The 72,089-nt window shown below is 36.6% G+C and overlaps 2 protein-coding genes and 1 pseudogene across 6 annotated transcripts; all 3 read left to right on the top strand.

Moving 5' to 3' along the window:
• Window positions 1-27,542: 27,542 nt before the first annotated feature.
• Window positions 27,543-49,744, top strand: POK1 (phragmoplast orienting kinesin 1). 4 transcript variants are annotated; one of them, XM_010278231.3, is made up of 35 exons: window positions 27,543-28,407; window positions 28,477-28,632; window positions 28,737-28,820; window positions 28,900-29,019; window positions 29,112-29,225; window positions 29,306-29,398; window positions 29,477-29,637; window positions 29,723-29,797; window positions 30,601-30,688; window positions 30,798-30,856; window positions 30,941-31,004; window positions 31,098-31,163; window positions 31,248-31,415; window positions 31,503-31,607; window positions 31,838-32,073; window positions 32,193-32,262; window positions 32,358-32,420; window positions 32,511-32,590; window positions 36,435-36,501; window positions 36,618-36,674; window positions 37,340-39,106; window positions 39,273-40,691; window positions 40,787-40,894; window positions 41,147-41,307; window positions 41,393-41,480; window positions 41,658-41,732; window positions 42,191-42,430; window positions 44,913-45,011; window positions 45,107-45,181; window positions 45,255-45,313; window positions 45,678-45,789; window positions 45,900-46,004; window positions 46,087-46,258; window positions 47,405-47,527; window positions 49,533-49,744. In XM_010278231.3, exons 1-33 carry the CDS (start codon window positions 27,826-27,828, stop codon window positions 46,228-46,230), a joined length of 6,960 nt encoding a protein of 2,319 aa, XP_010276533.1. In that variant the 5' UTR covers window positions 27,543-27,825; the 3' UTR covers window positions 46,231-46,258; window positions 47,405-47,527; window positions 49,533-49,744. The 4 variants fall into 4 exon arrangements, with proteins under 4 accessions (XP_010276533.1, XP_010276535.1, XP_010276534.1 ...); XM_010278233.3 differs by having other exon boundaries at window positions 27,547-28,407; window positions 45,261-45,313; XM_010278232.3 differs by having other exon boundaries at window positions 27,547-28,407; window positions 47,392-47,527.
• A 1,419-nt stretch (window positions 49,745-51,163) lies between these two features.
• LOC104611278 (pentatricopeptide repeat-containing protein At4g32430, mitochondrial pseudogene) lies at window positions 51,164-53,299 on the top strand (annotated as a pseudogene).
• A 1,260-nt stretch (window positions 53,300-54,559) lies between these two features.
• On the top strand, window positions 54,560-68,906 carry LOC104611252 (ATP-citrate synthase alpha chain protein 3). 2 transcript variants are annotated; one of them, XM_010278234.3, is made up of 13 exons: window positions 54,560-54,801; window positions 54,969-55,107; window positions 55,494-55,670; window positions 55,749-55,910; window positions 56,035-56,115; window positions 56,604-56,655; window positions 56,858-56,972; window positions 57,092-57,173; window positions 67,239-67,334; window positions 67,530-67,631; window positions 67,740-67,856; window positions 68,264-68,380; window positions 68,680-68,906. In XM_010278234.3, exons 2-13 carry the CDS (start codon window positions 55,009-55,011, stop codon window positions 68,749-68,751), a joined length of 1,272 nt encoding a protein of 423 aa, XP_010276536.1. In that variant the 5' UTR covers window positions 54,560-54,801; window positions 54,969-55,008; the 3' UTR covers window positions 68,752-68,906. The 2 variants fall into 2 exon arrangements, with proteins under 2 accessions (XP_010276536.1, XP_088759311.1); XM_088903185.1 differs by lacking the exon at window positions 54,560-54,801 and having other exon boundaries at window positions 54,850-55,107.
• Window positions 68,907-72,089: the final 3,183 nt, after the last annotated feature.

Genomic DNA, 72,089 nt, shown 5'->3' with positions numbered 1-72,089 from the left:
TCTTAACCTTTTCCAAAACCCAAAAGTCTCTTCTAGAACTAAAAGTCTTTTTTAAATCAAAGCTTGATCCTAACCATACAACTAGCTGCTCAAGTCCCGATTTTAATAATAGAAAGAAGGAAAAGAATAAATGTACCAAATAACATCAAATCCCAGTACCTAACCCACAATAAAAGCCTATTCCAGAATTGTCCAATATAGCAAATCTATCAAATCAACAAAAACACAATAAAAGAAAAGCGCATCAAATGAAGTCAAATGAAATTGTCAAATCATCAAGCTATATTGTAAGGAATGTCAAATAAAGTCTCTTTGTGGAACTCATGGTTTTGTAATAATCTCAAACCATGTATAGACATTTGCATAAATCAACCATCCATTTTCATCAAAATCGACAAAGTTAATAAAGTTTGCTCAAACCCCAGAAGATTTATCAAAGTTTCTTGGAACGATATATTTGTTTCCCAACTTCAATTTCAACCTTAGTTCTCACTTTCTAAATGTTTTGTCCAATTTTCAACAAATGTCCACTAATTTAAGACATTCCTCTTGCATAACCTAGTCTAGTTGCCCATAAATCCCTACACATCCTTGCTAGGTTCCCTTGACCCACTCCAAAAATCTATCCTATCTAATCGCCTACAAAACTAGCCTTCTTAGGACCCTTCCAATAAAAGTTGCACCCACCGTAGAATCAACACCTCCAGAATCACATCAAATCTAGAGCTTCATGCCAAGTCTATTACCTCAACCCCATCCATAGCACCCTACACCCTTGCAAAGTCAAGTTTAACCTCGACCCATTCTAGCTTAGGATCCAAAATCTAGTTAGCCAAGTCAGAGTAACCTCAATAGCTCTAGGTGCATACTAGGGGAAGGCCTGTTCTATTGTAGTTTTATATTGTTTTTGCTCGCATTTCATCATTTGCATGAGCATATCGCATGTCATTACTAGAACTAGTCCTTAGTCCACACTAGTCTATTTCCACCACCTACAACCTAGATTGATACCCTTATAAAACCAATAACATAGTCCCTTGACACAACCAACTTTAATATGTCTAGGCTAGCCTAGCTCCAATAGAATAAAAGAAAATAGCACAACACTAATCAAACATATTTAATGTAATGATAGTTTCAAACTACTCTTAACCCAAAAGAACCATTCCAATATCGTAATGGAGCAAGTCTATCATCAACCTCCCACCAAGCAAGAGTTGTCAATTGTGCTCTACCAAGAAGAATTAGCCAAGATGAAGGAAGACATGAAAGGCATACGAGTATCCCAACTAAAAGAGATAATTGAGTTCAATGCTTTGTGCCCTCACCTCAACCTTGACCTTCCTAAGAAGGTTAAAATACCAAAATTCCACAAGTATGATGGATCTATTTGTCCTAGAACTCACATCATCATTTATTGCGTAGACATGTTTCAGCTTGAATTTGATGAAAGATTGTTAGCTTAACTATTTTCCAGGAGCCTAAAAGGAGTCGCTTTGGATTGGTATACCCAACTCAACCTAGACACTCGGAAGACATGGAACAAATTCATGGAACAATTTATTAGGAGTTTTGGTTTCCATCCATTGCCAACATGGGGTGATCTAAAGCAGTCTTATTGGAGTTGTCTTCTCTCTTGAATCTGTAATCATAATTGAGTGAATTGGGGTTCGCCCTCCTCCTCTATTTATAGCCTTAAAAAGAGGTCCTCCTAATCCTATTAGGAGTTTCATAATCCAAATCTTGTATTTGGATCTGGACTCTCTTTAAGAGATAAGGGTAGTCCCTTATCTTATCTGCAGATAAAGATCAGCCCTCCTAATCTTATTATGACTTTCCTAATCCAAATCTCTATTTGGATCTAGACTCTGTGTGGATAGGGATAACTCCCTATCCTATCTGCTGATCTAAATCCGAGAACCGCCCCTCTTTAATTAATCAAATTAAACCAGTTCGAATTGGGGTTTAGGCCCATTAAGTCCATGTGCTCATTCGGCCTCCAAACTACTGCCCAGTTGGGTATCCTTGTATGGCGTGGGACCCAAACATTGATCTACACATCAGCCACATAGGTTCAGCCTAGCCTCTGTTACAAGGCCTGGCCAAATTCACTGTAAGAGAAAGTGAACCCCTGAGCCCATCACCATGGGCTCTTAGTGGGCCCAACACTTACACTAAGTGGTCCCTAGGTCAAGCCACCTTATAAAAACCCAAGGACTGTGGGCATATGCAAGATTAGCCCATCAGGCATTACCCTCAATGGTCTTACACTTAACCTCTCAACCCATAATGATCAAACATTGCCCGACAAGAGAGGACATCTCCCTCGGTTGCAAGGAACAGTGTTGGACTCTCTACTCACATGGATCCCGGGAATTAAAACCTTTTGCAAACATTTTGAAACCATAATATATATATGTATATCTCTATATAAATATATTTTGCAAAACAAATTTCAATGATTGAAATCAACTGCCGGCAGTTTAGGTTTACATCAGAGAAAGTGCATCCCCGATCATTCACTTTGTCCGACAAAGGGGCTGATCATGTCACTATGATCATCCACTCAGATGAGAATTCTCGGACTGTCCCAACATACCCAGGTTTTGACCCCCTCTAAGGATCTCACTGATTGGCATATCAAATACAGCCCAATCCGATACCTAGTGCAATATCATAATCGAGTCTAGGGGTCAGGTGTAACATTCTAGTTTTTCCCATCAATCTCCAAGGTCTAGGGAAATACTGGAATTTTGGTCCGGTTCAGGGTTTCAAGAAAACCCACGCTGCATGTACCTCAGGTCTCACCCTGGTAGCTGAGACAAGCTACCCCAACCAACTTGCGGGCACATCAGTGTCAGCCTTGGCAGGATAAATCTCCCCAAATCTATCCAACGGCTATGAAGATTCTAAACTAACATGAGTCTCATATGTGTCTAGTTTAAGGGTATTACACAGAAACACACCACAATAACATGATTCAAATATGTACTTTTATTCATTTACAATAAATGTCATAATGTACATCATTCTGATTGGAGCTAAGGGCATCACTGTCATTGACAAGGTTATAGATCCTTGTTTCTCTGATATGGCTATGAAGATGAAAGAAAAGTTTGGCAAATATTGGGGAAATGTTGACAAGGTTAAACTATTATTGGTATTTGTTGTGATTCTAGACCTAAGGTATAAATTAAAGTATGTGAAATTTTGTTATTCAAAGATTTATGAAGCTGAAAAGGTCCATGAAATGATTGAAAAGGTTATGGATGGCTTGAATCGTCTCTTCAAATATTATCGAACTACTTATTTAGGCCCCCAAATATCAACTACTAAGGTTGGACCTTCTACTGAGTTTGATATGGACGATGAAAATACAAATACTCAAAAAGAATATCAGAGCTTCTTGGATAAAAAAGAAATCAATCAATCAAGGTCAGAATTGGATAGATATTTGGAAGAGAGTATCGAAAAGGACACACAACATTTTGATATTTTGAAATAGTGAAGTTTTAAGTGTTGCTAAATTTTGCATCATTTCTTTTATGGCACAAGATATTCTTGCAATTCTAGTGTCCACGGTTCCTTCAAAATCAGCCTTTAGCACCGGAGGTCAAATGTTTAACAGATTTCACAGTTCATTAACACCTAAATTTGTTCAAGCATTAGTGTATGCACATAATTGGTTACAAGTAGTGCCCCCACCATTAGTGCCTAATGGAAAATTAGAATAAATGGAGGATGTAGAAAAAGGTGAAATGTTTTATCTATTTATGTTAATGAATTATGATAATATTGAAATAGTTTAATATGAAACTCTAATGATTATATTTTCTATTTTTCAGACATTAGTTTATGAGGGTAATACTACACTCAACTTTTTGCCTAACATGTGATATGTCTCTTTCAAGGTAAGATCATTAAATAAACGTAGTCTAATGTTATTGTTTAATATATTAATATTTATTTTTCAGGTTGCAGGAGTGAATGAAGGAGTAGGAGGACAAGAGGACTAGAGGAATATTAGTTTAGATGAATTTATGATATGAAACATTTTTAAGCTTATTTTTATGATTGGATGAGACATTTTAGAACCATCTATTATATATTTGGACAAGTAGAAATAGCATGTTATGGAGCTTTGGAACAATTTTATAATTGTAGCGCTTAAGTAGTTTCTTTAAAATTAATATAATTTTGTTTTTCTTTGTTTGTTTTTTTTTTTTTTTGCATGAGAAGTTGATTCTAGTGTGATTATTGTAATTTTTTACTCTTGTTGTCTATAAGAACTAATTGTAAATTCAGCCAAAGGATAAGTTGTAGATGACATGATGAGGCTATGAGATGAAGAATTAATTTCTAATTGAACTAAAAGTTAAGTTGATTTCTTTTCCACTTATTTGCATGTATTAAATTATATCATTTGTTTTATTATTCAGAAGTGTTTCCACTAATTTTGTCATTGTTGTTTCTCTTTGTTTTATAGGTATATACTTACATTGCTATTGGGGTTATAGGTGAGGTGTTCATTTGTTTCATTATTCACAAGTATTTGTCTTTTCCTTTTGTCTTGTAATTTTTATGTTTGACCCTATCATATATTCAAATTATTTGCTTGATCCTATGAGTTGTTATTAGTGATTTTATTTCCATAATTTTATGTTTCATTATTGTTGATTTCATGATTTTATATTTTTGACGAAAATTCTATCATAAGTCAACTCATTATAAACAAACACTTATTTTTCTACTAGATTTTAAGGGATGGGAAGAAGGTTGGGTTGGGTTATAGTTGAAGGAATTTAGTTAGGGTTAGGGTTGGGTTGAAGGTCAGGTTGGGTTAGGGTTAGGGTTGGGGGTTTACAACATAGGGTTGGGCTAGGGTTGGCCTCAACCCGACCTAACTCGGCTCGACTTGCAGCCCTAACTAGTAGTTAGACAAAATTGAATAGGAAATACCTGGTCTCCTTAAGTTGGTCAAGGTTACTCTTTGATTTATTTTGATTGGTCAACTTCGATTTAGTATGGTTAAACTTGACATGTTTCTAATTCAAATGAGGCCAAATGCCCAATGTTAAATCCTATAGATCTTTTCCATCCCCATGGTGGCATAATCTTGAAATGGTAATGTCTGTAGCTATAATTTCAGCTTCAGCCCTATTCATTAGATCAACATGTTCTGTTAATGCATCATTCCTCAAAAGGCCCACCTCGACCCTATCTTCCTACTTTGGTTGTTGTCGGCAGTACTCAAGTTTCTCACTAGTGAGATTGTTATTGGGGTCGACTAGGTGAAGAGAGAGCTGAAGGAGCATATAGCCAAGGGACATAGACTCCAGGACTAGGTTTAGTGGTTGGTTCAAAATGGAAAGACTTCCCTTCATTCAGGGCTGATTCTTCATCTTCAAACTTTTTAATGTAGGGGTGGCAAATGGGTAGGTTGGGTTGGTTTGGGTTATGATTGAATACCAACCCACCCATATTGACCCACCAATCCACCATGACCCATCATGGATCCTTGTTAAAGGGTCATAACCCACCCTAACCCTGACCCACTTAACCCAACCATATTGATCCTTAACCACCCTCACCCATATTGACCCACCTACCCTCACCTATAAATACAAAAATTGGTCGGGACTAGGGGTGCTCGTGGTTCGGTTAACTGAACCATGGAGTGATTTTCTAGATCAAACCGACCTGTTCGGTTTTTAAATCTAACTAAACCGATGCAACCGATTAACCGGTCCACCGATTAACCGTAGTTCAGTTTTTTTATTTTTTATGCACTAAAAATTAAAAAAAAAAGGGAAAAACCTTCCCTCTTGTAGAAGAAACTGAGTGAGAGTCGATGGACGATGGTTTGAGATAGAGTGAACAGAACTGAAACTAAGAGATGAGAGATTGAGAGAGATGAGTGACTGGGACTGAGAGAGAAGAGACTGAGTGAGTCTGAGTGAGTGTCAAGTGAGAGAGAGACAGAGATTGAGAAGAGATGCCAGACGGTCTGAGAGAGAGTGAAGACTTTGAGTCTGAGAGTCTGAGAGTCAGAGAAATGACTGATGAGAGAATGAGAGCCGATGAACAGAACTAACTACTAAGAGAGATTAGAGTGAGACACCGTCGGTTGAAGGCCGTTGCCCGTTGGTAGGTCTAGCCGTTGTAGAAGAAGAAGAGTCTGAGAGAGAGAAAGACTAGAGAGTGAGACAATTGATCACCTAATTGGATGTCAATGACTCGATCATCAGAGGTCGTCGGTGATTCGGTTAGAGGGCGGAGCATCGGAGGTCGTCGGTCCATTGGGGAAGAAGAGAACTGAGAATGAGAATCTAAGAGAATGATAAAGAAAACTCAAAGAGGGAAAGAAAGGGGAAACTGGAAAGAAGCGGCGGAGGTTGGAAGGTGATTATTAGGGATTTGATTTTCGAAGAGACTGTTAGACTAAGAGACTAACAGTGAAGCAGTGTTCGGTTTTCAATTGAAATAAAATATAATGTATTTTAATTTTCAATTGAAATGTTCAATTTTCAAAGAGAAAGGCTAAAAGTCTCAGACTGCCGAACTTTTTATTTGATTTTCAAATATATAATATATAATATTATATAAATATATATTACTATATATATATATATATATATCAGTCGGTTCGGTTAACCGCCGGTTTTTTTAAATAGTTAACCAAAACCAAACCAAAATTGTTGGTTTTTTTAAAACACCGAACTGACCGGTTCAGTTTTCGTCAGTTTTTTAGGTCGGTTCGATTTTTCATTTTTTCTCTCTCAAGGTTGTCATTGAAGGGATTAGAGATCCATCATATGGATGGCCGAACCTTGTAGGTAGGTTAGGCGAAATTTCAAAAATTTCCTCTCCCCTCATCTGGGAATCGCATTCCCTGTTTTAGAAAATCTACATTTTCAATGATCAATCTTGAACCGTAAATCGAACCAGATCTGAAACCAGAAGCAGGAGAGGGATATACCTGATACAGAGAAACAGTATCTCCCAATGGAGGTGTTCATGCCCAAGGAAGGAACCAAAAACTGCTCCCACTGGAGATGGCATAGTGTAGGATGGAGCAGAATCAGCAATGTTCGTCCAACGAACCGAATCCTTCACAAGAATTCCCTAGAGGCTATGAGCACAACTTTAGATCAGTGATGAGAGTAGAATTTATCACATTTTTATCCCCAAATGTTCTATGTTGCATACTTAATTAATATTTAATTAGACTCATATTTCTTGTATTTCGGTTCAGGGCATGAAAGAAGGCATCAGGAGCAAAGAAAGGCAAATCGGATGATTTTTCATAGTTTCGGCACCATTCAGTAATCTGAGACTAACTCGCGTATCCAAACTCCGATTAGGCTGATTCAAGACCCACTGGATAGATAAGAGAAAAAGACACAACTTCCATATTTTGGGCTTTCGCAGATTCAGCCTGCATCAAAGTCAAATCTGGGCCCGAAGTTGGGGAAAATTCGTAGGAAGGCCCAATCCGTAGCTTAAGCCCAACTTGCAGAAAAGCCTGGCAGCAGCCCAATTCGCAGAGGAGGTCTAATACGAATCCAAGAACAAGAAACTGAGAAGAGTCTTATCAGATCTAAATTTATGATGTAATCCCATAAAGACAAAGAGATTGAGTTCATTAGATAAAGAGATAAGAGTAGGATTAGACTAGGATTTTCTATTTTTTAGAGATTAACTTCAAGAAAGAGTAGGAGACCACCCCCTCCCCTTAAGCTATATAAAGGGGTAGGGGGCGGACTAGAGAGGCATCAAGAAGCAGAAGAGCAATCCAGCTATCAAGCAAGAAGTCTGCAAGAATGAGGTGGTGGCAAGGAGAAGAGGAGATCTCAACTCCAAGGGTGAAACCATGAGTTCTTTCTTTCCTCTTGTTTGTTTTATTTCTGTAAGTATGAACTAATTTATCTGTAGTTAGGGTTGTGGAAAGCCTAATCATATCAATGAATATATTTTTATTCTGATTTATTCAAGATCATGATTTCCATATAGTCTATGAATTATCTTGCTTAATGTTATTAGGAGTGACCATCTCTTAATTGATCAAGCGTATGTGAATGAATCGAGAAAGGAATTCACATAGCTGACCACATAATTCATGGTGTGAATTGAATGATATATAGGGGTATATACACATTAATCATTTGAATATAATAGTTTTTCCTTGGACTTAATGCGCTTCTATTTTGAGAACTCTAATCGAGAGATCGAGGGGTTACCTGATAGAAGTAGTTTTAGTATATCTCGAGAGAGAATATTAAATAAAATTGGAAAGTCTTCAGCTTATGGGAATGACAAATTATCTTGGATAATCTCATCCATTAATATTCATTGGAATGGTTAGGTGGACCGAAAGCCCTAGCGAATTCAACCAATCGTTACATACTTCGGCATTGTTACTTCTGCTCTTATTTTCCTTTTTCTGCGTTTTCGTTAGTTCTTATTCTCAAATCTGAAATTCGATTGTCCAAATAATTAGGGAATGTTGTAGTTCTAATACTTATTTTGTTAAATCCTCGTGGGAATGATATTTTTATACTACTTGATAACTAGTGCACTTGTTAGGGTTATATTTATAGCTATCAATCAGCCTTTCTCCAAAGGCTGATATCAAGATCCAATCTTGATCGTTCCTGCTTGAAAGAGGAGATCGAACTGGTAGTTATGGCGGCAGTAGGAAGGAGGCGGCAAGGAGAAAATAGCTCAGTCTCACTGGGTGCTATGTTCTCTCTCTGAATTTGAATGTGATGATCTACTAAAAGTTTCCGCCCCCTTCTCCTTTTATAACCTTAAATGTGATGATCTTTAGTATTTCGAATATACTTAAGTATATTTTTCACAGCGGTCTAGTGCTCCTACCCTGGGTTGGCCTGGAATCTACTTACCACACTCACTGCCTGAGCAATGTCAGGACGAGTGCACAGCATGGCATACATGATGCTCCCTACGGTTGAGGCATAGGAAACGTCCTTCATGCCCTCAATCTCCTCAGAAGTCTTGGGAGATATCTTCTTGGAGAGAGTGACTCCATGCCTAAAAGGAACATTTCCCTTCTTGGATTTCTCCATGTTGTATCTCTTGACAATTTTGTCAATGTAAGCAGATTGGGATAATCCTATTATCCGCTACGATCTATCTCTATAGAGTCAAAAACCTAGTATATAGGAGGCTTCTCTAAGATCTTTCATGGAGAATTGTTGTGAAAGCCATACTTTCACGGTAGTCAACATTCCTACATCATTCCCAATGAGTAGAATAGCGTCTACATACAGAACCAGGAACGTAACCTTATCCCCACTAGACTTCCTGTAAACACAGGGCTCATCCGGATTCTGGTCAAAGTCAAACTTTTGACGGTAGAGTCAAACCGAATGTTCCAACTCCTAGAAACTTGCTTAAGTCCATATATGGATCTATTTAACTTACATACCATGTGTTCCTAACTCGCAGCTATGAAACCTTGCGGTTGCTGCATATAGATATCTTCAATAAGATCTCCATTCAGGAATGCAGTTTTGACATCCATTTGTCAAATCTCGTAGTCATGGTATGCTGCTACATCTAGCAAGATCCGAATGGATTTAAGCATGGCCACGGGCGAAAAAGTTTCCTCATAATCAAGGCCCTCTTTCTGAGTATACCATTTTGCCACCAGATGAGCTTTGTAGGTCTCAACCTTACCATCGGGGCCTTTCTTCCTCTTATAGATCCATTTGCAACCAATTGCTTTTACCCCGGGGGGCGGATCTACTAGAGTCCAGACTCCATTGGTCTCCATTGAGTTCATCTCAGTTCTCATGGCATCTACCCACTTCAGGGAGTCTATGTCCAACATAGATTCTGCATAAGTCACGGGATCCTCCCCACTAGTCAAGGCTTCCACCAGGTAACTATCCTAGTCATAGCCAAAATGGACTGGTAACCTGGATACTCAGGTAGATCTTCTAGGTTGGTCAATACCTGGAACCTGTGGGACACCTCCCACTGATCCTGAGCTCTCCTCATCAATAACTATTTCCTGACGATGTGAGTCCGGGATATAATCATTTTCGAAGAACTGTGCATTTTGACTGTAGAACACCTTCTGCTCACTAGGGCCATAGAATAGGTTACCCACAGAACCTTTTGGATAGCCTATGAATAGGCAACGGCTGGTCTTGGATTCCAATTTGTCCACACTCGTTCTTTTAACGTGTGCAGGGTAACCCCAAATATTCAAGGGTTTGACACTTGGTTTCTTTCCGGTCCAAAGTTTGTATGGAGTATTTGGAACCGATTTGGTTGGAACCCGATTCAGCACGTATATCGTAGTCTTTAATGCGTAACCCCAAAAGGATGTGGGTAACTCTGAGTGTACGAGAAGTGACCGGACCATATCCAATAAGGTCCTATTCCTCCTCTCTGAAACACCGTTAAGTTGTGGTGTAGTAGGAGGAGCCAGCTGTGATACTATCCCGTTGTCCTTCAAATAGTCCCTGAATTCGTCAGAGAGATACTAGCCACCTCGATCTGATCGAAGGGCTTTAATTTTTCTCCCTAATTGTTTCTCGACCTCTTGTCTGAACTCTTTGAACTTTTCAAAGGATTCGGACTTATGTCTCATTAGGTACACGTAACCATACCAAGAATAGTCATCGGTAAATGTAATGAAATACACGTGCTGGTTACGAGTCCTAACACTCAGGGGACCACACACATCACTATGTATAAAGTCAAGCGTGCATGTACATCTTTCAGGCTTAACGTTAAATGGTCGTTTTGTCATCTTACCCTAAAGGCAAGGCTCACAAGTGGGAAGATCTTCTACAGTTAGAAAATCCAAAGGACCATCCTTTACCAGCCATGTGATATGGTCAACACCGATATGGCCAAGTCGGTAATGCCACAGGCATGTGGGATTAATTGTATCACAGATTCTTTTCTTGGGGATATCAGCCGACGTAGTTTCGGCTATGTTAGTTTCTAGAGAATGATGTAGAAAATAGAGACAGTTCTCCAGTTCCCCGTATGCGATGAATCTGTTGTTTCTTTTAATAGTAATCGTATTACTAAAGAAGACAGAATAACCATCAGCACACAATTTTGAGACAAAAATCAAATTTCTTCTTAAATTCTATACAAAAAGACAATCTTTAAGTATAATTATTCATTCTCTAAAAATTAACTCTACAGTTCCTATGGCCGCAGCTGCAACACTTGCAGAAGTCCCCAAGTAAAATGTTACTTCTCCTTCACTCAGCCTTCTGCTTACCTTGAACCCCTACAGTGAGTTACACGCATGAGTTGAAGCCCCGAAGTCAATACACCAGGACGCAGAAGCTACCAACAAATTGGTTTCTATGACACAAGATTCGAGATTACCTTTCTTTGATTCTAGTTACTGAGGACAATTCCTCTTTCTGTGGCCGGTCTGCTTGCAAAAATGACAGGCATCTGATGCCTTGTCTTTCCTCTGTTTCTTGGGTTTGGTGGCCTTATTTTGGGGCTTTCTCTTTGCCCTCCTTTTCTTGCCCGATTTGCCTGCTTCAATAAGCATGGCAATGGGCTCATCCTTCTTAATCAACCCTTCGGCCCTTTGCAACATATTGTTGAGTTCCTGCAAGCTGACATTCAGCTTGTTCATGTTGTAGTTCATGATGAATGGATTGAAGGACAGAGGCAAAGAGTTGAGAATAGCATCTATCTGGGTTACCAGATCCAGCCCGGATCCAAGAGCCTCCAGTTCGTTAATATAACCCATCATCCAAAGACAATGGTCGTGAACTTGTTGGCCCTTGGACATCTGCGCGGTCATGAACTGCTTCAAGACCTGTCGAGTAGAACGGTTCTGCTCTTCATACATTGTCCTGAGACTGTCCAATATGTCCTTGGCAAGTTCGATCTTATCGAACTGCCTCTGTATTGGATTATCCAATGAGGCAATGATATAGCAACGGGTAAGGGAGTTTTTCTCCACCCATTCTTGGTATTCTCTTCTCCGGGCCTTAGAAGCCCTATCTCCCGGATGATCCGTGGCAGGATTCTTGGCCACCTTATCCAACTTTTCAGAGGTCAAGACCAGCATAAGGTTACGGTACCAGTCGGCATAGTTTGGGCCCTTAAGCTTGTTGTCGTCAAGAAGCTTTGCAAATTGTTCGTTTGCCATTTTTTGATAAAAGAGCAAACATCAGTCCACAACCTAATTTGATTCATGTTCATTACATAGATATGGCTTTTAATGTATGTTCCATTCCCATTTGTTCATCTCTGAGATTTCCCTCCTATCTCAGTGACGGAGACAGCGACTTGTCTCTGGAAATGTGGGAAACCACATAGGGTGCATGGAGCCAACTGTTTTAGCTGCAAAACCCCACCACCTTTCTGTGAAAGATCATATCCACTCATCATATGAGCTTTCCCTTTGGCCTCTATTAGACAAGGTTCATAGCCATTTTAGGTTAAACCTTTCTGTCCAGTGAGTGCTCACCCATCATATTCGAGAACGCCAAGGTACCGTGAGAGAGTTCCCTTTTTCTAGTGAAGCCCCTCCCACATTGGTCTATGACGCCCCTATCATCTTATGAAACACTCAGACAAATCCAGCAGCAAATGGATAACCCATTTTCTGGTGTATTACCTCATTACTGAATGACCCATCTTCATGATAATGATGGAAGGCCTTTAGAGAGTTCATCATATGAATCTCCCTATCACATGCACTCATATTTCTGGAGGGAACAAGAATTATGCCCTAGCTTAATTTAGGTCAAACCAGAGTGGCTCAACTGACTTTCATAAAGCCAGGTTTCAGTGGGCCCTAATCGGCTAGGGTTCCGCACGTATCCTCCTCAAGAGGTGTGAGGCCCACCACTGAGGGAGATCATCCAATGATCTTTAGGGACACCATGGCAATGATGTTCATTCAGCCATGGTGTGCGCAAGAGCCATTGTCATATCTGCATGGGCCAAGCACTTATGTCCCATGAACGTTGCACATCACACATCCATACATCAAATGTAGGGATAAATTGATCCAATCAATTAAATATCTGTAAAGCCCATTTTAATCCATAACATTAACAATTAACATTATCTAGGTATATGGGCCAAATTAGGGTTAAGCAGTTCGGCCCATATAACTTTCCTGCAAAAGTGGCTTTTAGCAGTTTTAACAATTTAAAATTGGGCCTTACAGGTTGGGCCAAATTAAACTCCTAATTAATTATCAATCCTTAGGCCCATTAGTGGGAAATTAGGGCTGACAATCAGCCTCCATCGAACCCTAGATTCGGTCCAACCAATTTGGACCAATTTGGTTCGAATGGGTCTAGGGTTTGATCTTTAATTAAAGATTTAATCCAAGAAAATGATCTGAAAATAAATATTGATCAAAGAAAAGCAAGAATCAATCAAAGAGGGTTGTTCGCACATTCCATCCTGCAAAACAGAGGTTAGATCACAGTATGCAGTTTCACAAACTGCAAATCGCAGATAACGATTTTCCCATCTGCGAAATCTCCTTCTTGCATCGCCTTCTTCGATCCAAAAATTAATAAAATAGAAATCCTAAAAATTGTATTAATATTACATCAGGTCGAATCCTATACATTCAGTCTAAAAAATAAAAAAAAAATTATTTTACAGACCAAATGTAATAAATAAATCAAGAATCTGCAAAATCGCAGTTTTCTGCGCCAATCAAGATTTTGATCTCCAGTTGTACGAACAGCCCATAAATCAAGAAAATTATAAAGAACAATTCTAAATAAAATTCAGATTTATAAAATTTAATTTCAGAACATTTGCCCTCTATCTGGGAAACAATTTTCCAGAAAAAACCCTAATCTGCGCAAATCGGGTAGAATGCCTTCTGCCCATTTGCGCAGGTTCAGATCTGGTTTAATTCGGTTCAAGACTTGAACCCGGCTCTCATACCACTGAAGGGATTAGAGATCCATCATATGGATGGCCAAACCCTGTAGGTAGGTTAGGCGAAATTTCAAAAATTTCCTCTCCCCTCATCTAGGAATCACACTCCCTGTTTTAAAAAATCTGCATTTTCAATGATCAATCTTGAACCATAAACCGAACCAGATCTGAAACCAGAAGCAAGAGAGAGATATACCTGATACGGAGAAACAGTATCTCCCAAAGGAGGTGTTCACGCCCAAGGAAGGAACCAAAAACTGCTCCCACTGAAGATGGCGTAGTGTAGGATGGAGCAGAATCAGCAATGTTCGTCCAATGAGCACAACTTCATATCAGCCTTTCTCCAAAGGCTGATATCAAGATCCAATCTTGATCATTCCTGCTTGAAAGAGGAGATCGAAATGGCAGTTATGGCGGCGGCAAGGAGAAAATAGCTCAGTCTCACTAGGCGCTATGTTCTCTCTCTGAATTTGAATGTGATGATCTACTAAAAGTTGTCGCCCCCTTCTCCTTTTATAACCTTAAAGGGATCAGCTCCTAATCTCATTAGGAGTTGTTGATCCAAATCATATTTGGATCTGAATTCCCCTTAAGTGATAAGGATAGACCCTTATCTCATCTGCAGATTAGATCAACCATCTCCTAATCTTATCAAGAGGTTTCTATATCTAAATCTGTATTCAGATTTGGACTCTCTAAGTGGATAGGGTAAGACCCTATCCTATATGCTAATCTAATTTCAGATTCACCCCCTTCTTTAACTAATCAAATCAGCCCAAGCATTGATTTATACATCAGCCACAAGGGTTCGGCCCATCCTTTGTTACAAGGCCTAGCCGAATTCACTAGAAAGCCCAGTGAACCCCCTGAGCCCATCACATGGACTTTATGGGCCCAACACTTACACTAAGTGGTCCCTAGGACAAACCACCTTGTAACACCCAGGGACTGTGGGCAAATGCAAGATTAACCTATCAAGTATTACCCCCAATGGTCTTACACTTAACCTCTCTTTGGACTCTCAAAGAGAATGCATCCCCGATCATTACCTTTGTCCGACAAAGGGGTTGATCATGTCACTATGATCACCCACTCAGATGAATTCTCGGACTGTCCCAACATACCTAGGTTTTGACCCCCTCTAAGGATCTCACTGATTGGCATATCAAAGACAACCCAATCCGACACCTAGTGCAGTATCACAATAGAGTCTAGGGGTCGGGTGTAATTTTTCAGTTTTGCCCAATAATCTCCAAGGTCCAGGGCAATAGTAGAAATCTGGTCTGGTTCAGGGTTTCAAGTAAACCTACACTGCATGTGCTTCGGGTCTCACCTTGGTAGCTGAGACAGGCCACCCCAACACTTGGCAGCACACCAGTGTTAGCCTTAGCAGGATAAATCTCCTCAGACTTATCCAACAGCTGTGAACATTCTAAACTAACACGAGTCTCATTAAGTGTCAAGTTTAAGGGTATTACACAGAAACACACCACAAGAACATGAATCAAATATGTACTTTATTCATTTACAATAAATGTCATAAGTACATCAAACTGATTGGAGCTAAGGGCATACAACTGTCTAATAGTCACATGGCAGAAACGGGTCGGGTTGACCCATATACCAAAAATAACAAATTTTTTAGAGGAACGTCTCTCAAGACTGCCACGTGGTAGAAATGGGTCGGGGCAACTCGTATACCTAAAAATAACAATTTTTGAGAGAATAATCTCTCTCAAGGATGCCACATGAAAAGAACTGGACCGGGCTGACACATATACCCAAAAAAACATTTTGAGAAAATCATCTCTCTTAAGACTGCCACATGATAAAAATGGGTTATGTTGACCCATTTACCAAAAAAAAACATTTTTGAGAGAATCATCTCTCTCAAAACTACCACGTGACAAAAACGGATCAGTTCAACCCATATACCCGAAAAAAATTATAGATAAATGCAAAAAATACAAAAAAATTGCAAAAAATAAAAAATACAAAAAATACCAGAAATTACGAAAAATGCAGAGAATTACTATAGAATTACAGAAAATGTAGAACTTTTGCAAACAAAATTAGAAAAAATGCATAAAATACTAGAAAATTGTAGGAAATGCAACACCAAAAAATTTAGAAATTATGTAGAAAAGCACCAAAAATTTGTAAAAAATTTAGAAAATACCAGAAATTTTCAAAAAATGTAGAAAAATACCAGAAAATTGCAAAGAAATGTAGAAAATACCAAAAATTACAAAAATGCAAAAAATACATAACTTTTATAAAAGTTCTTTCATAAAAGTACTTCTATAAAGTTCCTCCATAAAAGTGCTTTCATAAAAGTACTTTTGTAAAAGTGCTTTTGTAAAAGTACTTTTATAGAAGTGCTTTTATTCTTTCATAAAAATACTTTTATAAAAGTTCTTTTATTCTTTCATAAAAATACTTTTATAAAAGTGCTTTTATGATTTCATAAAAGTGTTTCGTAAAAGTACTTTCATAAAGTGCTTTTGTAAAAGTTCTTTCATAAAAGTACATCTATAAAAGTGCTTTCATGTAAAAGTACTTTTATAAAGGTGCTTTTATGTAAAAGTGCTTTTGTAAAAGTGTTTTCATGTAAAATTGCATTTGAACATGAAAGTTAATAAAATCTATTTTATTTCATTTTTAATTACAAAATGAAATGTGGCATAGTGGTTTGGAATTGTAATGTGATGTGTACGCACTAAGAGATCTGAGTTCGAATCATTTCAATTGTTGTATGTTTGAGATTTGGCGAGTACAAATCCAACACATCCTGACCCGTGTGACCCAACCCACCCTGACCCTAATGGGTACCCTTGACCCAACCCACCCTAACCCTTTTCCACTGACCCTAATGAGTTACTCGACCCTTTTCCACATACCCTAGTTGGGTATGGATGGGTTCCAAGGTGGGTGAGTCAAATGGGTTGGGGTCAAGATTGCCAGTCCTATTTTTAGGTATCTCTAGTGTTTATGACACATAACAAGGCAAGACGTTCATACTAGAAGCTGAACCAAAATTTCAACCCATTTTTCATGACCCTACTAGCCCTAGTAGGTAGGGTTTTTGTGATATCAACTTCTACTTGGATCCGTAAGAAGGGCCCCCATTGATTCTTATTCTCCCTGTCTTCTTTGAGAGGAGTTCCAACAGCTTGGGCTAACCTCTTGCTGGTTCGAAAGTTCACGCAATTGATAGGGAGGTCAATGATATGAATCCAAAAGTTGCACTTATTGAATTGTAACTTACTTACTGGGATATTTGGACTCCACTCCTTCAAGATGAAAGAGTAACCTTTGATAGACCATGGCCTCTCTTCCCACCTGGGGTGTCAATTGGATTGGATTTGGTCCAATCCGATGCAGTCCAATGTGAGTCCATTACAAATGGATCAGGTCCAATCCAGTCCAATGAATATTTTGGACCATTTTGGATCAGTCCAATCAATGTTTGGACCATCCAATCTGTTCAAATTCGTTTTCATTTAGATTGTTTTCAACCCAAACCATGTCCATTAATGCCTATATTCTTTATCTTATATCAATGGACTAGATATTGATTTAATCTAACCCAATCCAATATGAATAACGGGCGGACCAGGTCCAATCCAATCTAATAAGTATTTTGGATCAGATTGGTCCAATCTTGTTGGACCTTCCAATCCGTCCAAATTGATTTAGGACTGGACGGGTCCATTGACACCCTTACTTCCCACGCCATTTTTCAATCCAAGCCATGTTCAAATTTGATGAGTAACACTTCGTTTGTAAGATTATGCATAGTGAAGCCTTTAACAGTGTTCTGAGAGGCATTGGATAGCCTCCTTAACTCTAGCAAGGTTTAGTGTTTTATCTGTAATAAGCTTCCCCACGGGAAGGCATAACTTGCTTTTGTTTTCATCCTGAGGGTCATCGCCAATCAAGATATCTTGTGATAAAATGGTGAGGTTTTTCTCCATCATGTTCTCTAGGCCTAACATTAACATGCCCATTCTGGAAGAGCTCGGAATAGAAAGGGGAGCAGAAATAGAGCTGATGGAAAGAAGGAAAGGAGAAGAGGGAATAACAGGGCGACATAATGAGATGGTGGGGGTGAGGAGAGGAGAGAGTAAGGTTAAATAGAGGCGGGAGAACCTCTAAGAAACATCATTACACCGACTGTTAGCAAGACAGAAGAAGTTGGGGGAGTCTAGTCGCCCAATGATGACAGAATTGTACCTTCAAAAGTTTTTAATGTTGGATGAAACGGCTTTAACATCTACCATGAAAAAGTAAAAGACTTCACTTTTCTAAGATGATATTGTGGCGTAGGGCCAAAAAAAAAATCAAGAAGGCCTTTGATTTATTGTTATGGCCCCACATAAATGTGAGTTCATTTAATTCAAGGTGGGGCCACATCTATTAATCAAAGACTTTGATCAGTATCATAGCAAATTTGTTTGAAAGTAATACCTACGACCAAGTAGGACCAAAACAATTAAAGATCATTTAATTTTATCGATTAGTTTGACCTTGTTAATCCTCAGAAATAGGGGTGTCAATTGAGTTGGATTTTGTCCAGTCCGATTTTGTTCAATATGAATTCATTATAAATTATAAATGGATCAGGTCTTGTTCAATCCCATAAATACTCTGGATATTTTTGAACCAATCCAATTTAATGTTTGGACCATTCAATCTACTCAAATTGGTTTTAATTTACATTGGTTTCAATCCAAACCTTGTCCATTGACACCTGCATTATCTTCTATTAATGGACCAGGCATTGCTTCAATCTGAATCAATCCATTTTAAATCCATTACAAATGTACTAGATCTATTCGAATTCAATAAATACTTTAGACTATTAAGTCTTGAATGTTTCAATTTAATGTCTTATTGGTCCAACCAATCTGTCCAAATTAATTTTAATTTGGATATGATCCAATCCCAAATCAGTCCATTGATGCCCCTACTCCGAAACTATCCTTTGGATGTCATTGGTGATCTGCGGCTGGTTATCTTTCCAAAGATGTGTTATAATTTGATCGTAATTCCTTCACTATTTACTGCTATTCAAATGCCATCCATTATAACAAGTCTTGAGTGAGGGGCCGAGGTGAAGTTGTTGGGTTTATTTCTATGTTTTAGTAGATAAAATAATTAAATAGTAAAACATTTAGAATACATTAACCTATTCAACTTTCAACTTCAGCTTGAGCCATTAAGGAGCCTCCCAACCTCCTTAAAATCTTTTTTCACTCAGAGGTAAAGCAATAAGCTTTTTCAATCAGCCACTTCAACTGTTATCGAACGACTCCTAAGTTTTACAATTTATTGTTCTTTTATAGGGTTGTAAGTTCCTTAAAGCCTATTTTGAAAGGCTTCTACGGCAATTGAGCTGCAGTGACTGAGATGTTTATGAGAAGCTAATTATGATAGCTTCATTGGAAAGTCGCTGTTTCAGCTCATGTAAGCTTTCTATATATGGGCTTTCCATGCTTTTATCAGACACAATTTGATGACTTTTGGGATTTCTTGGTTCATGCAAAACCCCTCCCAACTAGGGCACTTAATGATGGAATTAAGTGAAATCAGGTTTATCCTTAACTACTTAATCTGAAGACAATTCAGTGTAGAATGATAGGAGCGTCTTTAATTATCTTCCTATCCAAACTCTAAAGCTCCATCCTATCCTATTCCGAACATGTCGCTTTCCCATATGAAAAAGGAAAACATCACATAGTGGATAAGAAAAGAAGAGAAACCGTTGTCAGCTTTTTCTAAAGTCGCAATGCCCCTTTCATCTCTGGATTCGGTGCTTTCGCTAACTTTCTCATCATCATATTTTTGCCTTTATTTTCAGACAATGTGCGCTGAGCATCAGCCGCTCAGCGCTCACTCATCCTGGCGGCCTGGCCCATTACTCCATTAGCATTTTTCCTAGCTATTTGAATTCAAATCTTACTTTTCGACTTATTCGGATCACGGTATCAGATGAGATTAATTTGGACATGGGTCGATTTAAATTTGATTCATTTATAATTGAATTCTAATCGGATTTTATGGATGAGATTATATTTAAGTCAAATTGAATCAAATCGATTAGACTTAATTGGTAAGAGTCCATATCTGATCTAATTATAAATATATTGAATTTGGATCACCCTTGACTGAATTTGAATTTAAATTTGCATCGTTTTTCAGCACCACGAGTCTTGGCCATCAAATCTACAAATGCATGCATACCCATGTTGCCCATATGACCTTTTGCTTTTTTTTTTTTAAAGCACAAAGCGACCACTTAAAATTCACATAGTCACGCCAGTGTTCTTGAGCTTGTTTGTTCAAGATTTTTTATCATTAATTAGGCCAAGCAATGGCCCCATATCATAATATCATTAATCATTGATATATCAACATTAGTCGAACAGCATAATAAATTTTAGGTTGCATTTGTTTACAACTCTTGTTTAGTTACATCAATTTAAATGATGTAAATGTAGGAATACAAATGGATAAGATTGGATTTGAATCAGGGTATATCTAAATTCGGTTCAATATTATTAAGAGCAAATTCAATCTGATTCAAAGATCTGATCGAATTTTGTAAACATGAATTCAAATTCAAATTCGATGAAGAAGTCAGGTATTCGGATCTGATCTGATCTGATTTATTTTTTTAAATAATAAATTATTAAAAAAATAAAATATAACAATTTAGATAAAGAAAAACAAAAAATACAAGTATCTATTCAATTATTTTCATCATATGTATATGCTTTTTATAAATAAATAAATAATATAAATAATATATAAATAAACAAATAGCATATTATATATATATATATATATGTGTGTGTGTGTGTGTGTGTGTGTATGTGTGTGTGTTATATTTATATAAATAAATAACATATATATTGGATCGGATAGGGGGTGATCCAGATTTGATCCAATTTCTGATTAGATCCTCTTATCTGATCCAATTCAAAATGGGGATATCTGAATCCAACAAAATAGGATTGGACTTTGGATCAGATTGGGCCGCACCCCTATCTAAATGGAGGTGGTAAGTCTTGCCTAAGACAGCGTAACAGTTTGCTGCCTGAAACTAAAAAAAAAAGGAATTATGAAGCTTGTATATTGTTAAATTGATTGGTGGTATGTTAATTGCTTTTAGCCCATCTCAAGTTCTCAACCATCCATCACCAGGCTTACCGATCAGGCGATCACTACAAAAAGTAGAGGAAGGGAACACAAACCTAGTTAAGACTCTAAACTAGAGAACAGGGAGTCCTAGATGTAGGTATTAGAGATAGCTTTCAAAGCAGAAACAAACTCTCTACCAAATGTGGTTCAAATCTGAGATCAATGAAAATCCGTTTTCTTAGATCTAGTTATGGAAGAAGATTTAGATTGAGAGGAACGTTGTACCACAATGGTCGTCGTATAGCAATGGCGGCAGATCTGGCGGAAGGCAAACGCAATGGCCATTGTGTAGCCTCCAGCGAGAAGCAAAGAGAGTTGGGAGCAAGAGAGGAAAGTTTTACAGAAAAGAGGAACATTTTACATTTAAAAAATCGATGTTAATATTACCTCAATTATCAATGTAAAAAGTTTATTAAATAGAATTTTATATCGATTTACAATAGGGCAAATTTCTTAAATTATCCTTACGGTTTAGCTAATTGACTAACTCTATTCTTACTGTTTAACATATTGTCTTAAAGTATCCCTACTATTTCTAACAATTGAAATCGTCCTTAATCATTAAGATAGAACAATAAAATGTTAAATTTACCCTCCACTATTTTTCAAATTTTCAAAATAAAACCCATTTGATCTTTGATTTCAGTGCATAGAAACCATTAAAACTTGCCTCAAATTTTCACTCATTTTTTCCCTTACAGACTCTTTCAATCTCCAATCACCCCCTATTCTTTCTCCACAATCATTGTTGAAACTAAACCAAAGTCGCCACCAATCCCCACTGTTACAGAAAAAAGCAGCAACTATTGAAGAGAACGAAGATGATGGCGTCGATAGGGTGCTCGACAAAAGTCCCAATTCCTTTTAGGTCTTGAGGACCACAGAGTGGAATAGGGCCTCGGGTCCAAAGGTTAGATGGATAATCTCCTTCTCTTCGTGATCTTGAATGAGAAGTCCCATGGCATTCTTCAAAAGACAATCCTTATAGCTTCATAGGCAGATATTGGTGCCCAATCCCTAAACCTTTTTCCAATAATTGTTCTAATTTTGTCGTAGTAGTAGTTACTAGTTAGTTCTCTCTAACGCCACCGTTTCAAAAAAATCCCGCATTTACGTCGCCATCCCCTCCTTGTTCATTCTCTGCTTTAATGCCAATGAAATTACAATCTAATTGTTCCAAATCACCACTTGCACATCCATTTGATCAGCATAACAAAATGCTCATTCTAAACATCAACTAGCAAGGACATAACCAATTACGGACCGATTATGAAACGAAACAAACATAAATGACTATTGTGGTGAGATGAATGGAAGATGTAGTAGTAATGGGGCTTACAACCTTACCTAGTTGGGGTTTCAGCCTTAGATGATGCAACAAATTAAAGGATTTCGATCACTCTTCGTCTCTTCATCTTGGATCACTTGAGAGTAATGAGCTTCCAAGTGTGAGTTGATGATGACTTTGAATAATGGTGGTTATCGTCGGTTGTATTTGGCCAGCCGCCATCAAAGAAGTTAGAGAACAAGGAGGGGTCTGTGTTTGGTTGGGGAGAGGGAGACGGAGACAGAGATAGAATCAAAGTCGGAGTCGGAGACAAAGACAAAGTCAGAGTTGGAGATAAAGATGGATATGGAGTCGGAGTAAGAGTCGGAGATGGAGACTGAAACCAAGTCAGAGACTGAGGCTGAGATAAAGTGGAATCATAAAAAGGAATTTTAAAAAATGTATCACATGTGAACAAAGTATAACGGAAAGTTAATGGCAAAGAAGGTTTTAAACAATTATAAGAAAACTTAAGGGTACTTTAAGACAATAAGTAAACAATAAGGGTAGAGTTAGTCAATGTCATAAACCATAGTGGTACTTTAAAAAATTTGCCCTTTACAATATATAAAAACAATGCTTCCAAAATCCAAACACGAGCAAAACTGGATGAAAATGCAAATTTATACCCTGCAAATTTAATGATGTTAATCGTAAGTACACTTTATGAAAGTTAATCTAACCTTCCGAAGAGCATAGTTCTCCCTGTCGGTGTTGATAATAGGAATACACTGCCGGAAAAGCTGAAATCAAGGGGAAAACATCGCCGGAGAGCATTATACGAAGATTTTCACCATTTTATTGGGAAATTTGCCACTATTAGAAATGTTTTTAATCCCACCATCGTCAGAGAAGATAACACTTGTTGTCGACATCGGAGAAGACAAACAAGTTTTTTTTTTTGCTATTTTATTTCTATCCATTTTCTCATATAACATAGAACTGGGAAGACATCAATGTAGAGGGAACATGGGATTGGGAGTGGCCAACTCAGGAAGCAGTTTGACTTGGATTTCCAATGCAATCAAATTCAGATCATGTTACATGTTCATCCAAGTAACATGCATGTTTTGTTATTGTTACCTCTACATTTATATATATATATATATATATATATATAATAAATTTGGATGGTCCATGTCAGCATCTCTCTTTTTAGAGAGAAACTATTTATCTATTTTCTCAATTTTTTTTTTGTATTTTTATGTATTTTCTTTTATTTTAAAAATATAAAAAAGTAATCATTGCATTAAAATAAGAAGCCTTGGAAAACCCAAAAATCTCTCTATGTGTGCATTTAAAGAGGACATTTAAGAGAGAGAGAGAGAGAGTGAGGGAGTAGTAATAATAATTATTGTATTTTAAAAATTATAGTATTACTAATAATTATAACATTTTTAATAATTAACAACATTTTTATTAACTAATGATATTAACCATATTTTAAAAAATAATGTATTTATTAATTAAAAGTATTTTTAAATATTATCAGTATTTATTCAAAAACAATATTAAATAATGTATTTATTAATTAATATAATGTAAGTTATAACTTATTAAAAAACAATATTAACAATTATAGTATTTATTAATTAATAGTATATTGATTAGATTAATAAAGATGCACAGTATTAGAGAAAGAGACCTTTGGGTTTTCCAAGGCCTCTTATTTCAATGTATATTATTATTACATTTAAAAAAGGCATTTAAGAGAGAGAGAGAGTAATAATAATTACTGTATTTTAAAATTTACGGTATTAATAATAATTACAAGATTTTTTAATAATTAATAATATTTTTATAAATTAACAGTATTAACCATATTTATTAAAAATAATGTATTTATTCATTAACAATATTTTTAATTAATTATTAGTATATATTTACAACAATATTAAATAATGTATTTATTAATTAATATAATGTATTTATTAAATAATTAAATTATTTTATTAATTAATAGTATTAACTATACTTTAGTTAATATAGTATTTTTAATAATTATAGTATTATTAAATAATCAAAATTATTTATTAAAATAATGAATTTATTATTTAACAAGATTTTTATTAATATAGTACTTTTAATAATTACAATATTATTAATTAAAAATGATGTATTTTTAATAATTAATCATATTTTACAATATTTTCAATAATTGCAGTATTATTAATTAACAATGTTTATTAAAATATTGTATTTTATAGTATTAATATTTTTTATTAATTCATTAATTAATATTTTTAAAACTGTTAATTATATTTAAAATTGTAAATAAATATAATTAAAATTTAAATAGTAGTTGAAAGTAATTATATTTAAATTATTTATTTAAATATAATTTAAGTTATAAATAGCAAAAATTTATATTTAATGAACAGAAATTATCGAAGAAAATAACCAAAAAAGGATTAACATGATTTCCAATAAATATGATAAATTACCAAGAATAAAAAATATAACCATTAAAATTACTTTTTGAGAGAAGCTATTTATCTATTTTCTCAAAATTTTGCATTTTTTCTATTTTGTTTTGTTTTAAAAAATATAAAAAAGTAATCATTGCTTATCTTAATTAGATCAATAAAGCTACACACTATTACTGAGAGAGACCTTTGGGTTTTCCAAGGCCTCTTATTTTAATGTATGTTATTAATACATTTCAAAAAGACATGTAAGAGAGAGAGATAGAGAGAGAGAGAGAGAGGAATAATAATTACTGTTTTTTAAATTTATAGTATTAATAATAATTAATAGTATTAACCATATTTATTAATTAACAATATTTTTAATAATTATTGTATTTATTCAAAAAAATTAATATAATGAAATTATAATTTATTAAAAAACAGTATTGACAATTACAATATTTATTAATTAACAATAATTAAATAATTATATTATTTTATTCATTAACAATATTAACTTTACTTTTAATTAATACAATATTTTTAATAATTATAGTATTATTATTAATTAAAAGTATTTATTGAAATACTAAATTTATTAATTAATAGTGTTTTTAATTAATATATTACTTTTAATAATTATAGTATTCTAATTAATTAACATTATTTATTAAAAATAATGTATTTTTTACTAACAATATTTTTAATAATTATAGTATTAATAATTAACCGTATTTTATAGTATTTTCAATAATTGTAGTATTATTAATTAAAATATTGTATTTATTAAAATATATTAATATTTTTTATTAATTCATTAATTAATAGTTTTTTAAATTGTTAATTAGTGTAAGTTATAATTTAAATCATATTTTAAATATTATTTAAATTATACTTGAAACTATAAGTAATATAATTAAATTTTAAACTTTAGTTAAAAGTAATTATGTTTAGATTATTTATTTAAATATATATTTAGCTATAAATAGCAGAAAATTACATTTAATGAACATAAATTAGCCAAGAAGATAACCAAAAATAAAGTACCAATAATTTTGTCATAATTACCAAAAATTACCCAACAAATTACCAAAAATGATTAATATAGTTTCTAATAAAATATGATAAATTACTAAAAATTAAAAATATAACCATTAAAATTACTTTTTGAAAATATGTACTAATTATCAATAATCTTCAAGAAGTAAATGGAATTAGTCCATACTCTATTTAAAATACATATGTTTTTTCATATAAATTATGAATTATATAATTTAGACATTATAATCCTTGCCTATGATGATATTAATTCATAATGTTACAAATGGAAAATAGAAAAAAGGTGTTTACTATTATGTATTTCCATTATTTCGCTTTCACTCAACAAAGCCCGTGTATCACACGGGTCCCCGCTAGTCCTCAATATGAAAAAAACAACTTATTGTGACTTCACGCTACGCTGTTCTTGTTGCTTCTCCCCTGGGTGAATCCCCTTGTGGCCTTGTGCCTCTCTCTCCTCTCTCTCTTAGCCTAGAGTTCAGTGACCCACATCCCTAGCGACGAAACCCCCCGACCCTTGATAACACCTGGAGACCTGGAGTGCTCGTGTCTCACTTGAATTGGGATATGCTCCTCATGTAGGGCACCTCACAATGAGTTCACAGTCACATCCCACAGTGCATTGGGAACATCTCCCGTAAATAGTAACACATAAGTACAAAAGGTATTCCTAATGCACAGTGGGATGTGCCTGTGGGGTTGGTGTGAGGCGCCATGTGTGAGTAGAACAAAACACAACGATTTTGTTCTACTCAAATCTAATATTGTTCTTTTTAAATTGAACATTGATTTTTTATACAACTTTAACATATCCCACCCTTTAAATGAAACCATTCTTTTCTCGTTCTCTCACTCTCACTCTCACTCACTCAGACCTTTTCTTTGTTCAGAGACAAAAACACAACATCTGCTTTCTACTCTTGTTATTTTCCGAATCCAAATACTAACCTTACCCAATTACGAATGTATCAAATTATCAATTATATTCTAAAGCTAGTTTTAGAATCTGATAAAATGTCGGGGGTAAAAAACTTAAGCTTACCACCTTCTTCGTCGTTCTTTCAACCTACGCGTGCTCAGAATGAATAACAGTCGTCAATCTACTCTCCTCCTCTCCTTTGTCGTTCCTTCAACCCAGTTTCAAGAGAAAGGGACGGAATGGGGTAAGCTTATCAATAAACAATTGGAATTGATTGAAGCTTACCAACTTCTTACAACCTGCGTGTGCTCTGAATGAAGAACGGTTGGTTAGTTAATGCCACCTCTCCTGTGCCATTCCTTCAACTCAGATGGAAGAGAAAGGGGAAAAGGATAAAATGGTCCGAATATTGTCATAAAGGTTAATTTTTACATTATGAAATTATTTAAACTGCACTTGATCTCATGTGAATGTAATAACTCTGACTGACGGTGAGTTAACGCGAGATGCCGGATACTGGATTATTGCATTTTAAAATTAGGGAATTTTCCCTAATAACAACCAATTTTTACAATCAAAATGCTCGTGATGCCCACATTGCCCTCGTCTTAAGTTCACGAGGTCAGTTTAGTAATTATAAGGCGAATGGATTACCCTTTTCGTTTAATTTGAAAATGGGCGGGGCATTTGAAGCTGCTGAAGCTGACCTATTGTCCGACTCGTCCATCTCTCGGTCTCTCACTCTCTCGAATTCCCTCTGCAATGTCGGAGAAGTATTTCCTCTCCGATCCTTCCAAAACCCTAGCTAGTATCTTGAATTCTTGATACCCTCAAACTCCCCCTAATTGCCTTCACGCAACATCTGATATACTTTCTCTTCCTTTCTCATCTCAACAATCGCTCTGTGAAAGATATTAGAATGTCAGGTCTCTGTTGCTGAACAAATCGAGCTTTGCATTCCCGAATCTGCGTTCAATATGTCCCGAGACATGTCTGCATTCGGAATCCCGGCCATAAACAGTTCAAGAACCACTCAGTCCGAAGGAAACGAGAACGAATTCGAAATTCCTGTCAATTCGATCCCCCTCCGCCCTCCAAGAACCCCTCTGAATACCATACCGGACCCCTCGCAAAACCCTAAAGAAACCCAAGAACATGACCTGGGTTCTAGGGCTAAGCTTGACACTGGTCGGTTGATTCGATTACCAGATAGAAAGACCGAGGCTTTTGATCACTTGCCGCCGTTGAACAAGGGGAATGGAAATATCAATCCTGGTTCGAATTGTGCAACCCCTAGAGGTGCTGCCCGTGGGAAATCTCACTCGGAGCCGAATTCAGCTCAGAGTACTCTAGCCAGGAGTGTTTCGAAGGTTTCTAATGGTGGAGCGGCATTAGGAGGTTCTACAAGCAATCGAACTCTTCAGTATAACGGACTAAAAGGATGTATTTCTTCTAGGGTTTCTCGTGGCATCTCAATTGTACCATCCATGCCGTTGATGGAGGTTCCACATTTTGAGCTTGTGGAAGATCCTTCTTTCTGGATGGATCATAATGTGCAGGTTCGCTAACTTCTGCTTCTTACATTTCTCTCTCTCTTTCTCTCTCTCTAAGATGATTCCTCTATACAGGTTTTGATACGGATTCGACCTCTCAGTACTAGTGAGAGGACTTTGCAAGGGTATGGTAGATGCTTGAGGCAGGAGAGTGCGCAGACCTTAACATGGCTTGGGCATCCTGAAACAAGATTTACCTTTGATCACATAGCATGCGAGACGATATCACAGGTGCCATTTGGTGAATATGTATCAGATTGCTGTAATTGGTTGATATGATTCTTTACTTGATAGTTTATGTGAATTGTCTGATGTCTTCCTAAAATTTCAAACAGGAGAAGCTCTTCAAGGCCGCAGGCCTGCCCATGGTGGAGAATTGTATGTCTGGGTATAACAGCTGTATGTTTGCATATGGTCAGGTATACCTTTTGGAGGCTTAAGGTGGGTAGAGTGGATAGTAGGGCAAAATCTAAAGTTTTTCTTTATGTTCTCTTGCAGACTGGCAGTGGCAAAACATACACTATGATGGGTGAAATATATGAGATGGACAACAAGCTAAATGAAGATTGTGGAATAACACCTCGAATTTTTGAATATTTATTCATGAGAATTAGAGCGGTAGGACACTAGAAATCCTCATTAACTGCCATGAGTAGAGGCATCATTTTCTTATTCAATAAATTTTTTCTTGAAAGTAAATATTTGTACAGGAGGAGGAGAGACGGAAGAATGAAAATTTGAAATACAGTTGCAAGTGTTCCTTCCTAGAGATCTATAATGAGCAGGTAACAGATCTTTTGGAGCCTTCATCAACCAATCTTCAGGTAAAATAGTCTACTTTCTTGTCTGTGGGATCTGTCTGCATTTCCACATGATGGCTAATGGCTTTGTTTCTCTTTTTTAGCTCAGGGAAGATATGAAGAAAGGCGTGTATGTTGAAAACCTCACAGAATATGAAGTGACAACTGTCAATGATGTAATTAAACTTCTGTTAAAGGTAAGTTAACAATTAAATTTTGAGTTTTAGTACTTCTTATGAATGCATGTGCAATTATGCACTATTGTACCTGCACAGGGTGCCACAAACAGAAAAATGGCAGCAACTCAAATGAATAGTGAGAGCAGTAGGTCCCATAGTGTCTTCACCTGTGTCATCAAAAGCCGATGGGACAAAGATTCCATGACCCACACTAGATTTGGAAGGCTAAATTTGGTAGACCTTGCTGGTTCAGAAAGGTAAAACTTTAATCCTTTTAATGAGCAATGGCAATATGTTGATTCCATTCTTCTTCTGCACACTGAACTATCTTAATTTAATTAGGCAGAAAAGTTCTGGTGCAGAAGGAGAACGCTTGAAGGAAGCTGCAAATATCAACAAGTCATTATCAACTCTTGGGTAATATAGCTAGAGTGTCTTTTATTAGATTACTCTGCAGTTATATCTTTTTGAGTTGTAATACCATTTCTACATGGAAGCATGGTTGTTAAGGTGATGCCTAGGTGACAAGGGGCTCATGGAGGGTTGTGTTGTTTAGTTTCCAAGCTAATTTGTACATGATGCTAGGAAATAGTTTACCTGTTCTAAAAATATATAATAATAAAAACAATTATTAAACTAAAATATTCATTTTGTGGGTTTATATACTGATTTATTTTTATTATTTTTTTATTTGTTAGGGTTAACCAACACATATGTTGGTATATGCTGTCTTGAACCCTCAAAGACTTAAAAACCTGAACCAATAAGCTAGGAAGAATTTAAAGTCTTGGCCAATAAATATGTGCTTCTTCTTCTTATTCTTCCACCTTTTATTTTCTTCTTTTCCTAGGACAAAAACAGGGGAAGGATTACTGACTGGTAGAAAACTGCATCCCAAACTGCTTTATCTATGAATTTTTTTGTCTAGAATTCAAACTAGTAGGTTTCATCATTGGAATGCTTCTGCTTAGAGCATTGGATTTCCAATTGAGCCATTCTGACATGAGGTTTGTATAGATTTCTAATGGGGGTGCTTGAAGGTTATGTGAATCACTGAAATGGTAAAAGAAGATAAGCTTAACAAAAGCCACCAAGTTTAATTAGTATCGTTAAATATTGTTCAAATTGCCACTATATTCATATGTGTCATTGGATAAAAAATTGGGAATTTTTGAATGGTTCTTGTACCTTTACTCACCACTGATAATCTATGCTAGCAGTCTGGTGATCATGACTCTGGTGGATGTTGCTCATGGGAAACATCGTCACATTCCCTACAGAGATTCTAGGCTCACTTTTCTCCTTCAGGTTGGAGCATTCTATATTCTATTTTGAGGTGTCCATCATCTATTAAGTTGTATAATCTCTTGTTATATTGTGGGTAACTTGTTAACCTCTCATATATCTTTGTGTGCAGGATTCCCTTGGTGGGAACTCAAAAACAACAATTATAGCAAATGTCAGTCCATCTATTTGGTACGTAGTTTATTTAAGTTTTCATTTTTGGACACTGACTGTTTTATTGTGATATATGGTTAGTTAATTATTGTTTTTCTGCAGTTCTGCAAGTGAAACACTAAGCACCTTGAAGTTTGCTCAGCGTGCCAAGCTAATTCAAAACAATGTACTTGCATGGAACTCACATTTTCCTATTGTGATGTAAAGTACAAGTTCAAGAAATTTTGCTTTATCTTGCTATAATTTGCCTTTTTTCTAGGCTAAAGTAAATGAAGATGCTTCAGGTGATGTAACAACACTTCAGAGGGAAATACAACAACTAAAGGTGTGGTTACTGTTAGTTATGCTTGTGGAATTTCTCAATTGAACTTGATTATTGGAACTTACTAATTAGATATTTAACAAACAGGACCAGTTGAACTTTTTGTTGAGAAATCAAGACCTTTCAAGATCTCTATCATGTTGCTTCCCAACTTTTGAGCAACCTAATTTGAGTGATTGTGATGAAGAACATAAGTCCTTTCTGAGAGGAAGAATCCCTGATAATAAGGACAATGCAAGTATGCCCCCAGAAAAGGTAATCTTTAACCCTCATGGAAAGGTGTTTCTATTGTCCAAGTATGTTTGATTTCTTGATGGCCACATGCCCTTTGGTGTATATCAGAGAAAATGCATGGAAGCCACTATAGTTGGTTCCCTTAGGCGAGAAAAAATGGCAGAGGATGCAGTCAGGATGTTAGAAGCTGAAATTGAACACATGAAACGTTTGGTATGCCTGGTTGCTGTTTAGTTTCTAATCCTTAATGTTCTACCATAATGGAAAGTTTCCATGTAAATATTAGGCCCCAGTTGATCTTTGTGTATTTATTTTTCTGATATCAAATATATTCATGTCCTTCAAAAGATTGAACTTAACTATGAGTCTATGATCTCAATTTTCCTTATGCCTTATTCACTATTTCTCTGGTACTGATTTTGTACTTATGGCAATGTTTTTAGGTCCACCAAAGAGATGAAGATGCTGAATGTACTAAAATGATGCTTAAGTTCCGTGAGGATAAAATTAAAAGACTTGAATTATTAGCAGATGGGTTAGTGTCTGGAGATGAGTATCTCATGGAGGAAAATAGTGCTTTAGCTGAAGAAATTCAGTTACTTCAAGGCAGAATTGATAGGAATCCAGAACTGACTCGATTTGCCTTGGAGAATATAAGACTCGTAAATCAACTAAGAATGTAGGTCTCGTGGAATTTTTACTAATAAATAGATACCTATTCCCCGTAATCCTTTTTTCCCACGAGGTGTATCATTTATGTACTGATAAAAAAGTAATTTATGTTACTATTTTCATCAGGTTTCAAGATTTCTATGAACAAGGAGAGCGCGAAAAATTGTTAAATGAAATTTCAGAATTGCGGAAACAGGTTTCATTTTCTTTTTCCTATTTTTCATCCAATTCTGAAATGGATTTCTTCCAATTGATTCTGGCTTTGTGTAACTATATTTTGGTTATGTTCAGCTTCTGGAAACCCTTGAAGGGAACTATGAGCCACAAGATTTCCCTTCAAGAAAAAATGTTCAGGTTTGTTTTGTAACATTTGGTTGTATCAACTTTTTCTTTCATTTATGTTCAATATTTGTAGTTCATTTTCCAACTTTCTTTATTTTGCAGGAAAATGATACCTTAAAGGAGTTGGAAGATTGCAGGAGGAATCTTCGTGCTTGTCTAGATATCAATGCAGGACTGACAAGGTGTGCATGTTTGATCATTGCCTTTATCTAATGCTCATTAATTTCCATGTCAAGCCTAACCAATTATTAATGCATTTGATCCCAGTTGGCTTTATGAGCGCCATAGAATTGCATTCCTTGCGCCTTTCTACTGTATTTAGAACTTTCTTGTCACAACAGAACATCTACTTTCAGCACAATTAAGTGTTTAAAGCTTAGCTAGACAAGGTAACTGTAGAGAAAATGATTGACCAGCTTGTGGTCCCACCTCTTCATATGTTTCCTTTGATTATATTGCTGTTGGAATGTTCTTTTCTGTTGTTTCTAGTGACAGGGGTATTCCTGTCATTGTACCTCTTTTTATTATAAGCCTAATAGAAATAGCACTTGGGGCGGCAGACTAAAGATGTCTGAACCCTTTTTTCTTCTCTTCTCTTCTCTTCATCTTTGTTTTCTTCCTCATTTGTGACTGCTAAATAGGTCTGAACCTCATTGGTTTCAGACAACTGTAACATAACAACTAACAAGTATGTTTGCGGGCTGCAGAAAAATATGACCTTGGTTTGCAAGGCCATCTTTCCATAATTGATTGCCTTCAAACATGCAGGAACAACCTTCATTAAATGTTTGTTTAATGACTTGTCCAATCTCCATTTCCATACTCTCCTCCAGGATTCCCTAGCTGTAACTTTGCTAGTTGCTAGCATTGGCTCTGAAGGGTCACCTTAGTACATGGCGCAAGTGCTAAGCATTGGGGTCTCCAAAGATATCTGGTGTGTGACCCTTAAAAATCATGGGATTTGTTGTTAGATAAATATCAAATTACATTGATAATATTAATACACAATAAGAATAACAAAATTAAATAACTTAAAAAAAATAAAATCATTGGCAACTTATTGGATGTGTTCTTTTCTTGTGACACATTGTTTAAGAGTGCTAAGTTCAGAAATTCTTGGCTAACTTTAATGGTGTTTGGCATTGATGCGATTTTCCAAAAATTGGTGCCATGTCGGGGCCACTTGGAATAAAAAAGAATTAGTGATTTTCAATCTGTTTGGTTGGTCGATTTTTGGGAAATCGGAAGAAAAATGGTTCATGAAATTGGACCATCTTGAGGGATCACCTTTTTCGGTGATTCCAATTTTGGGAGGACGGCATGACATCCAACATGTCTCCAAGAAAAGGATAATTCCAAGGAAAAATAATCACCCTTGAGAATCAGTACCAAACAAACTGCTTACATGGCATAAATGATACCAAACAACATTTTTTGGTGATTTTTTTAATCACTGATTCTAGAAATCGATGATTTTTGGATAATCAAAAAGGAGGAATCATCATTGATGCCAAACATCACCTTCATTTTGGAACCAGTGCTACATAGACATAGACTTGGGAATTGGATACTGATGTCTATTAGAGTTTGACTCAACATGATGAAAAAATGGAATTAGGCACTTACCTGGGTGTTATCTGGTTAAGTACATTTACCTGTGTTTTTTTTGCAGAGAATTGTTAGTTGGGTAAGTGAGAATTTCCTAAAAGACCCCTAACTTTTATGTGCCGGCAGGGATATTTTAGTACCACATAGTTTGGCCAAATTCCCCCCTCCATGGGTAAGTAACTTACCCACTTGGGAGATGAGTTAGACTTTTCCGGGTAAGTTGCCAAAAAAACTTACGTGGGGGAAGTTGGCTTTCTGTGGGGTCCACACCAAAAAGCAAACATGGGAAAGTTGGTTAACTTCCCCATTCACCACATTTTTGGATTCTAATATGATAATAGCATATACCTATGGGATTTTTTTTGAGAAAAATAATGTATATTATACTAATTGTATGATTTGGGGGAACCCAAATGGAGTGTGACTGTACATGGGGTGAGAGGTCCCAAAAAGAATAACTGAAAGAAAATCCATTACAAAAATAGGGCATCAATTGATAGATTAGATGCCTTTGGCCAAAAGAAAATCTTTGCTAACATGTTGTGTATAATTTCATCTATTTGAGAGGATTTTCCTTAAGCAATTATTTTGTTCCTCTCCATCCAGATGGACTATAACAATGCCGCAAGCATCATACTTAATATATATAGTATTAAGTATATATGATTTATTGTATAATACATCATATAATATTTTATAATAGGCATATATTATTATTATTATTATTATTATTATTATTATTATGATTAAATATGCAATATGTGGGCCAGGCCAAAGTGTTTGGCCCAAGCCTGACCCGAAAATTTGCGGGCTAGGGCAGGCTGGGTTTCCTGGCCTGGCCAAGAATGTGATCACCCCTAACTGCTGGAGATGGAGTAGCATGTCTAAAAGTTTATATTTGTTAATAGGTAATGTTCTATAGAAAATTGGTATTGATCATGTACATTATCTAGTTATTATGTCAAATAAACAAGGACAATAAGGAAAACTTGGGCTCTGTTTGGGAAGAGTGCAAATGTCGGTTCAGTTCATATTTGCACTCTGGTTCAGTTTTGCTAGTGTTTGGTAAGAGTGCATTTATGTCTTGACAATGACAACAAACACAGATTTCAAGACATGTTTGCATTCACAATGAGAGCAAAGTTTGCATTCAAAATATGGATGCAAACTTTGCACTCAATGTTGATCAATGCTAAGCTATATTTCAATCTCAGGATTTGTGTTTGTACCTATCACAACTAAAAATCATTTGAAATGAATACAAAATTATCATTACAAAACTAAACCAACTTTGCATTTTCATGAACCAGACATATTTGCATTTGTAATGATCATATTTGTATTTGCACTATTCCCAAATGGAGCCTAAATGTAGAAATGTCCCTCAAGAATTGGAGTGTGAGAATCCAAAGAGTGTCAGACTCTGATAATTAATTTAGAAGAGTCCATGCAATTCTGCTTAGTGCATCATCAAAGTGTTAGAAGTGTTTGTGTGGATTTCTAAGTGTTAGCATGGCTAGACATATTTGTTTTGACTTTTGAGGTGTCCTGGTAGCATGGATGCACTTTCACTAATTACCTAATATTGAGATTTTAGCAATTTTGCAGTCCTTAGACAAGTGCATGAGTTTTGACATTGTTAGAAGTTGAATTTGGAAATAGTAACTTGATGAGTCTGAAGAACAGTTGATAGTTTTCCCTTCCTCAGTACTTCTGGTTCCTGCTGATCCGAGTTACAAAGCAAGTATCCTTGGAGTTTATGTTAAAAAAACATTGATTCATGGGAGGCACCAAACTGCTGGGATCAGTTGAGACTACCACTCCATATTAGAATATATTAGATATCACATGACCCCCCCTAAGAGTCTTTTGTAACAAGTACCCAAGGGCCTGCTGTTCTGATTTTCTTGGCAACATTTTCAGTTGCAGAAGGTTCATCTTGAATACTTCTTCTGTTTCTCCCTTCCTATACAATCCAGTTTATGGCATTGGGTATGGTTTATAAATTTGTTAATTGGCAAGTTGGTTATGCCAAGGGACAAGGGGAACATCTAAAAGTATCTTGTTAAAGATAGAAATGAAACCAACATACAATATCCTCTTGGTTGACATTAGATGTATTAAATACTGAGTTAATTTTTCATGAAGTGTAGATTGGTCATGACTATAAAGACTTGTGTATTTAGTCTCTTCCACTTGTTTTCTGCAACATTAGCAGATTCTTTTGTCCATCTGCTCTCTTTACTTGCTTTTGAAAATGCTGTCAAACTCAAATTAAAGCACCTAGTGGGGATTTTGGTTTTGTATCAGAGGTTATGCATACAACTCTCATAAACATGTAAACTATGTCATTGTACAATGGAAGTACAGCATGTTGTTCCTTTTCTATGTAATTTGATATATGATTTTTATCAACAGGGAAGTTAATGAATTGCAGAAGGAACTGCAGAAATATTTAAGCTGTGGCAAAGCTGCATTTCATTCTGTAAGAATTGATATTAAACTATATCCTGTTTTTGATTCTTAGATGGATTAGTGAACTATTAGAAGCTGCAGTGGTTGGATTGGGAGTTTTTTTATCTTGGTTTATTTATTTTGCAGAATACAGATTCCTCATTTGGAGATGATGCCACAATTAAACAAACAGATTATTCTTTGGTGAGCAAATCCTTTGTTTTGTCCCATGCTCTGTCTGATTCCTTTGTGTTAGGTCTGAAAGGCTGAAACTATGATATCAAGCTGCAGCACATGGCTAACATCTGCCTTTTGCCTCTGGGTATTACTAGTTTCAGAAAGATGTCCTAATGAGAGCAGGTTCAGAATACTGCTATCTATTCTGAAAATCATAATGTTGGTTATAGTGCTTGGGAATTCTTTTAGCAAGGATGGTCTTAGATAGTTTTTATCTGTTTTTTTATTTCTTTTCTGTCATGTCTTCCTTGTTAAATGTCAAGTAATTTTAGAAGAGAACCCATAAAGGGCTTTTGACTAATGTTGGTCCCAGCTATCCAGGATCATGGGAAGGGTGAACTAGACTCTGGCATTTTTTTGCACAAAGTGGCTTTTCTCAGATTCTAACCCGTGTTTTCATGTTTGTCAGCTTGAAAATTTTCCATTGCACCAATAATATAAGGGGAGTATACAGAAATAATATGTAATCCTATTTTGGGTGCACCACAAAAGTTATTTTGGTTTGAAAGATGGTGATGAAGATGCCAACCCAAACAATTGAACCAAATTTCACATGATTAATGATTTTTGGAATTCAAAAGGATTTTGAAACTATTATCTTTTAGGCTGCTGATGACATGCAATTTTCACAGGTTGAAATCATATCAAATAAATTTGATTGTGAAGATGAGGTTGCATATTATAATCAGGGGAAGAACGAGATCATACAAAAACAGAATGACCATAAGATCTGTGATCTTTCAGAATTGCCTGATAGTGACAACCAGAAAGAACTGAAGGATGCAAAATTCTTGATTGAAGCAATGGAATCGGAGCGGGTCCATCTAGTTGAAGAGCTGGATATTCTTCGACAGGAAAACTGCAAATATGCAAAACTCTTAAGGTTCAGAAATTCCAAACATATGCAATCCACTCTTGAACTTGATACTCATTGTGAACCATTGGAAGGGTATCATGGAGACATCTCCATCCTGGCTCTACAAGCCAAATTTGATAGGATGCATAGGGACCTCGAGCAGGCCAGAGTATTGAACAGGCAATATCAAGATGATCAAGCATCACAGTTGTCTCACCTGTGTGAAGTTGAACTAGTCCGAGAGCAGGTTGAGGTGGAAACTGCTAGAACAATTCTTCATTTACAAGAGGAGATTTCTACCCTTCAGCAAGAACTTCAGGATAGAGTATCTTTTATGACCCAAGAAAATACAAGATTAAGAAACATTATAGCATCTAAGGAGGAAGAAATAAGGTCATTGTCTGATGAGTGGGAGAAAGCAATTTTGGATCTAACAAGCTTCCTTATAGATGGTTGCAAATCCCTTGAAGATGCATCCAACCAGATTGAAAAAATTTCAGTTTCATTTCCTCAAGGGATAATCTGTATCAGTGAACATGTTGAAAGAGCTGCCAGCATCTTGATTGAGAAAGAGAGAACAATTATGCAACTACAGAAGAGTCTAGAGGAGGCACAGAAAATGGGACTGGAGATGAGCTCAAAATTGAGTTCCTTGAAGGGAGCGACAGTAGCTATAACTGAAGTTCATAGGCTAGAAAATGTGGAAATTTCCAAAGAAGTGTTGCAGTTAAGAACTCTATTAAATGAGAATATTTCTGTGATACAACAGTTAGAGAGTAAACTCAAAGAAAAGGAGGATGAGGTTGAAGCAATGAAATGTGCTGGTTCTGCATCCATAGAAGTAAAAAGGTCATCAGGTTTTCTCGATGGTATTCAGAAAGAAGATAACAAGAAGGAATATGATGAATTGGTTAAAATAAATCCTAACAGACTAGATGAACAAATAAAGCATCCTGAGATTGAAGACGAGTATCCTGAGATTGAACAAATAAAATATGAGCTTGGTCAAGCAAATGCCAGATTAAATGCTATCAAATCTGGCATTAGGATGCTCTTTAACATGTGTGGATTTTCAGAGACAGTTGGAGAGCTAGTATGGAGTAATATATTGAGTGTTGATTCTTTTGCAACTGACTCTGATCTCTCTCCAACTGACATTGCTCCAAAAGACGAAATGCAGAAATCTTCACCATCTAATTTCGATTCTGTGTACCTTGGAGAATTAAGGGAACATTATTGGGATTCACCATCTGAAAGAGATTTAACATGTGTTCTTGGTGATAGGTTGGACACATATCAGAATCCTATCAGAAACCTATTTTGCAATAATGTAACCATCTTGAGCCTGAAACAGGAAGTACAGTTGGCAATTAATAGCTTGCAGGAAATATATCTTCAGTTGGGCAGTCTTTCTGATTTGGATGGAAAGACAAATGGTTCTCTTCTAGAAGGAAGATGTGTCCTTGAATCACCTGCATTTGGGAAGAGTGCAGGTGAGCTGGAGATGGAGGAAGCCAAGGAAGGTTGTGACCACACCAGAGAGGTAATCATTGGGTTGAACTCTATACGATACTTAATATGAGACATGGTAAAGAATGGAATATGTTAATTATGTTATTTGTTACTAATGCTATTTCATGATAATTAGCAAAATTTTCATTAGACTAGGTAACTAACTTGATTTTCCCTCTTCTTAAATGATTGCACAGATCTTTCGTTTCAAACTCCATGATGCTAAGTTAGTTGCTGATGAGAAAATTAAGATGACCGGTAGCTTCCTTAGTAAATTAGAGGAGGCACAAGCAACGATGGAAGAGGCTGATGCTATGTTAAATGCATTGCTCAAAGCTAATGAAAATGAAAAGCATGTAACCAATAAATGGAAGCAAGCAAATGAAAAGTTGATGATGGAGAGAGCAATCTTGATTGATGAAGTTAAGCAGCTTAAAACTTCTATTCATCTCAAGGAGGGAGAGTATAAATTCTTGCAAGATCAAATGCATTCAGATTTTGCAGAACTCGCAAGCTCAATTTCTTCCCTAGAAGAATCTTTTCTGCTTATGCAGAGGGATGCCGATGAGAGGTTTGGAATGGTGTATTCTGACATCTTTTCCTTGGGAAAGTACATACTTGACTGCATTTACAACTCAAGATCAACACAGGAAGATGTATGGTCGCTGATAATGGAGAAAGACATTTCTTTATTTGTAATGAATCAGTGTTATTTAGGAAAATATATGGAGAAACTGTCAGGACTCAACATGGAAGTTGACTTCCTGCAACAAATACATAAGGAATGCCATTCTGTATTGCACAATCCAGGTAGAGAATGGTTGATTACAGAAGAGGGCATGTCTGCAACAAAAGGAATATTTCATATGAAATGCATAGGGGAAAAGGATAAATATGCACATCCAGAGAAGAAACTCTCTAGTCCAGGAGACATTGTGGATATCGGAATGTCCTCTGCAGTAGTTGCAAAACCAAAGGAACAGGAACTGAGTCTAAGCTATGATAATCTGATAGCTGAGAACTTGTTACTTAAGAGTGAACTGGCTCGGAAAGATGTCCTTTTGAAAGGGTTGTTTTTTGATCTAAGTTTGCTGCAGGAGTCAACCTCTAATGCTAAGGACACCAAAGCTGAAACTGAACATATGTTTGCTTCTCTCTCTCAGGTTCAACATGAACTATCATCAAAAACTAGTCAACTTAATTACATCTTGGTTCAACATGAAGAACTCACAGCCCGTCTAGTTGATTGTGAAGCTGCACTGTCTATTTCAAATCATGAACTTGAGCAGGCTAAGTATGATCTGGATATGATGTCCAATCAAAATGCTGAGTTGAGAGACCTCATTGAAGATCTCCATCTCAAAAGAAATGATGCTGAAGTGCAACTTGAAGAAAAAAATGATGTTGTCAAAGGTTTGGAGAAAGAAATTCTTCGTATGGCTTCCTCGGTAGATCAAATGGTTATCTCTGCCATTGAGAACACTGAGGACGAATTGAGGAAGGTTATTAGTGAGAGGGATTGCCTGCACAAAGAGGTTGTGTCTTTGAATGAAAAGTTTGAAATGGCAAATGCCCTAGCTGAGGAGAATGAGGCTATTGCTATTGAAGCTCGCCAGGTATATATTTATTATTCATTTTTGCATTTTTCTATTAATTGGAGATATGTATTCTAGCAACTCTTACTAATTTAACTTGGAGGGAAATCTTCCAGGTGTCAGAGGCAAATAAAATATATGCTGAACAGAAGGAAGAGGAAGTGAAAATTCTTGAACGTTCTGTTGAGGAGCTTGAAAGTACTATAAATGTACTGGAGAAAAAGGTAAGTATATTCTTTTGATTTGGTTGCTTGCTTCCTGGGGACATTTATTCCTTCTTTGGTGATTCCATAATTTTTTTAAGAGGAAAGGAAGGTAAACATTAGATATTTATGTGTGTTCCTTAATTTCTTGTACGTATGACTCCTGACATGGTCCAAACAGAGTAGTAGCCTTATATATTCCAATGTTCTTTCATCTGCCTCAAGCCTTGCTAGGTTTTTTAATCAATCAAAGCAACATGTTTCTTTCATCAGGTGTATGAAATGGGTGAGGAGGTAGAGAGGCATCGCTCATTGAGGGATGAACTGGAGCTGGAAGTCCAGGCTTTGAGACAGAGAGTGTCAACTGTTGAAACTGCTAAAGAAAATATGGAATATTCTAATGATGAAAATGAAACTGAGGATCAAATGTCACGGTTAATTACTTTTTTCCCTTGTTTAATGTTCAAAATTTCTTGTATCACTACCCTTGATTTCAAAGGATTAAATGTCCATGTGCAGGCATGTGGATAAAAACATCCTGGAGCTTCATGAAGCAAAGAATCGGATTAGGGTTCTTGAAAAGGAAAGAGCAGACCAGGCTGAAGAGGTGAACTCCTGGCTTCCTAGAGTTTATGTGCAGACATACATATACACATGCATGTGTTTATGTCAGACGGTACATCATGCATGTATGATGTATCATGTATGTACTTGCATGTGTACATACATATAGAAAAGCACATGTTTCCTTTGCTATACTAATAAATGGTTTTTTGGAATGAAGCTAAAAAGATGCAGAATGTATACCTCAGAACTGGTACTGCACTCAGAGGCCCAAGCATCACAATACCAGCAAAAGGTAGAGCTACAAATTTATAAGCTGAAATTATAGTTCTCATGTTTGAAGGAATTATAATGTCTGATCTGAACAGTGAAAATCATCAAAACTTACCTATTTGTTAATTTTGTTCACATGCACATGCATGATGGTTATTTAATAACTAAATATGTCCTGCATAGGAGATCTCCTACACCAAGGTCAAATCCAACCAGATGATCCTAAGCATCTGATCCACTTATTATCTGCTAGTCAGAATACTGAGGTGATTGGATTGATTAGAGATGTCTGATTGGATTGATAGTTAATGAGATCTCCCAGGTGGGATCTATGGAAGTATGGGGACTGGCCCTTATTGCAGGTGTCTTCATTGTGCAGCAGAGGTTGGATTTTGTGCCTTCTGCATTCCATCTATTGACTCAAGTATTCCTATCTGTCTATATTGATTTGAGATATCTAATGTTTATGCACTGGAACAGTACAAGATGTTGGAGGCCAAGGTTCGGGAATTGAAAACAGCCCCATCAACTTTCAGTTCTGCAGCATCAACGTTAGAAAAAATTGAAAAAGGCTCTGCAAGGACTAGGGGTTCCAGCTCACCATTCCGTTGTATTGCAAGCTTGGTTCAACAAATGAACTTGGAGAAGGATCAGGAGTTATCAGTGGCCAAGCTCCGAATAGAAGAGTTAGAGGCATTAGCTGCTAGTCGGCAGAAAGAGGTAAAATAATCTGTATTGCTGATGCATGATTCCCATATGTGTTGCATGTGCTTTTAGGTGTCACTCACAACTTGTTGTGCATTTTCCATATTCCTTTGCTTTCAGTAAACTGAGTTCGATTAGCATGAAATGGGGAGATATTTCCTTCGTTGAAATAGTTCTTATTCTTGACAATAAATGTAAATTCAAATTATCGAGGCTTTATTCCTTCTTATATTGAATACTAGCGATCTCATGGGATTTGTTAAGCGAAAGCTAAACAATAGAAACACATAAGAGTATACAATCATTTGATATTTTTAACTTTTTAAATAAATAATAAGTATTTATTTTTATATACTACTTTTAATAAATTTTTTACAATACAGAAATAACAATAATTAATTTCAGCTAGGATTGTTCATCAAATTGATGAAACTGATCAACTCGACCTGAGTTGGTTGGTTTTCTAGTATTTCTGGTTGGCTTTGGTTCAATAACTTCCCAACCTGACCAAGTTGGATCAGTTTCGCTTTGGCCATTTGTAAACCGTCCACAATCAAATGACCTAACCATAGATATATATTAATATTTTATATTTTAAATATAATTTTTTAATATGGGAAAGTGGAAAAATTCCCATATTTCTTAGTCTAAAATATTTTATATCATAAATTAAATTTTTAAATTTTTTTAGCAATGCCATTGTAATTTTTTTAAATTTAAATTTAATTTTTTAAGTTTAAATCTTTTGAACCAATTGACCAAATCAAAAATCAACCCAAACTGATACAACCCGAGTGGGCTGGTTTTCACAAATGGTCAGTCAGTTTTGAGTGACCAACTCCCCAACTTGACCAAGTTGATTTAGTTGGCCAAATAACCTACAATCGAATTGAACCAACCCATGAACACTCCTAATTTCAACTAAATTAATAGTCTAATCTCTAATAAATAACAATTTAATCTCTAGTAATTATTGAAAATTTATAGCAAAAATACACAATTATTAAAAATATATTGATAAAGAAAATACAATAAATAATTAATAAAAATACAATAATTAAAAAAATACAATAACTAAAAAATATATTAAATTAGTCAACAAATAGTATCATTTCAAATAATAGTCTAATCTCTAATAAATATTAATAAATAAATTATAACAAATATACAATAAATTAAACTTAAAAGATAAATAATAATAGTTTAATCTCCAATAACTATTGAAAATTTTCTGTTAAATAACAAAAAAAAATTTATACATAATTATTGAAAATATATTTATCACAAAAAACAATAACTAATTACTGAAATACAATAAATATTAATTTTAGTATATATAATTATATAATAAATATGGATTAAGATTTTAAAATTATTATTAATAAATATTAATTTTCTTGAAAGTTATTTTCTAGAATTATTAATTGATATAAGTGAAATTAGTTATTTACAATATTATTTATTTATTTAAATAATATAATTATTTAAATTTTAAAATATTAATTATTTATTGTATTTAATATTCGTAAAATCATAATTTATACTATTATTACATAATTTCATTATTAAGTTTGTGAAATATTAAATTATTATTAGTTTCAATATTATGTATATAATTATTTCCTACTTTTAAGAAATTTTTAAATTTATTTCATAATTTTGTTATTTTAACTATTTAAAATCTAGTTTTTTAAATATTTCGTTATTTAAAATATTTAGTTACTTAAATTTTAAATAATATGTAAAATATTTAGAAGCTTTGTTATTTGAGTTTTATTTATTTTAAAGGTATTACATAATATTAAATATTTTTTTATATAATTATTTAGATATTTTTAATATTTTGTTATTTAAGATATTTAGTTATTGAAATATTGAAATAATATTTTATTTTTTAATGCTAAATTTTTATTATTTGAATAACATTGAAATTGAATAATCCAGAAAATCATAATTTATATTGTTAGTACATAATTTCGTGATGAATTTTGTACAAATATAAATTATTTTTGTGTATTTTATAAATATTTTAAAGATATTATATAATTTCGTTAAATTAATTAAATAATTTTTAGTTTTTTTAATTCAAATTTTCTTTAGATAGATATAGACATAGTTAAAAAGTGGGGGAGAGGACAAATAGGAATTAAAGATAATTTAAGATATAAATGGGAATTAGAAATAATTTAGAAGATAAATAGGAATTAGAGATAATTTGGGAGAAAGTGGGGGAGGTAGTTTAGGAGAAATTTTAGGAGAGGAGATTATTAGATTATCGGGAACGTGTGGGGGTAAGAGAGAGAGAGAGAGAGAGAGAGAGTTAGATTTTAGGAGAGGAGATCATTTAATTCAAAAATGACATGGAATTAAAAAAATAAAAAATTCGAAAAAAGGAGAAAAATCCTAGACTTCCTTCTTTTGATATATATAGATTTTGCCACACATATTGAAAATCTTGTTATTGCAAGGAATTAATGCATAAGCTTGTTTCTCTCAGGTATGTATGCTAAATACAAGACTTGCTGCAACAGAAAACATGACACATGATGTTATTAGGGATTTGCTTGGAGTTAAATTGGACATTACCAACTATGCAGTAAGTTCTAGACTAATAGCACCTCACAGAATAATTGGAATCTTCATAGATGCTTTTGTTCATCCATTTCAATACTTGTTATTGGCACATTGTAGAACTTGATAGACCAGCACCAGGTGCAAAAGTTATTGGAGGAAGCTCACCGGCAAACAGAACAATCTCTTGCAAAGGTATATTCATTAGTGTTGGCTCTTTTTATTTTGGTTTAAAATTTTTCTTATTGTTTTTTTTTTGTCTGGTTAGGAGCAGGAAATACTCAAGCTAAAGAAATGGATTGATGATTTGGTTGAGGAAAGAAAGAGGTGAACTCCTTGATTTGATCCCCCCTCCCCCCAAGATATAGAAAGAGAGAGAGGCAATGAAAGACAATAGATGATAAGGATTTAGAATGAAATAAAAGAAATCATGTTAGACCCTGTTTTGGATTAATTGTAGACTTATCTAAGTTCATAGTGATAAGGATCTAGAGAGGCAATGTAATACAATGGAAGATAAAATATGGTGATATATGCAAGGAACCAGGTAGTGTTTGTTTCCAATTTTGCACCAATGGCACACCTGTCTTATGATTTCCAAATTAAATTCTCTAGTTCTCCATCTTTGTAATAGTATACAGCTTTTACCCATGTACTATTATCCATGTTCATTGATTTCTTGTTCCTGCAGCTGCATCGATGAAATAAATCAAAGGGAATCAGATATACTTGCTGCACAGGTAACAATTGAACAAGTTCGGCAACGAGAACAGTTACTCACAGCACAGAATGAAATGCTTAAGGTATTATATTTTATGAAAAATAGTTGAAACTTGTAACAAAGTACTGTACCCTACCTTCCTCACTTTGTCTTCAATGAATGCTTTTATGTTTGCTCTAACTTCTTATACAGACAGAGAAAATCAATCTAAAGAGGAAGATTGTAGAATTGGATGAAATGATAAAGAAACTTGTTGGATCTCAGAATATCCAACAGCTGAATGAACAGCTTGGAAAGGTGAAGCTATAACCATGAGTAATTGTCTTCTTCCGCAGTGATTGCTTTCCATTCACAGTGTTGATGTCCTTTGTTCCATCAGGAGAGCAATTTTCGTAGGGTTGATAATAAAGAGCTAAGCAAGAGGCTAGCACATTCAGAAAAGTTTCTTTCTCGTGTGAATGAAAGACCTAACTGGTATGCTAAGTCTGATTACAGGGGTCTATGCAACAAGAATGAAGAATGAAGAATGAAGGATATGATATGAAAGACAGGCATGTAATTTGATCTATAGTTGTCAAAATCTTATAATTTAAAATACCATTCAAGATTTAATCTTTTTTTTTTTGGCAATTCATGATTTAATCCTGTGACTATTGTTTGAATCTTATGATTCAATCCATGAACCTTATGATCTATTTAAAAAAAAGGCCATCACCCAATGCTGGTCTCAGTCTAGGGTCTTGGGAGGGGTAGAGCACATGTGGTCCTTACCTTATGTTCTATTTGATGCAATGTGAAAGGATTCGATTAGGACCTAGTTCTGTACTTGCCTTTTTTTTTTTTTGTATTTCTAAGGGGAGTTTGATTTTAATCTGTTAGTAGAATAAGATTTGTTTGGGTTACTAAAGTCCTATTTAAATATCTTATTGAATTTATTTACCTTCATATCTAGGAAATTTTCTGGTCAAAATCATATTTAAGAGCCATTGTGTGTGGTTTAATTAACTTTAAGTCCAATTTATTATTCACTAGAGGAGACCCCTGCGATGCATGGACTGGTGTTAAAAGGATGCTCATGTCACATTCAGTTTCTCAAATGAATTGGAAGTGGGTGATTTTAGATAGTTCCAAATTTAATTATTTTGTTTTTAAAATTCAAAGAACCACCAAATTCTAAAAGGGTTGGGAAGCAATATGAGGAATCTGAGGTGGACAACTGCATTTTAGAATATAGTATAGATTCTTACTGTTGATACTAAAAATTTGTCATGTTATTGTGGATATGCATTGAAAATGGGGTAAAATCATCTACAATTCATGATAAGGAAACAGAAATAATCTTGTTATTTATGATATGATTCATGATTTGGTTCGTTTGCTCCTCTACAATTCATGATAAAGTTATGATTTTCAAAACATTTTGATGTGGAATACTGCACCTTAGACTTCTATACTGGTTCTGAGGGTCAGCTGGTCAGCTAGCTTGGCTGGCACTGAATCCTGTATAACCTTAGTAGGGACCTGGTCAAGAATTTTATTTCCCTTCACAGAACTCCAAAACAATGCAAATTGTCCATGGAATATCTGACTTGAATTGGCCAAAACATTAAGCCCATTTTGAGAAGAATTTAATTGATCAGTTATTATGATTTCTGAAAACATATGCTAATGGATCCAGTTATAGTGGCATCTGGCAGGAACAAGAACAAGCATTTGATTAATTTGAAATGGGAGATCTGTACGAGGGAAAAATTGAAGTGGATGACCAAAGTGCGGATAATGGTAAATCTTTTGAGGGAGCAAGCTACATAGTGCATAAGGTAATCTCTATTATACTGTTCTAGGCAGTGTTGTTCAAAGAACCGGATCGACGGGCTAGTCTGGCCAGAAAAAACCATGAACTGGTCCCCTAGTTGGTTTGATCAAGCTCTAAAACTGGGGGTGAAAAAACCAACCATGACTGGTGAACCGGTGAACCGGTTTCGGTCTCATAAAATTGGCTGATTTTTTATTCTTTTTTTACTATTTAGTGCTGCCAATGGACTCCAAAAGTCCAATACCCAATTCAATTCTAAATCCGATTATCCTGGATTTGGATGTTAGACTTGCATCTAATTAATAATCTGATTGAATGCCAGATTTAATCCCATCTGATCTGATTAAAATTCAAGTCTGTCAAAAATTTATTATTTTGTGCATATATTAGTATAATATGTATATATAGATATTATATATAATTATATAAAGTTTATAATAGATAAATTTAATATTTTATATTTATATACATTTAGTATACACATATGTTAAAAGTAATTAGTTTTTTTAACCTTTTAATTTTTTTGTCATTTTAAACACAATAAGAGGTGATAATTGGATGCGGATGCAATTGGATCTTATCCGGTTATAGCCTTCTATCCGAATTTCTGATGTTTCACAACTTTGTGCTTGGTTGTCCAATTGGAGTGATCTTTCTTTTTTTCTTTTTTTTTTTTTTAACTTTTTGTGATCTTCACATTCCAAGTGGGTGAAGGTACTTTGCCCCTGGGGGTGAGCATGGGTTAGTTCAGTTCGTTTCCAAGGTAGAATCCTTTGAGGCTTTTGGAACCAGAACCTATCTTGTCATGATCATTCCAAGGCAGTTTTGGCATTGGCAGTTCTGAGGTCCATTTCAGATTCTACCCATGGAATGTGTTCCTTATAATAATCATGAAATGTTTATACTTGATTTTCAATAATGATAATATATAGTTTCGAACTTATATTACCTTTATTGATTAAATTGAGCAATTTAATCTAATAATTTTCATAATATATTAATTTATATTTCAGATTTATCATTATGATTTAATTTTTTTTTTAAATATTACCATTTACGTTACTTATTATACACATTCAAATATTAAATTGAAGAAAAAATGTTAATTTACTTAAAGTGGCTAAATGTTAGGTGAGACCATGGTCTTTGTAGTGATGAGTACTTGAGTTCAAATCTTCACATTTTCAAAGTATTTTGGGACTTATTTTAGGGCAAGTTTGGTTCCACCAAGGCCAACCAAGGGTGGTTCTTTGGTCTGGTTCAGGTAGGGTCAACTCCTGGACCCTAGAACTGGTTTGGGTGGGGGTCAGTTCGAGGTTGGTTCCATTTGATTTTGGGTAAAACCTGCCCATTTGCTCTCCCATCCCCACTACCTTTTTTTTCCAAAAAACACCTTTTTTGGCATCAAATATTAATTTTTAATATTAAAAGTTTAAAACTAAAATAAAAATACATATTTTAAATGCAAAATATTATTATACGCTTTGAATAATTGATATTATATTAACATAATAATTAATATTGTTATGTATATATTATATAATTGTGCATATTATACACAAGGTTCAAAATATCGATACGGTATGGGCATATCGGGCGAATCGATACTGTTTTTTTTAGTTTTTATTTTTTTTTTCTGAAACCGGTTTAGGGGGGCTGGTTTAGGTCTCCACCCCCTGAACCGGTCAGACCCCCGATACACCCACTATAGGGGCGTATTGGAGGGGTCCCGGAACGATACGTATCGATACTTTGAACCTTGATTATACATACATAAATGCATAAATACATATAAATTATTCTTGGTCTGAATGGTTAATTTGGATCATTAACAACTCTTTCAATTGAAAGTATGTTAATAAACAGATACAGATGTACATGCTCGTGTTCTTTTACTGTATTAGTCATTCACAATAGTAAAATGGAAAAAAAAAAAAAAACATATTCATATCGTCAATTGACTGTATTAGTCTCTATACATGACATTTTCTCTTTATGTTTATATGCAGATTCAATTTACAATTGAAAGATACCATCAAGATAGGTTGAAACGTTGAAGCAACAAGTATATACCAAACCGTCTCCCATTGTAACAGTTGTTTGTCCATTTAAATGGCTTGACTCTATTTTGTATATGGGAGCTCTAGGCGTGACTCGTTATCTGTCTGTCTGTCTTAAAAGTACACTTGAATGGAAATATTTCATTTCCCATTCTAAAAAATGCTTCTCAATATGCTGCCAAATACATGCAGAACTGGTTCTCGTCACTGAAAATTCCCAAATGTTGCTAAAGCAGCCAAGGTATCCTCTTGAGAATAGCAAAATCAATGAAACTGAGCATATCGATGGATGGTTAGAGTTAGAACAAAAGATTTAGGCCATGTTTGGTTCAATTTTCATTCTTTCTCATTTTTACTCAAGATGAAATCATGAAATTTTAAAATGGACAAGGGTAAAAATAGGTAGAATGAGAAAATATTGCTATGAACTAAATGCTTGTTTCCTAAAAATGAATTTTATTGACAAGTGTCCTATGTGAAAGGACTTTTTTAAATGTTCTTTTGTAAAAGTGCTTTTATAAAAATACTTGAATAAAAGTACTTTCATAAAAGTGTTTTTATACTTTCTTAAAAGTACTTTTAAAAATGCTTTCATAAAAGTATTTTTATAAAGTGCTTTTGTAAAAGTACTTCCATGGTAGTGTGTTAATACATCTATGGCAGCAGTTTTGTAGGCATATTTTCCTCTAAAGAATGAAAATGAACAATATGGAGTATGATTATTTTTCATGTTGTAGACTGCCTCGATTTTTGTGCTATGGGCTGATTTTTCATTCTAAAAAGAATCTCATGGCAAGAATTTTGTAATCAAACACTTTAATATTATTCATTCATGTTCATTCTTACTTAGAATGAGCAAGAATTAAAAGAATGAGGCCCAAGAAAAGGATTAAAAGAATGAGACCCAAAGCAGTGAACCAAGCATAGCCTTAATGTCTAGATTGTCACCTTCGACCATGACGATGCCCTTCTCTTGGCCAGAACATTCTTCTTGGTTGCTGTTGTTATTGTTGTCGACAAACAACGATGACAATGCCATTCTTCAATTAGCTGTAATCGTTTCTCCTGTTCAATGGAAGAAGAGATGAAACATTTCCTTTGATGATTGAAGTAATCTTCACTTTTACCTCAACTCACGGTGTAATTTCACAATCTAACCAAATGCATGCAAAACCAAACTGGAGTGCATTAAAGTACCGATCTAGCGTTTGCATTGCAAGTTTGCAACCAAATACAGCAGCCTTAATAAAAAAAAGGGGTAAATTACTGATAAGTACCCTGTAATTTGGGGGTAATAACACTTAGGTACCCCGGACTTTCGAATGCAATACTTAGGTACCCTGAACTTTCAGAAATGGACACTTAGGTCTACTCGTTAGTATTCCATCAGTTAAGCATTTTATAATACCAAAGTTACCCTTCTCATGTATTTTTGAACTGCTTTCACTTTTAATGTATAAACCCTTTATCCCTTTTTCGAAACTGTATCAGTATAAAGATGAAATAAATTCATAAGACTTCAGCCATCAACTGCATCGATCTATTTTAAGTTTGATGCAAAATAACTTTATCCAACAAAAATGGCTCAATCTGGGTTTGATTCGTTTGCCACTGTCGAATTCTTTGATGAATATTTACTGCAAATTTGAACAATTTGATCAAGCTTTTGAAATCTTCAAGAACTTAAGTAGCCTGGATATTGTTTCTTGGAACATAATTCTTTCAGTTTTCCATGAAAGTCAGGATGTGCTAAGATTCACTGTTAAAATGCATCAAACTGGGCTCTCCTTTGATGCTGTGACTTATACTACTGTTCTTAGTTTTTGCTCAGATATTCAGGACTGTCTTCTCGGTTTTCAGTTTCATTCCCTTGTAATTAAATTTGGGTTTGACTGAAACATTTGTTGGGAATGCACTTATAACAATGTTCTCAAGGTGGAGCTATCTAGAAGAAGCAAAGAAATTGTTTGATGGAATGCCCCAAAGGGATTTGGTTTCTTGGAATGCTTTACTTTTAAGCTATGTCCAGGAAGGAAATTATGGGGGTAGAAGCGGTTTATAACTTTGTTGAGTTGGTGAAGGAAGGTATGGAGCTTGATCATGTCTCTTTTTCTAGTGCTATTTCATCTTGTGGCCATGAAAAAAGCTTGGAACTTGGGAGACAAATACATGGTCTAGTTTTGAGATTTAGGCATGGGACTCATGCTTCAGTTTGCCATGTTCTCATCTCAATGTATTCAAAGTGTGAGGTGGTTGAGGATGCTAATATGGTATTTGGGAGCATGACTGAACACAATGTAATTTCATGGGCGACCATGACTTCTATAAATGAAAAAGATGCTATTTCTCTCTTCATTGATATGAGAAGAAAAGATGGAGTTTATCCAAATCCATGCTTAATCAGTTGAGAATTTGGTAAAAGAAGGGCATACAATTCATGGATTTTGTATAAAAACTAGTTTTTTGTGTGAATTGAATGTTTCCAACAATTTCATTGCCATTTATTCTAAATTTGAGTCCATGAAGGAGTCAAAGAAGATCTTTGATGAGATTGGTTACAAAGTGACAGCATCACTGGAACGCTTTAATTTATGGGTATGCACAAAATGGGATGTGTCAAGAATCTTTACAAACATTCTCCTTAGCAATACTAGAATCTTATCCAAATGAATTCACTTTTGGTAGTGTTTTAAGTGCAATTGGATCTGCTGAATCTGTATCATGAAGGCAAGGGCAACGGTGCCATTCCGGCATAATCAAACTTGGGTTAAATACCAACCCAGTTGTATCTGGTGCGCTCCTGGACATGTATGCAAAGCGTGGAAGCATTGAAGAGTCACAGAACATATTTAGTGAATCACCTCAAACAAGCCAAGTTTCTTGGGCTGCAATTCTCTCTTTTTATGCAAGGCATGGAGACTTTGAACCAGTGATGGGACTGTTTGAAGAAATGCAAAGAAAAGCAGTCCCACTAGATTCAATCACCTTTCTATCTGTTCTAATTTCCTGTGGCCGACGTGGGATGGTAGATATGGGTTGTCGAGTATTTGATTCAATGATCAAAGATCATCACATTGAACCATCCCTTGAACATTATTCATGTGTTTTGGATATGTTGGGCAGGGCATGGCAGCTCGATGAGGCAGGGGAGTTTGTGCGTCAGATGTCAACAAAGCCAGGCTTATCTGCATTGCAGAACTTACTTGGGGTTTGTAGGATTTATGGAAATGCCGAAATGGGTAAAAGGGCTACTGAGGCTTTAATGCAGACAGAACCCACGTTGTCAAGTTCTTATGTGATGATATCTAATATATATGCTGAGAAGGGAGATGATTTCTTCTCAGGTGGCGGCAATGGTTTTTGGATCCCACGGCGACAATGGCTTCTTCTCCCCACGACAACAATGATTTCTTCTCAAGCAGCGACAATGGTTTTTTCTCAGGTGGCAGCAATGGTTTCTTCTCCCCACGGAAGTAACGGTTTCTTCTCAAGCGGTGGCAATGGTTTTTTCTTAGGTGGCGGCAATGGTTTCTTCTACTCATGACGACAATAGTTTCTTTTCCCCTCGATGAGCAACAATGGTGCCCAGATGAATAGAACCCAACTTTTAATCAGGGTTATTTTGGTCTTTTTAAAATTTGTGATTTAAAATATTAAAAAAAATAGGCATTTAGATAACTTTACAATAATCTAAAATGTGAGTTAACAGAAATGGACCTAAGTACAGAGTAATTATCTAAATGTGAGTTAAATTATAGAGTAATTATCTAAATGTGAGTTACCCCAAAAGTACAGAGTAATTATCTATAATTTAATCTGTTGCACTCGTGGCTTCTCAATTCACTAATGCAGCTGCAAATGCATTTGATTGAATTTGAATTATGTATAGTCAATAGATATAATAAACTAAACTGAAAATTATCAAAATGTGATATATTATTAAAGAAATGAAAATTTTGATGAGAGGTACATGAATAAAACAACTTTTTAGCCGATTTTAGTAAAAAATACTCTTGTAGGTGGGGGTGCTCACGGTTCGGTTGATTTTCAGGACCGAACTGATATGTTTGATTTTTACATTTTAACCGAATCGAAACTCAACTGATGCAATCGGTTAACCAATTGACCAATAAACTACGGTTCGGTTTTTCAGTTTTTTTTTTATATTCTCAAAATAAAAAAAAGGGAATTGCGAGACAAGAACAACTGAAGAGTGAGAATCTGAGAGAATGTCGTCGAAGCAGGAGGGATTGCCTCTGACGTTGGAGGGCGGAGCATCGAAGGCCGTTGGTGTCGGTCCATTGGGGAAGAACGAAGAGAATTAGGAGAGTGGGAGTCTGAGAGAGTGAGAATCCAAAAGAGATCATCGGAGGAAGGATCGCCATTTGCTAGTATCGCCAAAGCAAGAGGGATCACCAGAGGCCATTGATGATTTGATCGGAGGGTGAAGCGCCGAAGGCCGTCGCCCATCGGTCCGTTGGGGAAGAACTGGGACTGAGAGAGATCAGAGAGTGGGAGTCTGAGAGAGACAGAGAGTGAGAGTTGAGAGAACTCAAAGAGAGAGGGAAAGAAAGGGAAAGCCAAAAATGGCTATTCTGCTTCGCCAGTCTAGCTGCCTGTTTGCCACTGTCAAACTAGTGAACTGAAAAATAACTGCCAACTGAAAAGTCTCAATTCACATTTATTAGATTTTCAAAAACAAAACAAAATATAATAATATATATATATAATACTACATAAATGTATATTATTGTATATATCGATTGGTTCAGTTAACTGTTAATTTTTTAAATAATTAATCGAAATCGAATTAAAACTATCGATTTTTTTAAGATATCAAGCCAAAACTGAACCAACCGTTAACCAATTTTTCGATTCGATTTCGGTTGATTCGGTTTTTCTGTTTTATTTTTTATTAACCTACTTGTAGGTAGGCTTGTAGTTTTACTTAAGGGTTCGAACGCTGTGAAATCTTCAAATCAGATTATCCGGTCGAAATTAACCCAACTTGACCGTCGTTAGTACAGTACGGTACCGGCAGTCAGACACAAAGGAGACCTCGGACCCCACTCCACTGGATCACGAGTCACGACTCAGCGCTTGCAAGTTGTAAACTAAGAAAAGTTTTATTTATGTAATTTGATTCCTACAAGTACCCAATAGTTAACAGATGCAGATTCAGATGCAGAGCACGATCCCCACCACACCAACCAGTTCGGTAAGCCTACTCTTCTCCCTTAAATCAAAAGCCACCTCCCCCAATTTCGGCCCTTTAACTCCCTTCACGCCTCCCCTCCTTATCGCCCTGTCTTTGCTTTGTTTGACGTTTGTTCCTCTTTTTCTTTTTTAATTGTTTTTCTTGAAGAGCGTTCTTTCTCTGGTCAGTGTTACAGATTTATTAGATTTAGAGAGATCAATCAAAGAAATGGCGAGGAAGAAAATCAGAGAGTATGATTCCAAGAGACTTCTCAAGGAGCACTTGAAGCGACTTGCTGGGATCCAGCTGGGGATATGCTCTGCTCAGGTATCGAGATCTGTCCTTCTGCATCCCGGTTCTGTTTTCAGGTCCTATTGTCATTTCCATTTCTCGCTTTCTCTGTCTTCCTGTCTATCTCCCATTTCTGCTTTCAATTTATAATTATTGCTCTAAGATGATAAAATAGAACTTTCTTCTGTATGCGAATGTTGCAATGATAATTTTGTTTCTATATAAACTAATGGAAGACATGCTTGGTACTGTTCCTGGAAAAAAATAGTTGCTGAAAAATGAGAATTTTGTTTCAGATTTTACTGAACGGGGAAATAGAACTCCTGTTGTGGGATATTAATTTAAATGGTATCCCATTAGGAATGCTTGGAACTTATTTTGCAAGGGATTGATTATCAATTTTACTTATCTGTATTTGTAAGGTAACGGAATCGACAGATTTCACTGAGTTGACAAACCAAGAACCGTGGCTTTCCTCTACAAAATTGGTTGTGAAGCCCGATATGTTGTTTGGGAAGCGTGGGAAGAGTGGTCTGGTTGCTCTGAATTTGGATCTGGCTCAAGTTGCAACCTTTGTGAAAGAGCGCCTTGGTGTTGAGGTGATTCTTAAGTGACATTACGCCCATATCAATTAGTACAATTAGCTTTCTCTCACATGGAAATTGTATCTTGTTTAGGTTGAGATGGGTGGGTGCAAGGCACCAATAACGACTTTCATTGTTGAGCCATTTGTTCCCCATGACCAAGAGTATTACCTTTCTATTGTCTCTGAGAGGCTTGGATCAACCATTAGCTTCTCCGAGTGTGGGGGTATTGAAATTGAAGAAAACTGGGACAAGGTACGATGGAACATGGAAGACCAAATGGGCATTTGCAGTTTTCTTCCTGCAAATGGTATTCCTTGTTTTTTTCCATATTTTTTTTCCTGATCTCCAAGGGTAATTGTTTGTTATGTTTATACAGGTTAAGACTATATTTCTGCCTACTGAGAAGCCTATGACATCAGAGGCATGTGCTCCACTGATTGCTACACTTCCCTTGGAGGTATTTTTAGCTTTTTCCCCTGGGGTGGTTTTCCTTGTTTTTGCATGCTATGGCATTTAACAAAGAAATTATATTACTTGGAATCTCTTGTATATTCTTACCATAAGGTGGACAATGTTTTTTGTTGGGCATTGAGTGTTCAAATGTTTAATATCATGTTGTGCATGTGACCTGCTTGTCTGCAAACATTTAAAGAGACAAAAAGGAAGAAAATGAAAAATTAATCAATGTTTTTAAAGAAAGTGTAAATTTTCTAAAGTTCTATATCCAATTCAACCATGCAATAGATGAAAAATGATTCTTGATTGGATGGTAATTGTGTACTGTTTACTGTAAAAGCCGCCACTTTCTGCCCTTTATGCATATAAAGAAAATCTTGATTTGTCTGGGACTTTAAACATTTTCTATTTATCACAATTTTTGTTGGCTCTGTTTATGAGTACATCATTGTTTTGTCTGCTTAAAATATGCTTATTATCTTGGTGCAGGTTCGAGGGAAAATAGGAGACTTCATAAAGGGTGTATTTGCTGTCTTTCAAGGTATGATCAGAAGAGTTGAACTCTCCCTCTCATTATTGAGCATATGCAACATTTCACTTATTTCTTGAAAAGACTGAAAACACTTTTTTAAAAGAGAAATGGTCCATGTATATTTTTTTTAGTAACTGTCTTTTTGTTGAGTATTTCTGCACGCTGATGTTCTCTTCATGATTGTTGATCCTCTGCTCTGTATTATTCTCAGATCTTGACTTCAGTTTTATAGAGATGAATCCCTTTACATTAGTAAATGGAGAGCCATACCCATTGGATATGAGGGGAGAATTGGATGACACTGCTGCCTTCAAGAACTTTCAGAAGTATTTTTTTTTTTGTTCAAGATCTAATGTAGACATACCACAGGTTTTTTTTTTTTTTTCCTTTCTCAATGAACACTACAGAGGGTGTTAGTCTTATAAAAATGCGCTATATTGTGCAGGTGGGGCAACATTCAGTTCCCACTGCCTTTTGGCAGAGTCTTGAGCCCTACAGAAAGCTTTATCCATGCATTAGATGAAAAGGTTACTATTTTTAACTTCTAGCTCATGTTTTAATTCTTTTGTTAGAAGATTCTTTTACTGGACTAACTGTATAAAAAATATTTTAGATGTTATTTCTTTTTGATGAAATAGTGAAATCACTAATGCAATATCAAGAAGGCTTCATTTAACTTCTTTCGGTGGAATGTTGTAGCAATTCTATTGCAGTTTCTATGGGTTCAGAAATCTTATTTGAGTTATGAAGCTAGTTTGATTCATTATAAACTAACGATCCAATCATTTCAGAAGACACTTGGAAGTCATTTTCATATGAATGTAAAGGAAACTAGGGCAGATAAGCACAGAAAATTTGATCTATAACTACTGATTTCCTTCATTCTTGATGTAAGAACCGTTTATTGTCCAGTAACCTGAAGCAACGAAATATACTGATGATGATGATGATGATTTTTGAGATGTGATCTAGGTCATTCACTGGATTAGAACCCCTTGAACGTTTTGGTCAAGAAATTCAAAGCTGGTGGCAATAAGAAACTTCTGGTCATTTTACTTTAGGTTTCATTTTAGTAGTGACACTCCTAATACACTGTCCTAATTGAAGGGAGTGAGAGATCCATCGTATGGACTCCCAAATCTTGCAGAATAAGGTGGGCGAATTTCAAAAATTTCTCTCCCCTCAATTGGGAATCACATTCCCTATTTTAGAAAAATCATATTTTTCAATGATCTATTTTGAACCATGAATCAAACTAGATCTGAACAAAAGCAGTAGGAGAGGATTATACCTGATACGGAGAAATAATATCTCCCAATGAAGGTGTTCACGCCCAAGGAATGATACAAAGACTGCTCCCACTGAAGATGGTGCAATGTAGGATTGAGCAAAATCAACAGTGTTCTCTCCAATAACCTAATCCTTCGCAAGAAATAGTAGGATGGCACGTGAGCACAGCTTTCTATCAGTCCCTTCACAAGGAACTGATGTCAAGATCGAATCTTGATTTCTCCCACTGAACTGGAGATCGAACTGGCAGGTGAGGCAGCGGCAGGAAGGAGGCGGCAAGAGAGAATTTTCGCAAATATGCTGAATTCTCTCTTCTGTGATTTCAGCTCTGAAGACAAGTGAAGGACTTGTGTTATGTGTCTAAAGGTGGCCGCCCTCTCCTCCTTTTATAGCCTTAAAGGGGTCAGCTCATAATCCCATTAGGAGTTGTTGATCCAAATCATATTTGGATCAGACTTCCCTTTAAGTGATAAGGGTAAATCCTTATCTTATCTGCAGATTGGATCAGCTTTCTCCTAATCTCATTAAGAGGTTTCCAGATCTGAATCACATTCAGATCTAGACTCTCTGAGTGGATAGGGTTAAGACCCAATCCTATCTGCTAATCCAATCTCAGAATTCGCCCCTTATTTAACTGATTAAATTAGCCCAGTTCAAAATGGGCTTTAGGCCCATTAAGGTTATGTGCTCACTTAACCTTCCTAACTGCTGCCCAGTTGGGCTTCCTTGTATGGCGTGGACCCAAACATTGATTTACACATCAGCCACATGGGTTTAACCCAACCTTTGTTACAAAGCCTGGCCAAATACACTGTTATGGGCAGTGCACCCTTGAAACCCATCACATGGGCTCTATGGGCCCAACACTTGCCCTAAGTGGTCCCTGGGCCAAGCCACCTTGTAACACCCAGGGATTGTGGGCAGATGCAAGATTAGCCCATCAGGTATTACCCTCAATGATCTTACACTTAACCTCTCAGCCCATAATGATCAAACACTGCCCGACAAGAGAGGACCTCTCCCTCGGTTGCAAGGAACAGTGTTGCACTCTCTTCTTATATGGATCTTGGGAATTAAAACCTTTTGCAAATATTTTGGAAACCATAATATATATACTTTTATATCTCATATAAAATATAATTTGCAAAACAAATCTCAACGATTGAAATCGGCTGCCGGCAGTCTTGGTTTCCATCAGAGAGAGTGCATCCCCAATCATTACCTTTGTCCGACAAAGGGGCTGATTCTGTCACTATGATCACCCACTCAGATGAATTTTCAGACTGTCCCAACATACCCAGGTTTTGACCCTCGCTAAGGATCTCACTTATTGGTACATCAAAGACAGCCCAATCCGACACCTAGTGCAGTATCATAATCGAGTCTAGGGGTCGGGTGTAACTTTCCAGTTTTGCCCATTAATCTCCAAGGTCCAGAGCAATACTGGAAATCTAGTCCGGTTCAAAGATTCAATTAATCCTACACTTCATGTGCCTTGGGTCTCACCTTAGCGGCTGAGACAGGCCACCCCAACCGACTCGGTGGAACATCAGTGTCAGCCTTATCAGGATAGGTCTCCCCAGACCGACCCACTGGCTGTGAACATTCTAAACTAACACGAATCTCATTAAGTGCCCAGTTTAAGGGCATTACACAAAAACACACCAAAGGAAATGAATCAAATATGTACTTTATTCATTTACAATAAACTCATAATGTACATCATTCTGATTGAAGCTAAGGGCATACAAAAACTGTCTAGCAGCTCCCACTTGCACTTAGGTCCAATCTGGTACAAGCCAGAGTCCCGTGCTTTCCACGTGTTTCTCAAACACTTCTTGTGATAGTGGCTTCGTCAATGGGTCTGCTACATTTTTCGCTGATGCGACCTTCTGAATCAGGATGTCCGCTCTACCAACAATCTCCCGCAGTACGTGGTACTTCCTCTCGATGTGCTTTGACTTCGAGTGGGCTCGTGGCTCCTTAGCCTGAGCAATTGCTCCATTGTTGTCACACAACAACGGGATGGGTGATGTGCTAGATGGAACTACTCCCAACTCGTGAACGAACTTTTTCATCCACACGGCTTCTTTGGCAGCCTCGCTTGCGGCAATGTATTCGGCTTCGGTCGTGGAGTCTGCAGTGGACCCCTGTTTGTTGCTTTTCCAGCAAACAGCACACGATCCTATCGTGAAAACATATCCAGATGTAGACTTTCTATCGTCTGGATCCGATTGGAAATCGGCATCAGTATACCCGTGGATCTATAGTGAGCTACCATCGAATACCAAACAAAACTCTTTTGTCCTTCGAAGGTACTTAAGTATGTTTTTCACAGCAGTCCAGTGCTCCTGCCCTGGGTTGGCTTGGAATTTGCTTGCCACACTCACTGCCTGAGCAATGTCAGGACGAGTGCAAGCATGGCATACATGATGCTCCCTACGGCTGAGGCATAGGGAACGTCTTTCATGCCCTCAATCTCCTCATAGGTCTTGGGAGACATCTTCTCGGAGAGAGTGACTCCGTGCCTGAAATGAACATTTCCTTTCTTGGAGTTCTCCATGCTGTATCTTTTGACTATTTTGTCAATGTAAGTAGATTGGGATAATCATATTATCTGCCTCGATCTATCTCTATAGAGTCAAAGACCCAGTATATAGGAGGATTCTCTAAGATCTTTCATGGAGAATTGTTGTGAAATCCATACTTTCACCGTAGTTAACATTCCTACATCATTCCCAATGAGTAGAATGCCATCTACATACAGAACCAAGAAAGTAACCTTATCCTCACTGGTCTTCCTGTAAACACAGGGCTCATCCGGATTCTGCTTGAAGTCAAACGATTTGACAACAGAGTCAAAACGGATGTTCCAACTCCTAGAAGCTTGCTTAAGTCCATAAATGGATCTATTAAGTTTACATACCATGTGTTCTTGACTTGCAGCAATGAAACCTTGCGGCTGCTGCATATAGATATCTTCAGTAAGATCTCCATTCAGGAATGCAGTTTTGACATCCATTTGCCAAATCTCATAATCATGGTATGTTGCTACAGCTAGCAGGATCCTAATGGATTTAAGCATGGCCACAGGCGAAAAGGTTTCCTCATAATTGATGCCCTCTTTCTGAGTGTACCCTTTCGCCACTAGACAAGCTTTGAAGGTCTCAACCCTACCATCGGGGCCCTTCTTCCTCTTGTAAATCCACTTGCAACCAATTGCTTTTACCCCGGAGGGCGGATCTACTAGGGTCCAGACTCCATTGGTCTCCATTGAGTCCATCTCAACTCTCATGGCATCCACCCACTTCTGGGAATCTATGTCCAACATAGCTTCCGCATAAGTCACGGGATCCTCCTCACTAGTCAAGGTTTCCACCAGGTAACTATCCTGGTCATAACCATAACGGACTGGTGGCCTGGATACCCGAGTGGATCTTCTAGGTTGGTCACTACCTGGAACTTGTGGGACATCTCCCACTGCTCCTGAGCTCTCTTCATCAAGAACTATTTCCTGATGATGGGTGTCCAGGATGTAATCGGTTTCCAAGAATTGTGCATTTCAGCTGCAGAACACCTTCTGCTCACTTGAGTCATAGAACAGGTAACCCACAGAGCCTTCTGGGTAGCCTATGAATAGGCAACGACTGGTCTTGGATTCCAACTTGTTTGCACTCGTTCTTTTAACGTGTGCTAGACAACCCCAAATCTTCAAGTGTCTGACACTTGGTTTCTTTCCGGTCCAAAGTTCATATGGAGTGTTCGGAACCGATTTGGTTGGAACCCGATTCAGCATGTAAATCGCAGTCTCTAATGCGTAACCCCAAAAGGATGTGGGTAACTCTGAGTGTATGAGAAGTGACCGGACCATATCCAATAAGGTTCTATTCCTCCTCTCTGAAACACCGTTAAGCTGTGGTGTAGCAGGAGGAGCCAATTGTGATATTATCCCATTGTCCTTTAAGTAGTCCCTGAATTTGTCAAAGAGATATTCGCCACCTCGATCTGGTCGAAGGGCTTTAATTTCTCTCCCTAACTGTTTCTCGACCTCGTCTGTACTCTTTGAACTTTTCAAAAGATTCAGACTTATGTCTCATTAGGTACACGTAACCATATCGTGAGAAATCATCTGTAAAGGTGATGAAATACACGTGTTGATTGCGTGTCTTAACACTCGGGGGACCACATACATTAATATGTATAAGATCAAGTGTGCCTATACATCTTTCAGGCTTACCGTTAAATGGTCGTTTCGTCATCTTGCCTTGTAGGCAAGGCTCATAAGTGGGAAGATCTTCTACAGTTAGAAAATCCAAAGGACCATCCTTTACCAACCTTGTGATTCGGTCAACACCGATATGGCCAAGTCGGTAATGCCACAGGCACGTGGGATTAACTGTATCATGGACTCTTTTCTTGGGGATTTCAGCTGACGTAGTTTCGGTTATATTAGTTTCTAGAGAAGGATGTAGAACATAGAGACCGTTCTCTAGTTCCCCGTATGCGATGAATCTGTTGTCTCTTTTAATAATAATCGTATTACTAAAGAAGACAGAATAACCATCCGCACACAGTTTTGAGACAGAAATCAAATTTCTTCTTAAATGTTGTACATAAAGGCAATCTTTCAGTACAATTGTTCATTCTCTAAAAATTAACTCCACGGTTCCTATGGTCGCGGCTGCAACACTTGCAGAAGTCCCCAAGTAGAGCGTAACTTCTTCTTCACTCAGCCTTCTGCTTACCTTGAACCCCTGCAGTGAGTTACACGCATGAGTTAAAGCCCCGGAGTCAATACACCAGGACGCTGAAGCTACCAATAAATTGGTTTCTATAACACAAGATTCGAAATTACCTTTCTTGGATTCCAGGTAGGCAGGACAGTTCCTTTTCCAGTGGCCGGTCTTCTTGCAGAAGTGACAGGCATCTGATGCTTTGTCTTTCTTCTGCTTCTTACCCTTAGTGGCTTTCTTCTGAGGCTTCTTTGCCTTCCTCTTTCTCTTGCCTGTCTTGCTAGCTTCAACAAGCATAGCTACAGGCTCATCCTTTTTAATCAGTTCTTCTGCTTGTTGCAACATATTGCTGAGCTCTTGTAAGCTGACATTCAGCTTGTTCATGTTATAATTCATGATGAACGGATTAAAGGAATGAGGCAAAGAATTAAGGATGGCGTCTATCTGGGTCGCAAGGTCCAACCCGGATCCAAGAGCTTCAAGCTCATTGATGTAGCCCATCATCTGAAGACAATGGTCATGAACTTGTTGCCCTTTGGACATTTGAGCGGTCATGAACTGTTTCAAGACATTTTGTCGAGTAGAACGATTCTGCTCTTCATACATCGTCTCGAGACTGTCCAATATGTCCTTGGCAAGTTCGATCTGATCGAACTGCCTCTGTATTGGATTGTCCAATGAGGCAATGATGTAACACCAGGCAAGGGAGTTTTTCTCCTCCCAATCCTGATAGTCTCTCATTCGGGCCTCAGAAGCCCTATCACCCGGACGCTCCGGGGTAGGATTTTTAGCCACTTTGTCTAACTTTTCAGAAGTTAGGACCAGCATAAGGTTCCTATACCAGTCGGCATAATTCGGGCCCTTCAGCTTGTTGTCATCAAGAAGCTTTGCAAATTGTTCGTTTGCCATTTTCTGATAAAAGAGCAAGCATCAGTCCACAACCTAATTTGATTCATGTTCATTACATAGATATGGCTTTTAATCTACGTTCCATTCCCATTTATTCATCTCTGAGATTTCCCTCCCATCTCAGTGACGGAGACTACGAGTTGTCTCTGTAAATGTTGGAAATCACATAGGGTGCATGGAGCCAACTGTTTCAGCTGCATAACCCCACCACCCTTCTGTGAAGGATCATATCCACTCATCATATGAGCTTTCCCTTTGGCCTCTGTCAGACAAGGTTCAAAGTCGTTTTCAGGTAAACCTTTCTGTCCAGTGAGTGCTTACCCATCATATTCGTGAACACCAAGGTACCGTGAGAGAGTTCACATTTTCTGGTGAAGCCCCTCCCACATCGGTCTATGACGCCCCTATCATCTTATGAAACACTCGGACAAGCCCAACAACAAATGGATAGCCCATTTTCTGGTGTGTTTCCTCATTACTGAAGGACTCATCCTCATGCTAATGATGGAAGGCCTTTAGAGAGTTCATCATATGAATCTCCCTATCACATGTACTCATATTAGCTGGAGGGAATAGTAATTATGCCCTAGTTTGATCTAGGTCAAACCAAAAGTGGCTTCCATTGACTTTCATAAAGCCAGGTTCCGGTGGGCCCAAATCGGCTAGGGTTCCACACGTATCCTCTCCATGAGGGGTGGGGCCCATCACTGAGGGAGGTCATCCAATGACCAAAAGGGACACCATGGCAATGATGTGCATTCAGCCATGGGTGCGCAAGAGCCACTGTCGAAAATGCATAGACCAAGTTCTTATGGTTCATGCTTGAAGCACATCACATACAAGGATAAATTGATCCAATCAATTAAATATCTGTAAAGCCCATTTTAATCCATAATATTAACCATTAATATTATCTAGGTATATGGGCTGAATTAGGGTTGATCAGTTCAGCCCATATAACTTAATCCGCGAAGTGGGCTTTAGCAGTTTTAACAACTTAAAACTGGGCCTTTACAGATTGGGCCGAATTAAACATTTAATTAATTATCAATCCTCAGGCCCATTAGTGGGAAAAATAGGGCTGACATTCAGCCTTGATCGAACCCTAGATTCGGTCCAACCAGTTTGGACCAATCTTGTTCGAATGGGTCTAGGGTTTGATCTTAATTAAAGATTTAATCCAAGAATTAATTACTGATAAAAAAAACAGGCAAGAATCAGTCAAATAGGGTTGTTCGCACAATCCGTCTTGTAAAGCAGAGGTTAGATCACAGGTTGCAGTTTCATAAATTGCGCAGATAGCGATTCTCCCATCTACGAAATCTCCTCTACGCCGCCATCTTCGATCCAAAAAATATAAATAAATAAATAGAAAACCTAATTTCTATTAATAATTACATCAGATCAAATGCCTATACATTCAGTCTAAAAATAAAAAAAAAATATTTTACAGACCAAATGTAATAAAATAATTAAGAAACTGCAAAATCGCAGGTTCCCTGTGTCAATCAAGATTTCGATCTCCATGTGTACGAACAACCCATAAATCAAGAAAATTATAAAGAACAGTTCTAAATAATAATCAGATTTATAAAAATTAATTTCAGATTAATCGCCCATTAACTGGAAACAAATTTTCCAGAAAAACATCATATCTGCGCAAATCGGGTAGAACACATTCTGCCCATTTGCGTAGGTTTAGATTTGATCCAATTTGGTTCAAGACTTTAACTTGGCTCTGATACCACTGAAGGGAGTGAGATAAGGTGGGCGAATTTCAAAAATTTCTTTCCCCTCAACTGGGAATCGCATTCCCTATTTTAGAAAAATCATATTTTTCAATGATCAATCTTGAACCATGAATCGAACCAGATCTGAACAAAAGTAGTAGGAGAGGATTATACTTGATACGGAGAAATAATATCTCCCAACGAAGGTGTTCACGCCCAAGGAAGGATCCAAAGACTGCTCCCACTGAAAATGGCGCAGTGTAGGATGGAGCAGAATCAGTAGTGTTCTCTCCAATAACCTAATCCTTCGCAAGAAATAGTAGGATGGCACGTGAGCACAGCTTTCTATCAGTCCCTTCACAAGGAACTGATGTCAAGATCGAATCTTGATTTCTCCTACTGAACTGGAGGTCGAACTGGCAGGTGAGGCAGCGACAGGAAGGAGGCGGCAAGAGAGAATTTTCGCAAATGTGCTGAATTCTCTCTTCTGTGATTTCAGCTCTGAAGACAAGTGAAGGACTTGTGTTGTGTGTCTAAAGGCTGCTGCCCCCTCCTCCTTTTATAGCCTTAAAGGGATCAGCTCATAATCCCATTAGGAGTTGCTGATCCAAGTCATATTTGGATCAAACTTCCCTTTAAGTGATAAGGGTAAACCCTTATCTTATCTGCAGATTGTATCAGCCTTCTCATAATCTGATTAGGAGGTTTCCAGATCTGAATCACATTCAGATCTTAGACTCTTTGAGTGGATAGCGTTAAGACCCAATCCTATCTGCTAATCCAATCTCAGAATTCGCCCCTTATTTAACTGATTAAATTAGCCCAGTTCGAAATGGGCTTTAGGCCCATTAAGGTTATGTGCTCACTTAGCCTTCCTAACTATTGCCCAGTTGGGCTTCCTTGTATGGCATGGGACCCAAACGTTGATCTACACATCAGCCACATGGGTCCAGCCCAACCTTTGTTACAAGGCTTGGCCAAATACACTGTTATGGGCAGTGCACCCCTGAAACCCATCACATGGGCTCTATGGGCCCAACACTTACCCTAAGTGGTCCCTGGGCCAAGCCACCTTGTAACACCCAGGGACTATGGGCAGATGCAAGATTAGCCCATCAGGTATTACCCTCAATGATCTTACACTTAACCTCTCAGCCCATAATGATCAAACATTGCCCGACAAGAGAGGACCTCTCCCTCGGCTGCAAGGAATAGTGTTGCACTCTCTTCTTATATGGATCTCGGGAATTAAAACCTTTTGCAAACATTTTGGAAACCATAATATATATACTTTTATATCTCATATAAAATATATTTTGCAAAACAAATCTCAATAATTGAAATCGGCTACCGGCAGTCTTGGTTTCCATCAGAGAGAGTGCATCCCCGATCATTACCTTTGCCCGACAAGGGGGCTGATCCTGTCACTATGATCACCCACTCAGATGAATTCTCAGACTGTCCCAACATACCCAGGTTTTGACCCCCGCTAAGGATCTCACTGATTGGTACATCAAAGACAGACTAATCCGACACTTAGTGCAGTATCATAATCAAGTCTAGGGGTCGGGTGTAACTTTCCAGTTTTGCCCATCAATCTCCAAGGTCCAGGGCAATACTAGAAATTTGAGATGTGATCTAGGTTATTCACTGGACTAAATCCCTTCGATTTTTTGCTCAAGAAATTCAAAACCGGTGGCAATAGGAAACTTCTGGTCATTGGACCATAGGTTTCATTTAAGTAGTACCACTCCTAAGACATTGTTCTAATATCCATGGGAATCTGTTCTTGTAGTTTGTAAGCTTATCCATTCTCTCCCAAACTTGAATGTTCTGTTAATATATTTTTAGGGTCTATTTTGGAACTCAGCATCTATTTCAACAGTAGTAGAAGGCAGATTCTCTAACCAAGTACATGGGCACATTGCAGACAAGTGCATCCTTGAAATTCACTGTTCTGAACCCCAAGGGACGCATCTGGACGATGGTTGCAGGTGGTGGTGCTAGTGTTATATATGCTGATACTGTAAGTATACTCACATTTTTTTTCCTTCTTTTTCTTTGATTTGCTGTATATTAGTATCAAAGTCTGGTTTGAAAATGCTTCATGAGGTAATGGTGCAGTTATCTTTTCTACCACCTGTAAGTTGTTGGCAATTGGAATGCTTCAAGTTCTTTGATGTTAAACTCCCATAACTCTGACATCTTTCTATCTGTTCAGGTTGGAGATTTAGGTTATGCATCAGAGCTTGGGAACTATGCAGAATACAGCGGAGCTCCAAATGAGGAGGAGGTTCTGCAGTATGCCAGAGTAGTTATTGATGTAAGAACCTTTAAACCTGGATACTGGATAAGGTTATAACCTCTTTGTTTTGTGTGCATTTAGCAACTTTTGCATTTTGCATTTACTGTGTAAACACATCTTTTGCAGTGTGCTACTGCAGAACCTGATGGTCGTAAGAGAGCACTTCTCATTGGAGGTGGTATAGCTAACTTCACTGATGTAGCTGCCACTTTTAATGGCATTATTCGGGCCCTTCGGGAGAAGGTATGCCAGGGTTAAAAACTTTCTTTTGTGTCATCATCATCATATCATCTAATCCTTGTCAACTATATGGGATCGGCTACATAAATCCTCTTTCTCCATTCCATTCCGTTCAGTGCCATATCCATCATTGAATTATGGGCGCTTAAATTATTGTTGCTACTTCCACCCAAATCCTTTTTGGTCTACCCCTAACTTTTCTAGCCCCTTCAACTTGTAGCAGACCACTTTTCCTAACAGGTGCTGTAAATGGTCTTCTATGCACATGACCAAACCATTCAGTCTACTTTTTCTCATTTTATCACCTATTGGAGCTACTCCTAGGTTACATTTTATATGCAGGAATCGGCTTTCTTTTGTGTGGTTTTAATATTTTATGTGTTTAAGTTCGTAACAATTCTGGCATGCAGGAACCCAAGCTGAAGGCAGCAAGAATGCACATTTATGTTAGAAGAGGTGGCCCAAACTATCAGATTGGTTTAGCAAAAATGCGTACCCTGGGTGAGGAGCTGGGGGTTCCCCTTGAGGTATGAGGTCACGACACAATCTGATTTTTCATAATGAGATCACTTTCGATCAACTAGACTGTTTCCAAGATTTGAAACCCTGGTCACCTAGGTCACAATGGAACAACCCAACCATTTCACCAAGGCCCACCCTCTACTGTTACCCTATAGCTTAAAATGTAAATGTAAACCAGTAAGAACATTAAGAGTATTATAATTCTTCCTTAAATAGCATAAAAACTATAAAACTTTTCTTCTGAATGGCTGAAGAGCTTTTATGTTTTCATAGATGATGTGGTTTTGTTGCATCAACCTCGCAGGTTTATGGGCCTGAGGCTACAATGACCGGAATATGCAAGCAAGCAATTGATTGCATTATGTCAGAGGCATAAAATCCTTTTTGAATTTTTGTGTCATAGTCCTAGATTTTTTGGTCCTTGTCCAAGAAATATTTTAGCTCGTGGTGTTACCTCTTAAGGAGGTGGCTCGATTGGATTGCTGTAAAATCTGAAACATTATTTCTTGGTTATGAAATCATTTACTACAATAGGACTGTGCTATAGTTATACTGTTTTCACTTTTCATTAGCTACTATAGCTTCCAATTATGTTTTGCTCTTCTAGTTAAGACTTCTTTCATTCTCATTCATGTGGCAATCAAAGAATTTGTTGTGAACTGAACTGTTGGATGGGCTGCATGAACCCAGGATGTACTGCTGCTTTCCTTTTTAGTTGAATTGAGAGAAATACCATCGTTGGATATATTGGTTTCAACTTTCAACTTAATTCATGATTTGTTGGCTTTCATCATATACAAATAACAAATCGGATGGGTGAAAGGATGTTGATATATTACGGCATGGCAGTTGTGGGTCAATATTGGATTTTGCCCATTTGGAAAATGGTTATAGATAAAATGAAAGCTCCCGCTTAACCTGGCCATTGAATTGAACCACCAAAACCGACTAGTTTCCTATTTAGCTTGAATCAGAAAGGGTCCAGTTCTGGTTTTTACCCAGTTCAACTAGCAGGAGAATTTCTTTTTCTGATTTTTTAAAGGCCATTTATCCATTGTTTGTATCAGCTACCCGTAAATTGTAGAAAACGGTTCAAAATGTTGATTGTCTTTGTAAACCTACCGGTGCTTAAACTTTGGAAGAGCCAGGGGTGTCCAATTGTCCATCAACGTTTCAGCGGTTTCCAGAAAATGGAAGATGTGGAAAAACACTGTAGTTGTTGATAAATTTTTTTTTCAAAACAAAAACATTTTTGAAATCCAACAACTGCATGCAGGTTTCTGATAATACGCACGTTTTTGAGAACTCATTTTTGATGTTTTCAGAACGACGAAGCATTTTTCACAATTTCTATAGCCACGTGGCCTTGGAAATGCAAAACGTACATGGTAAGCGAACTTCAAGTTCAGAAAAACTTGTTTGTTGAAGAAGTGGCCCGGCTTTTCTGAAAGCCACAACCCATAAAATGAAGTACCCGTTTGGGAAGGCTTTCCGGACACGGCAGCTTCTGGCATTCTAAGCTGGGCTCCATCCACATGGAAATGCCATAAGTTGTGTTTGGTGAAAATTCCAAAAATGTATCTCCACGTTTTGGACATGAAAAATGCAACTGTTATTATTACAGTTCAATTACCATAACTCATCTCCACGTTGCAGTTGTTCTTTTTTTCGCAAAAAGTAAACCTTGGAGAAGCTCGGATGGCTGTTAATTAAAAAATCGATCTATTAATAGTGAAAGTGATTGCAATTTGTTATCAACAGTTTAAAATATAATTTATACCTCTCCTGACAGATAACCTGCCCTGAAATTTATCTCTAAAAACCTTCCTTAACGCTTGGCATAAACTATGCTTAGGGTCCGTTTGGTTTGCAGTTGGAATCGGAATTGAAATCAGAATCGAAATTCTATAATGGAAATCGGAATGATTCATTTTTAGTTTATTTGGTTCAGACAAGAATAGGAATGTGAATTAGAATCAGCAAGAATGAAATTTCATTCCCAAGAGGGGCAGGGAATGGCCATTCCCTCAAATGGGGGAATGCCATTCCAGCAGGAATGGGAATGGGATTCCGATTCCGTCCAATCAAACAGTTAGAATCAGAATAGCCCATTCAGATTCCAATTCCAAACCCCTATTCCCGCAAACCAAACAGGGCCTTAGTTTGATGTTAGAAATCTAATGGAAATTGATGATGTCATGTTTCTAAAAGAGGCTTTAAAATCCCTGATTTGCCATGGATCATTTTGCATTAACTAAAATTAAAGAAAATGAAAATAAAACAAAAGATAGTGGAAATGACAAAAAAAATTGAAAATAAAATAAAATTTGAAAATAAAGTGAAATAAAAACAGAAGAAAATGATAGAAAATAAAAAGTAAAATATAAGTTAATAAAAATAAATAGAAAATAGTTTAAAACAACCACAAGAATAATAATAGAAAATTGCAATAAAAAAAGAAAAACAATAAGAGGCAAAGAATGTTCAAGAAATTATACTAATAACAATGAAACATTAATTAGGAATTAATAAGGATAAACACTTCATTTCTCTCTAATCAAGTTAGTAGGGGGGGGGGGGGGTCAGTAAGTATAGGTCATCCCAAACGTCAGGAAAGATTTTGGGGAGATTAAATTTTAAGGAAGGTCTAAGTATTTATTATAAACACTAGGGGAGGTATAAGTAATTTACCCTTATTCTTACAATTTATACTAGCGGGCGGGCCCTTGTGTTGCTGGGTCTAATGTTAAGGAAAAGTGCAATTTTGAAGGTCATATTTAATTTTAAAGAAACATAATTGCCAAACGTGAAATTAGGCATTGCAAAAATAATAACAAAGTAAAAGAAGTGATAATGGTAAATTAAATGTGTTGCATGTAGATGTAGCCTTAGATGGCGTTTGATTGTAGTTTTTAGAGGTCTGAAAATGCTGTTTTTCAGACCTCACCCCTTGTTTGGTTTTACCTCTTAAATATGGTCTGAATCTTATATTCAGATATGAAAATAATAGACCTTGGACCAGCTCTTAATGTGTTCAAACGCGTTTCAGAGCCGATGCAAGGTCGAATCTATCCTTCTATTTTTTTAGAAATGATGCACGCTACCCTTGATTACCCCCAAATCCAAGAAACTTAATCATTTCGCAAGGAGGAAGAACACCTCTCTCGCTCTCGCTCAGGGAGGAAGAACGCCTCTCTCTCTCTCTCTCTCTCGCTCCCTCCCTCCCTCCCCTGTGTTCCCAGCACCGCCACTGCCGCTGCAAGTTGCAACGGCTCTCTCTCTCCCCCCTGTGTTTTTACGATCGCCACCGCCGCTGCAACATGCAGCAACAGTGGTTTAGTGAGTAAAAATATTTAATTATAAATTATTTTTATTAATTATTATTTAATTAAAAAATAATTATTTTTCATTAAATTTACTTGTGTTATTTATTAACTCTAGGTTCCTATTTTTGTTAAAAATGGCTTTCAGATGGAGATGCTTCAGTCGTGACTAATGCCAGTTAATAGAGTTTCAACACGAAGCAACCAACGCCTAGGCAAGGTTTGGTCTGAGACTGGGAAGAAGGCAACCGCAAGCAACGGGTATCGACGTGATTCTAGCTTGGCCAATGTAGAGAACTGAAAATAGGGGGGTTCGTTGAGCAGATCGCCACTGCTAAGAGTTACAGAGATGATCCATAACGAAAACCGAGAAAGCTGTAAGGAAGAAGAA

The sequence above is a fragment of the Nelumbo nucifera genome, chromosome 4, assembly GCF_055504915.1.
Source record: "Nelumbo nucifera cultivar China Antique chromosome 4, China Antique-T2T, whole genome shotgun sequence".
Classification (NCBI taxonomy): domain Eukaryota; kingdom Viridiplantae; phylum Streptophyta; class Magnoliopsida; order Proteales; family Nelumbonaceae; genus Nelumbo; species Nelumbo nucifera.
Note: the sequence above shows the minus strand (reverse complement) of the source record. Positions and strands in the feature narration are given on the sequence as shown.

Excerpts from the sequence above, each read along its gene's own strand:
- POK1 (XM_010278231.3), top strand. The coding sequence starts at position 27,826 with ATGTCCCGAGACATGTCTGCATTCGGAATCCCGGCCATAAACAGTTCA. Across the intron at positions 36,502-36,617 it reads GCAAAGCTGCATTTCATTCT|AATACAGATTCCTCATTTGG; the intron begins GTAAGAATTGAT and ends TTTATTTTGCAG. Across the intron at positions 46,005-46,086 it reads TGAATGAACAGCTTGGAAAG|GAGAGCAATTTTCGTAGGGT; the intron begins GTGAAGCTATAA and ends TTGTTCCATCAG.
- LOC104611252 (XM_010278234.3), top strand. The coding sequence starts at position 55,009 with ATGGCGAGGAAGAAAATCAGAGAGTATGATTCCAAGAGACTTCTCAAG. Across the intron at positions 55,108-55,493 it reads TGGGGATATGCTCTGCTCAG|GTAACGGAATCGACAGATTT; the intron begins GTATCGAGATCT and ends TGTATTTGTAAG. Across the intron at positions 55,911-56,034 it reads TTGAAGAAAACTGGGACAAG|GTTAAGACTATATTTCTGCC; the intron begins GTACGATGGAAC and ends ATGTTTATACAG.